This window comes from Lynx rufus, unplaced genomic scaffold (genome assembly GCF_022079265.1).
Source record: "Lynx rufus isolate CCGP_SWC_20201006 ecotype Redwood Valley unplaced genomic scaffold, mLynRuf1.p SCAF_1, whole genome shotgun sequence".
NCBI lineage: Eukaryota > Metazoa > Chordata > Mammalia > Carnivora > Felidae > Lynx > Lynx rufus.
In genome coordinates this window covers 204,691,825-204,759,803 of record NW_025814823.1, presented here as the reverse complement: position 1 = coordinate 204,759,803, position 67,979 = coordinate 204,691,825, and the positions used below count along the sequence as shown (strand labels likewise).

At 43.7% G+C, this 67,979-nt stretch overlaps 2 protein-coding genes across 3 annotated transcripts; one reads left to right on the top strand and one right to left on the bottom strand.

Annotated features, from left to right (window-relative positions):
• Positions 1-15,381: 15,381 nt before the first annotated feature.
• Positions 15,382-32,314, top strand: NIM1K (NIM1 serine/threonine protein kinase). The gene is made up of 3 exons (XM_047073756.1): positions 15,382-15,673; positions 29,337-29,605; positions 31,565-32,314. The coding sequence occupies exons 1-3, from the start codon at positions 15,382-15,384 to the stop codon at positions 32,312-32,314; spliced, it is 1,311 nt and encodes a 436-aa protein (XP_046929712.1).
• An 8,047-nt stretch (positions 32,315-40,361) lies between these two features.
• HMGCS1 (3-hydroxy-3-methylglutaryl-CoA synthase 1) lies at positions 40,362-62,392 on the bottom strand. 2 transcript variants are annotated; one of them, XM_047092965.1, is made up of 11 exons: positions 62,271-62,392; positions 56,511-56,571; positions 49,452-49,909; positions 49,000-49,125; positions 48,304-48,468; positions 46,729-46,894; positions 45,762-45,932; positions 45,181-45,287; positions 43,718-43,843; positions 43,322-43,485; positions 40,362-42,187 (listed from the first exon to the last, which is right to left on the bottom strand). In XM_047092965.1, exons 3-11 carry the CDS (start codon positions 49,897-49,899, stop codon positions 42,098-42,100), a joined length of 1,563 nt encoding a protein of 520 aa, XP_046948921.1. In that variant the 5' UTR covers positions 49,900-49,909; positions 56,511-56,571; positions 62,271-62,392; the 3' UTR covers positions 40,362-42,097. The 2 variants fall into 2 exon arrangements, with proteins under 2 accessions (XP_046948921.1, XP_046948929.1); XM_047092973.1 differs by lacking the exon at positions 56,511-56,571.
• Between the last annotated feature and the right edge of the window lie 5,587 nt (positions 62,393-67,979).

Genomic DNA, 67,979 nt, shown 5'->3' with positions numbered 1-67,979 from the left:
AAGAGGCAGATAGAGGTGGAGAGAGAGAATTCCAAGCAGGCTCCATGCTCTCAGTGCAGAGCCCAACACGGGGCTCAAACTCTCAAACCGTGAGATCATGACCTGAGCCAAAATCAAAAATCTAACACTTAACCGACTGAGCCACCCAAGCACCCCTTTTTTATATTCAAGAACTTCTTTTTTATATTCAAGAACTTCTCTCCTGTTTACTGTCATTACTACCCCTCATTTACTTCCACTACTGGGTATATTTATGAATATTTAAGAATTTATTTATTTATTAAATATTTAAGAATTTATTTAAGAATTCCTGGTTTCGCATTCTATCTCCCTCTCTCTCTGACACTCCCCCGTTCATGCTCTGTCTCTCCCTGTCTCAAAAATAAATAAACATTAAAAAAAAAAAAGGGGGCGCCTGGGTGGCTCAGTCAGTTAAGCATCCGACTTCAGCTCAGGTCATGATCTCGCGGTCCGTGAGTTCGAGCCCCGCGTCGGGCTCTGTGCTGACGGCTCAGAGCCTGGAGCCTGTTTCAGATTCTGTCTCCCTCTCTCTCTGACCCTCCCCCGTTCATGCTCTGTCTCTCCCTGTCTCAAAAATAAATAAACATTAAAAAAAAAAAAAGAATTCTTGGATTTGTTGTTTATACTGTGTGAAGGGATCACTTATGAGGTATGGGAGGCTTGTGATAAAGGTTTCAAATCCACCTGAACTTTTTACATGGTAAAAGTAAGAGCTTTTCTTCTGGAACACTATTCTCTCCCTCCCTGACCATAGCCCTTCAGCCTCCTGTCATGACAGACCTTCTTGAGTTCTGCTCAGATAGAGAAGAACAATGTTTTCCTATCACCTCCTAAGGCCATCCTTCAAATGTTATTCCCTGCTTCTCAGTGAACATACTACATCAGAGTTGAAGGAAGTTCTAAGGCAGAAAAGAGCAATGTCTGCTTTGACTTGCAAATATTTTTAGACCCCTAAAAATAAATGATAAGCTGCAAATAGGCATGAATGTTCGCACACTGTTTCCTAAATTCATTATTTCTGAGGAAACGAAGACTACATTTTGTTTTTCTGGTGTGATTCAATCCATGATTCCATTCTGTACCTTAATGCTATGCCTTACTCAACCCTGTGCCTTAATGTCCTTCCTTATTTCTTTAGAGGCTGGCATATGCCCTCAGAGGAGATGGGAAGATTTGTGTTTTGGAAATGAATTATGTATGAGATTGAAGTCTTTATGGGGAAGGCCCTGGGTTTCTGCTATGTCCTGATTGGAGCATGACAATGTTCTCTTCCCTATGTGTTTGAAATTCCTGGTTCCACATGTTATAAGGTTTACTTACACAGCCTCCACTCTTATGGAGTTAATAATCAGGACATCAAAGGCAACTTTCTTTCTCTCTCTCTCTCTTTTTACTTAAATGCATATTTCCATTTTTTTATCATTTTATTTTTTTCATCACAATAAGTGTACTCTTTAATCCTTTCCCTATTTCCCTCATCCACCCCACTCCTCCCCCTGGTTACCATGAGTTTGTTCTCTATAGATAACAATCTATTTCTTGGGTTTTTTTCCTCTCTTTTTTTCCCCTTTGTTTTATTTCTTAAATTCTACATATGAGTGAAATTATATGGCATTTGTCTTTCTCTGACTTATTTCACTTACCATTATACTCTCTAACTCTATCCATTTCATTGAAAATGGCAAGATTTCATTCTTTTTTATGGCTGAGTAATATTCCATTGTATTTATATACCATATCTTCTTCCTTATCCATTCATCTATTGATGGACACTTGGGCTGCTGCCGTAATTTGGCTGTTGTAAATAATGCTGCAACAAACATACAGGTGCGTGTATCCCTTTGAATTAGTGTTTTTGTGTTTTGGGGGTAAATGCCCAGTAGTGTGATTCCTGGATTGTAGGGTAATTCTATTTTTAACTCTCTGAGGAACCTCCATACTGTTTTCTACACTGGCTGCCCCGCTCTACATTCCCACCAACAGTGCACAAGGGTTCCTTTTTCCCCACGTCCTCGCCAACATTCGTTGTTTCTTGTGCTTTTGATTTTAGCCATCCTGACAGATGTGAGGTGACATCTCATTGTACTTATGGTTTGTGGTTCCCTGATGGGCGATGCTGAGCACCTTGTGATGTGTCTGTTTGCACAATTAGCTTTTTTAACTTTCCTAGGGCTTCGTTTTGTTTTTTGTTTTTGCTTCAATGTATGAAAAGAGAATGACAACCCCCCACATCGTAGGACCCACATCGTAGGACTGTCGTGTTATGCATCCATCCATCCGTTTGGCACTGTCACCTGTTGTAAAATACCTAACGTTTTAAAACTACGAATGTATTTTTGACCTAGTGGATTGTAGCAATCTTCTTCTGAAGCGCATTATAGAAAAGTTTAAACAGATGCAAAAACGGTGCAAAGCATGTGGTAAGTCTCTGGGTGCTCGTCATGCAGCTTTGAAAGTGATCAATTCATGACCCGTCTTGTTTCATTTAAATTGCCATCATTCCCTTCACTCCTGATTATTTTGAAGGAAATTCCAGGCGTATCATTTCACCTAACAACGCTTTTTCCCAGAACTTTGATTTTTTTTAATTGACTTATAGCTGACACACAATGTTACGTTAGTTTCAGGTGTAGCACATAGGGATTCAACAAGTCTATACCTTATGTTGTGTTCACCACAGATGTCGCTACCACCTGTCACCACACATTTTTACAACACTATTGGCTATATCCCCTATGCTGTACCTTTTATCCCTGTGACATATTTGTTCTATAACTGGAAACCGTATCTCCCACTGCCTTTCACCCATTTTGCCCATCCCTCTCACCACCTCGGTCTGGCAACCATCCATTTGTTCTCTGTATTTATGGATCTGTTTCTGCTTTTTGCTTGTCTACTTGTTTTGTTTTGTTAGATTCCCTATGTAAGTGAAATTATAAGGTATCTGTCTTTCTCTGTCAGACTGATTTCACTTCACATTCTACACTCTAGGTCCATCCATGTTGTTGCAAATGGTAAGATCTCATTCGTTTTTATGGCTTAGTAATTTTTATGGCTTATTGCTTGTATATATGTACCACATCTTCTTTATCCATTCATCTATCAATGGATGCTTGGATTGCTTCCAATCTTGGCTAACATAAATAATGCTGCAATAAACATTGGGGGCGCATATATCCTTTTGAATCGATGTTTTTGTTCTCCTTACGTAAATACCCAATAGTAGAATCACTGGGTCATATGGTATTTCTGTTTTTGTAGGAACTCCATACTGTTTTCCACGGTGGCTGCACCAATTTACACTCCTACCCATAGTGTGTGAGAGTTCCTGTTTCTCCACATCCTCGCCAACACTTACTATTTTTGTCCTTTTGATTGTAGCCATTCTGACAGGTGTAAGGTGATACCTCATTGTGGTTTTCATTTGCATTTCCCTGATGATTAACAATGTTGGGCATCTTTTCATATGTCTGCTTTCCAGCTGTATGTCTTCTTTGGAAAAATGTCTGTTTAGGTCCTCTGCCCATTTTTTAAAAATTTTTTGAATGTGTATTTATTTCTGAGACAGAGACAGACAGAGCATGAGCGGTGAGGGGCAGAGAGAGAGAGGGAGACACAGAATCTGAAGCAGGCTCCAGGCTCTGAGCTGTCAGCACAGAGCCTGATGCAGGGCTCGAGCTCACAAACCGTGAGATCATGACCTGAGCCGAAGTTGGTCGCTCAACCTACTGAGCCACCCAGGAGCCCCGATTCTCTGCCCATTTTTAATGAGATTATTCGTGTTTTTATTGGTGTTGAATTGTATAAGTTCTTTATATATTTTGGATCTTAAACCCTTATCATTTATATCATTTGTGAGTACTTTCTCCCATTCAGTAGGTTGACTTTTTGTTTTGTTGGTGGTTTCTTATGCTGTGCAAAAGCTTTTTCTTTCGGTGTAGACCCAACAGTTTATTTCTGCTTTTGTTTCCCTTGCCTCAGGAGTCATATTTAGAAAAATGTCGCTAAGGCCAATGTCAAAGAAATTACTCCTTATATTTTCTTCTAGGAGTTTTATGGTTTCCGGTCTCACATTTAGGCCTTTAATCCATTTTGAGTTTATTTCTGTGCAAGGTCTAAGAAAGTGGTCCAACTTCTCATCTAACAATTATTTTTAAAGATTTATGTTTGAGCCCACTTAAAACTTTAAACCTTTTTTTAAACAAATTTTTTTAATGTTTCTTTATTTTTGAGAGAGACAGAGACAGAATGCGAGTGGGTTAGGGGCAGAGAGAGAGGGAGACACAGAATCCGAAGCAGGCTCCAGGCTCTGAGCTGTCAGCACAGAGCCTGATTGTGGGGCTTGAACTCACAAGCTGTGAGATCATGCCTGAGCCGAAGTCGGTCGCTCAACCGACTGAGCCACCCAGGCGCCCCTAAACCTTTTAAACATTTTAAACTGCATTTATAATTTATTTCATTTCCTTTTAAATAAAGCATTTTATATGATTAACAAAAAATTTCCAAAATACTAATAATTTTTTTAGTATAGATGACTTAAACATCTAAACAGGGTAAACCTTATGTTTTCTTAAATACAGTCCAATGCTATTTATAAACAATAAAATTCCAACTCAAAACCACAAATCTAAACCAATTATTCAATTCTTCATTGAAAATTAGCATCACAAAACTTTTTTTACTTTATTCTGCTAAATTTTCTTCACAAGTACATAAAATACCAGTTTTATACATCATCAAAACGAAAGTACTAATACTATGAGATTGAGTCTCTTAAACATTTCTGTTTTTAATGATAAATCTTCCCAGAGTTAAAAGATACTCGATCACTGAGGAACTACTATGTCATTCTAGATGTCACAGAGACAGGCATTTCCCAAGCCAGTCTGCTATGTGGATTAAACTCAACAAATTTGTTTTCTGTTTTGCTCCATACTGAATAGTTTTACTAATCTTCTTGGGACCCAAATTCCTACAGATATTTTAACCGACAGTTGAGCATTTTATAGCTTTGTCTAACTCTGAGGTCAGAGTTATAAGAAAAATGCCCATGACAAAAAGATATTCTGGGAGAACAAATTACATGGCTAAATAAACTTCGAGGACATTGCATTAAACAAACAAATAAATAAAAGACTGATTTTGTGTGTGTGTGTGTGTGTGTGTGTGTGTGTTAAATATTACAAGACTGTAAGGTACTAATGCAGATATCTGTGCCACTCCCAGGTGACCTTGACTGTGGACCTCTGGATGACCCTCCCCTTTTCTTCTGGTGATGTCCCTAGAAAACCTAGAGCAGGCTGCAAATTGGCAACCTGAATGCCAAATCTGGCCTGATGGTTCAGTTTCACTTGGCCACACAGTATTTTAAAAATATTTAATCCACACACACACACACACACACACACACACACACACACTCACACACTTAATCTACCATTTAAAAATTGAGAGAGTTCACCAAAGATTTCTTGATTTCCAGCTGCTTTTAACAAAAGACCAAGCAAAAGTAAGCCTGCATTCTAGCATGGCCTCTCTGGCTTAAACTGAGTATGGACTTCCTTGTCATGCCGAGATGGGCACTGTGGAAGGCATGGGCCTTGCACTAAGCCCCATAGAACACCTGCATGGCCCTCTAGGTGTTTGAGTCTGTGACCTTGGTGGCTGAGGTTGACCTTGATGGCTGAGGGAACCTCAAGTGTGGTAGAATTCTGTGGGAGAAGAGCTGATGTCATAAGCTCGTCAGACTGGGTGGATTGGCCATGGACGGTGGGTGTCCGTGGAATGGAGGAGACCTGGGCTGAGTGGCTGGCAAAGTAGCCTGGGATGTCAAGCAGGGCAAGGGGTAGTATTAAGAACAGCTCTGCTATTCATCAGTAGGGCACACCCAGTTCATACTGATTTTCCATTTGCTTCAAAATTTCCCAACTGCTCCCCATGGAGATCTTGACATGTGTGTTGAGAAATAAAGAGCTAAGAGCAAAAGCTAAGACAGTGCAGATGATTTTTAAGTTGTAAAATATATTTTTTAAATGAAGCCTATTTTGGGCGCCTGAGTGGTTCAGTCAGTTGAGCCTCTGACTTCGGCTCAGTTCATGGTCTCACAGTTCCTGGGTTCGAGCCACACATCTGGCTCTGTGCTGACAGCTCAGAGCCTGGAGCCTGCTTCAGAGTCTGTATCCCCCTCTCTCCTGCCCCTCACTGCTCATGCTCTATCAAAAATAAATAAACATTAAGAATAATAATAATAAGTGAAGCAAACTATTTGCTAAAGGTTCTCCCAGAAATGCACCATGCCTGAGAAGGATTACGTGGGATTCAGCTATCAGTGCAGCCAGTTGCCGCACAGAAAACCCAGCTTTTCTTCTAAGCAAACCAGTGCCTGCCCTTGCCAGCCAAGGGAAAAGGTCCTCAGAAAGCCTTGCCTAGTTTTGTAATTTAAACTCAGACAAAGAGAACAAAGGCCAGATGGTTTTCTTTGATTTACTCTTCTCAGTGGGTTGCAAGTCAAGAGCATGAATTACTAAGTAAGTTCAGTTTTCTTTAATCTTAATGCATTGCTATGCAACAGCAGTAAGCTAATAATTAAGGACCGATCTGCCTCCTCCGGAAGCTTTGAGCTACAGTGATGTGACTTCATGTTTTTGGCTGATTGGGTTTCTAAGCTTTCATAAACATTGGTCGAAATCAAATGGGCAAAAGGGAAAACCCTTAGCAAATGCATCTGAGAAAAGGAAGATTTCATCCACAACTAGATATGTCATCATTTCCATCATTTGCATATTTTTGGCATGATGTAACTTGACATTTTGGGCCACTACTAGAGAGTAATGTAAATGTAAGCTATTTGTAGCAAGCCCACGACCTGCAGTCAGGATTTCTGCTTTCAAACATCTAAGAAAAGTCTTTAGGGGGAAAAAAAACATTCTGCAAAATAAAAACGAGTATTCATTATACACATATCCAAGTGGGATTTATCTTTCCGTTAGATTTTTTCTTCTACTTTTTTATTGTATTGGAATATCTGGGAATCTGGAGCTTTCCCTCATTCATTACTATTTTTGAAATTTGTTGGCAATTCGAGTACAATAGGAGTCATATGTCTTACTTTACTGGGGACACGATAGTGTGACTCTGGGACCTCTAATAATTAGATGTTGGACTTTCTTAAAAAATTTTTTTTTAATATTTATTTATTTTTGAGAGAGACAGAGACAGGATGCGAGTGGGTTAGGGGCAGAGAGAGAGGGAGACACAGAATCCGAAGCAGGCTCCAGGCTCCGAGCTGTCAGCACAGAGCCTGACGTGGGGCTTGAAATCACGAGCTGTGAGATCATGACCTGAGCCGAAGTCGGTCACTCAACCGACTGAGCCACCCAGGCGCCCCAGATGTTGGACTTTCTAAATGGATTGCCAAATTTTCTTTTTTCTCTATTGTTCATCTCTTCTAGATTTTTTTTTTTTTTTTTTACAAATCTTCAATTGAAATATTTAATTTCCCTTTCCAAAAGAGTTTTCTTGTTCTCTGAGGGCTTGTGCTTGTCTGTTTTAGCATTTCGTCCTGGTTTTATGGATGCAATGTCTTATCTTTGGTCTCCTCCTTCCTGCATTGCTGTTCCCTTCCAGCTCCTTTTGGTTGTTGTCGTTTTAGTTGGGCATGGTTTCTTTCTTTCATTTCGGAGCCTTTCTTCAGGTGCCTGGTCCTTCTTGGCTGGACATGCATTGTAAGCAGAAGGCCCTAAAATCTGACTGGAAGCTCCCTGCCTGCCAGGGAACCTGGCATCTGGGGGACTGCATGGCAGGTGGTCAGGCGGCTTTTGTGTTGAAGAATTTGCGTATATTGGTTTCAGGAGGTCTTTTCTCTTGAGCTGTTTGGTTTATCCAAAAGAGGAATCCAGGGCACCTGGCTGGCTCAGTCAGTAGTACAGTGACTCTTGATCTCAGAGTTGTCAATTTGAGCCCCACGATGGGGGTAGAGTTTACTTAATCAGCAAACAAACAACAAGGGGGAGGGGTGGTGAGAGGAATCCCCTGCCTGGAAGATTATATGCTTGTTTCCCTCCATTCTGGGAGCTCAGAGTGCAGGGGTGCAGAGAGAAGAAGGGGCCGGTGTATCCCACAAAGCAGAGTCTGACTGAACCCTCTGTCCTGCCTGGGCCTTGCATTCCTGAGCTGGGCTGGGGGTAGGAGGAGAAAGTAACAATCTGGCTTTGAAAAGGGAAAGGGCTGGGGCTCTAATTGCACCACATTTCAAACAATCCCCATCATGTTTTTGTCTGCTTCATGCCCCCAAACGTGGAGGCACTTGGTCTATCCTGGTCTGAAATCTTCTGAGCATTCAGAAAGGTGACTCTCAAATCTCACTGGCATGCCAACGAGATGGAGGTTGTGGGTTTTGTCACTGTCTTTGCCAAATCACTCCCGGCTCCTCAGTTTGCTTTCCTACCCCGCAAAAACACGTTGACATCTCACATTGGCTGCTCTCCTCTCTCTTACTCTCTTTGTCCTTGTGAGTTTATACCCTTTTCCCTCCTATTCCTATTGTGGGTGTTTGGAAGGAAATAGAAATACATGGAAGGGTAAAATTTCCTGTATTTAACCAGAATTCCTAATTATGTTTTGATTTTAAAAGCAATCCATTAGATCATGCTCTGTCTCTCTCTGTCCCAAAAAATAAATAAACGTTGAAAAAAATATATATATAAAAGCAATCCATTAGATATTAAGAGAATTAGGTATAATGATTTCCCTGCACAACCAAAAGAAAGCAAACCTATTGTGTAAGATGGCAACACATCACATTTTTTAAACTGTTTCCTTTTTTAAGTGTAAATACATGCACATGGAAAAAATGTAAATCATATAAAAGAGTAAATAGTGAAAAGTACACCTTTCTCTCCCTCCAGCTGTCCATCCAGTTCTTTTCCCCAGATGCAGTACTTCCTGCCAGTTCCTTAGATATTGTCTCCTCTCTTACATTCTTTTTATTTTTTTTAATTTGTTTAATGTTTATTTATTTTTGAGAGACAGGGAGAGACAGAGCACGAGCAGGTGAGGGGTAGAGACAGAGGGGAAGACACAGAACCTGAAGCAGGCTCCGGGCTCCGAGCTGTCAGCACAGAGCCCGACATGAGGCTTGAACCCACGAGCTGTGAGATCATGGCCTGAGCCAAAGCCAGACGCTTAACCGCCTGAGCCACCCAGGCACCCCGCTTACATTCTTGCTATCCCATTTACATACACTTTTCTGTCTTCTTAACAGGACATTTTGCAGATTGCAACACATTCTTTTTCACAAGTGCATAGCAATCCATTATATACGTATTATCATTGATTTAACCTGTTCCCTATTGATGGCCACATAAACAATTTCCAGCTTTTGCCGCAAAACAACCCCGTAGTATCAGTCTCTCAATCCTCATATTAGAAATAGGCATATTTTTGTGCAGCGTGCATAAGATAAACTCCAGAAGGGGACTCCCCGAAGTGAAGGGTCTGTGCATGTGTGCTTTCAGAGCTAGAGCCCAATCGCCCTCCAGGCACGTGGACTCACAGTAGTAATGAATGTAATGGATGAGAGTCCCTGTGTCCCCAAACCCTATCTTGCCGGGACATTACCAAAAATGTTTTTGTAGTTTCCAAATTTCTTTGTAAAAAAAATCTAATTTCCGTGTAGTTTCATGTGTATTTCTCGGTTGTAAGTGAGGTTGAGCATCTTCTATATTTTAGAGCCATTTGTATTTTCTATGCAGTGTCTGCTCATGTTCTTTATCATTTTCTTTGGGGATATCGGCATTTTTCTGATCAATTTGTAAAATTTCTTTATCTAAAAATTAGGCCTTTGTCTGTCATACTTGCTGGAAAGCTTTTCCTGCCAGTTTATCATTTAATTTGCCTTATTGGTTTATGTTACCTTTTGGCAAACAGAAAGTAAGCATTTGATGTAGTCAAATTTAATGTTTTCTTTTCTGACCATCTCCGAGATCATAAAAAAATTTTTTTTCTAGTCTTTTATGGTTTCATTTTTTTACATTTACTCAGGTGGTCTGTTTGGAATTTATTTTGGAGTAGGATGAGTTAGAGGTTCAGTTTTTTCCAGTCAGCTTGCAACTTGTTTCAACAGGTTGCAATTCATCCTCAATACAAACCCATGGCAACATTTTTAAAATTGCAAAATTTCTTTATCTGATATAAACAGAAGACTAACTGTCTCCCTCGCCATTGTGGAAAGACAATTGGTCTTAAGGTCATTGCGCAAGAAATTTAATTTGCAGGTATGTTATGCAAGATAACGCCTGACACCTGACAACTGAGTCTGACCTTCTTTTGTCGAATTAGGAAGAGAAAGAGGAGCAATTCCTGGGGGCACCTGAAACTAATCAGGGTAGCAAGCCCAAAAGCCAATTGTAAATCCCAGGCCTGAATGGGGTTCAAGATACGGAGCCCAAATCAGGAGACGGGAGAACCAGCAGAGATGGCCGAGCTTGGGGAGTCAGAGAGTAGGTTCCAGGAGGCCTGGGTGGCGTGGGTGCCTGGGGAGAGCTGATCCTTTGGAAGGGGCAAGGAGGAGGAAGATTTTGCATTTCTAAGCAGCCCTATGGTAATTCTCCGTGGGATGTCGGAATTCCCATTAAACTCTCACCTACACTAGGTTGGGCCCAGAATCCTAACAGCTGGGAGAGGTTAGCTCTGGCCTCGGAAGTATGGACTGAAATAAGCTTTCTGAATAATTCAAGTAAATCTTGGGATAGCGTTATTATTTTATAAATAAAAATCTTTACCTCTACTAAATCATATCCAAATGTAATGGTTGATAAATTGGTAAATTAATGCATTCCCTCTTCGTCTATATTTATCAGATACGTGCCAGGCAATGTGCTGAGCTCTGGGAAATAGAATAAGGTGCAGGTCCTTTCCCTCCAGGTGCGTATCTAGTTGGGGTACGAGGAGGTCAGCAGCAGAGACTGTAGAGCGGTGAGGTGCTCTGGAGTTGCATGAAAGGCCCAGGAAGGACACCAAGCCAAGTTCTTCATAGAGTTTGCTGGAATAGGAGGTGATCAAGCACTGCTTCCTGTCTAAAATCCCTACTCTCTTTATGTAGGTAAAGCTAGAGTTATAATTTCAGAATTATAATTCATGTTACTCCACTTGTCATCTGTGTGGTAACTTTCTGCCAGGGATCGGGGGAGATCTAGTGCCACTCCATCTGCATTGAGATTCTTAGTCTGAGCATGGATTTCAGGGGGTCTGTTAACCCCTTAAAATTGGATGCAAATTATACGTGCGTGCTGTTTATTTCTGGGGATAGGATCATAGATTCCATGAGAATCTCAAAGGAGAGTGTGATCCCAGAAAGCTTAAGAACCAGTGACTAGGGGCACCTGGGTGGCTCAGTCAGTTAAGTGTCTGGCTGGTGATTTCAACTCAGGTCGTGATTTCAGGGTCATGGGATTGAGCACTATGTTGGGTTCCACGCTGAGTGTGGAATCTGTTTTGGATTCTCTCTCTTTCACCCTCTGTCCCTCTCCCCTGCTTGTGCTCTCATTCTCTCTCTCTCTCTCTGAAAAAAAAAAAAAAAAAAAAAAAGAACCAGTGGCTAGATTTTCTTAAACCTAATTAAGGATCTCTTGTCTTAACATTTTAAAAACATTGTAATCAGACCCTAATCTAGAGATGTGTGTGGTTCCTAACACCTAGCCCCTTTTAAACCTCTATCCCTTATCCTTTTTCCAGCTTCCTCTCTCCCTGTGCAAAAAGAGGAACAGAGCTGGGTGGCACTTGACTCTTTTCCTGTCTTTAGCTTATTTGGCAACCCCATACTTAATGACAGTAATAATGTAAGCAACTCTGTACTTAATTGTAATAATGTGATATTATCAAACAGAATTGGAAATTCACATTCCCAAGACAATCTCTTATGTTCACTCAGGCTTTTGGTTCAGAATGCTCAAGTTCAAAAATCATGTTCAACACACATTGGGCAAAGACTTTGTTTTTTTAGTTTTTTTAAATTTAATTTAATTTTTTAAAATTTACATCCAAATTAGTTAGCATATAGTGCAACAATGATTTCAGGGGTAGATTCCTTAATGCCCCTTACCCATTTAGCCCATCCCCCCTCCCACAAACCCTCCATAACCCTCAGTTTGTTCTCCATATTTATGAGTCTCTTGTGTTTTGTCCCCCTCCCTGTTTATATTATTTTTGTTTCCCTTCCCTTAAGTGTATCTGTTTTGTCTCTTAAAGTCCTCATATGAGTGAAGTCATATAATATTTGTCTTTCTCTAATTTCACTCAGCATAAATATCCTCCGGTTCCATCCACGTAGTTGCAAATGGCAAGATTTCATTCTTTTTGATTGCCGAGTAATACTCCATTGTATATATATACCACATTTTCTTTTTTTTTTAATTTTTTTTAATGTTTATTTATTTCTGAGACAGAGAGAGACAGAGCATGAGTGAGGGAGGGGCAGAGAGAGAAGAAGACACAGAATCTGAAGCAGGCTCCAGCCTCTGAGCTGTCAGCACAGAGCCTGATGCAGGGCTCCAACTCACAGACCACGAGATCATGACCTGAGCTGCAGTCAGACACTCAACCGACTGAGCCACCCAGGCACCCCTATACCACATTTTCTTTATCCATTACATCCATCGATAGACATTTGGGCTCCTTCCATACTTTGGCTATTGTTGATAGTGCTGCTATAAACATGGGGGTGCACGTGTCCCTTCAAAACAGCACACCTGTATCCCTTGGATAAATACCTAGTAGTACAATTGCTGGGTTGTAGGGTAGTTCTATTTTTAGTTTTTTTAGGAACCTCCATACTGTTTTTCAGAGTGGCTGTACCAGTTCGCATTCCCACCAGCAGTGCAAAAGAGATCCTCTTTCTGGCATCCTCACCAACACCTGTTGTTGCCCGAGTTGTTAATGTTAGCCATTCTGACAGGTGTAAGGTGGTATCTCATTGTGGTTTTGATCTGTGTTTCCCTGATGATGAGTGATGTTGAGCATTTTTTCATGTGTCGGTTGGCCATCTGGCTGTCTTCTTTGGAGAAGTGTCTATTCATGTCTTTTGCCCATTTGTTCACCAGATTATTTATCTTTTGGGTGTTGAGTTTGATAAGTTCTTTATAGACTTTGGATACTAACCCTTTAACTGATATGTCATTTGCAAATATTTTCTCCCATTCTATCGGTTGCCTTTTAGTTTTGCTGATTGTTTTCTTTGCTATGTGGAAGCTTTTTATTTTGATGAGGTCCCAGTAGTTCATTTTTGCTTTTGTTTCCCTTGCCTCTGGAGACATGTTGAGTAGGAAGTTGCTGCGGCCAAGATCAAAGAGGTTTTGCCTGCTTTCTCCCCAAGGATTTTGATGGCTTCCTGTCTTACATTGAGGTCTTCCATCCATTTTGAGTTTATTTTTGTGTATGGTGTAAGAAAGTGGTCCAGGTTCATTCTTCTGCATGTCGCTGTCCAGTTTTCCCAGCACAATGTTGCTGAAGAGACTGTCTTTATTCCATTGGATGTTCTTTCCTGCTTTGTCAAAGATGAGTTTGTGGGTCCATTTCTGGGTTCTTTATTCTGTTCCATTGATCTGAGAGTCTGTTCTTGTGCCAGTAGCATACTGTCTTGATGATTACAGCTTTGTAGTATAGCTTGAAGTCTGGGATTGTGATGCCTCCTGCTTTGGTTTTCTTTTTCAAGATTGCTTTGGCTATTCGGGGTCTTTTCTTGTTCCATACAAATTTTAGGATTATTTGTTCTAGCTCTGTGAAGAATGCTAGTGTTATTTTGATAGGGAAAGACTTTCTTTATGTAAGACATTGTGCTCCATGCTGAGGGAGAGAGGAGGGGAGCAGGGAATACAGAGGAATTAAACCCAGTGCCCACTTTCATGGCGATAAGACATTTTGGAAAAAAGCACAAAGCACAGTAGGGATTCAGAAAGTGATTATTTCTTACTAGAAGATGCAGGAGAAAAAGTCATGAAGATATTCACGCTGGACAGTATTTCTTATCAGTGAGGATGCCATAGACTTTTACCCTCCAGTAACATTATCCTCTGTTTCTGCACCTTCAGAATGAGCTGTTGGGCCTGGAGGCTAATACCTGATTAGAAATACCCAGAAAATAAGCTTGGAGAAAAATTAGCCTTTGTCATCAAATGGCACAGAAAAAAAGGGTGGGAACAACCAATATAGGAAAAATTGTAAAGAACATTGTTCTTTGAATCAATGTAAGAATTTTTGAAAACTGATATTAATAGGAAATCTTTATCATCATTAATGCCATATCATTATTTTAAAAGTCTGGCTTTAAAGCAATTTAAGGCAACATGCATATTTCCTAAACATCAAGAAACAGAAAAATAGTTTTGCTAAAACTATTTACAGGCTGTGAAGGCTTTTCTAAAGTGTAGATTGAGAAGTGTGTGTGTACATTTTCTTCGTACTAAATCATCTATAATCAAGCATTTACTACTGACAGTCATAACTGAAATTTGTACAGTGCTTTTTTTTTTCTTTTTAGATCAATGCTTACAAGGCAGTTTCACATTCATTATAAATCCTGTGCAGTACATTGGCGTAGGCTAATAAATTTTCTTATTCTCTGTTCTTAGGGTGAATCAGCACCTGCCAAACTTTTGAGACAGCTCACGGCTTAGAGGAAGCCTCATCTAAATAAAGGCCGGCTAAAGTGACATCTCAGGGATTTAATCCTTCTCTGCAGCCCGTGTGACCAGAAGGCTGATTTGCAAATTTCCACTCTCCTAGGGTCCAGATCACCGGGTCTCAGGGGGCCCTGAGGCTGGCCAGCAGGAGAAGTGCAAAATGAAGGAGGTCAGAAGGGAACGCCAGCAGCAGGGACCCGGGGGCCTCCACGGGGCTCTTACACACCACAATGAAAGATTCTCCGGCCATCAAAGGAAATAGCAAACTGGAGGCTTTGTCTTGGGACGCAGCCACCTTCCACAGAGCATCAGACCGCATGGTGGGCCAGAAAGTTCCTGGAGCCTGAGCAGGAGAGTGGTTATGGTAACTGGATATGCGGGCCTATACAGTGAGAGCTGGGAAGTGCCACGTGAGGGAAGGTGGGAAATGTCTTGAGTGAGGTGGGTGGCTCCTGGCCTGGCTGGGCAGACTCTGCTGGCCCGTGTGCCTCTGCCCCCCCTCAGACCAAGAAGGGGTCTGCTCATCAAGGAGTCTACCCGGATCTGCAAGCCAGCTATCACAGACACGGGGCTCTGGCAGGCCCTAACTCCCATCTCCCATCCCCGGGGCCCTTGGCGCTGCTCCCCAAGCCTGCCTTCGATTGGTGCCCTTGGCCGAGACGGAGATGTGAGCCTGGGGTGGACGATGACTGCAGTGTATGTGAATGGAGGCGGCCTGGTAACCCCCCACTATGCCAGGTGGGAGCGGCGGGATAGCGTGGAAAGTGGCTGTCAGACGGAGTGCAGCAAGGAGGATGAGGAGGGGCAGCCCCGCCAGCTGACACCCTTCGAGAAGCTGACCCAGGACATGTCCCAAGATGAGAAGGTGGTGAGAGAGATCACGCTGGGGAAACGTATTGGCTTCTACAGAATCCGAGGGGAAATTGGAAGTGGGAACTTTTCCCAAGTCAAGCTCGGGATTCACTCCCTAACTAAAGGTAGGATCTGACCTTCCTGGATTGTCTCCTGTGGTATCAGGACCTAGTGTGGGGACAGGGTTAGGAGGCCAGAGCCAGGGAAGCAGGTGAAGCGACATTACGGTGGCCCTGCTGGGCGCAAGCCCTGTGCCACATGCCTTCCATTGTTACCTCAGTTGGTTTCCACAGTAATGGTGTGAGGTCAGGATTTGTATTTCCATTTGGAGATATGGAAACTAAGATCCAAAGAAGTCAAATGTGGTTTTTGGCAGTTCAATCTCAGAGGATTTTGACTCTAAAACCTCTCCCACCGTACTGTGTGGATGAGCTCATTCAACGTTGAGGGGACTGTGTCCAGTCAGGCCATGGAGAAGTGGGGTGGGGTAGGGCTTGGTTCCCAGGCAACTCATATTCCAAGTCCTTATTTATCACTTCTGTTTGTGTTTGTGTGTCAATGCAAATGGCACAGGAGGCCTCCCAGGTCACCACTGCCAGTAGCTAGCAGGGTTCGGTCTCCCCTCCTCACCTGAGGCTGCTACTTCTGTTACCTTTGGGGGAAAGGCTTTTGATCTCAGGACCTTCTCTGCTTCAGTCTACTCTGTGCTAGTTCTCGTTGTTGCTTGGCTCCTTGCCGTCTAGCAAAGACCCATGTTTCCTTGGATCCAGACACTCAGGACCCCAGACCAGCAGTGCCCACGACTCTGGCTTCAAGGAAGAACTCTGCAGAGAGCCCGGCAGCCCTTTGTTGGCCCAGCCCAGTGTGGACTCTCCCCCATGCCACGTGTAACTTAGCTGAAGCCTAGAGATTATCATAAGGGAGTTGTAAGGCAGGAAAATAACATTTGTGACTTGATATAATTTACCAACTTCCTAAAGCCCATGGACTCTATCCTGTTCCTGAGAGTACTGTACTGACCTGTTCTCACCATAGGCCCAGCCTGCTACCCTATCTCCAGTGTCACTCTTCTCTCATATTAGAGTTGACTCTTATTTTCTTTTCTGCTCCAACCTTCAATTCCATCTCTATGTTTGGCCCCTATATAAAAGTCACCCCTGCCCCCCAACACATATACACACATGTGCACACATGCATAGTCCCAAGTCACTGGAGCTCCAAGTCTCCTGCTGTCTTGCTCAGAGCCCAAGCATTTGGGTTCACATCCTCACATCTCGGCTACTCACCTTGCTTCCCTGGGTAAATGACAGTACTTCAGCAGACAGTGACAGTGCTGACTTTATCCACAAAAGTAGGTCTAGTGCTGTAACTCGAATCTAATTGGGACATGTGTTGCTTTTCAGTGGTCTGGAGCAAGAATGAGAGACAAAGGGGACACAGGGAGATGAGGGGCCAGAAACTGGGAGAGAAGACATGATCAGGAAGGAGAGAAGAGAAGCTGGGTAAAGGCAAAACAGGGGAGGAACTCAGAAAAGAGAGCATGTCCAGCGCATCAGAAAGGCCATGGGGCAAAGGCTGAGCAAAGGCTACCAGATGTGGCCAACTTGGAGCTTTTTCCTGGGTGTGAGTTCAGGTGTTAGATTCCAGTGGTAAGGAAGCAGCGTGGGGCAGTGGAAAGAACAGGGATTCAGAATCAGATGAATTTGTTTCAGGTCCTGGTTCAGTCCCTTCCTAGGCACTTACTCTTTGGTCCCTAGTTGCCTCAGCCATAATATAGAGATAATGATTCTTACCTTAGAATTGTTGGGAAAATTAGAAAAAACGTATACAAAGTATATGGCACATAGTAGCCACTCAATAAAGGGTAGCTATCATTGGTGCAACTCGATTTTTTTACTTAAATAAACTTACTTCGGAAGGAAATGTAATGTTATTTAAATAATGAAAAACCAACGTCACTTGCTATGAATAGAAGGTAATGGCAAAAACAGATATGATGCAAACAAATTTAAAAGATTTATTATTTATTTATGTATTTGCCCAGCTTTATTGAGACATAATTAACATATAACATTGGGTAGGTTTAAAATATGCACCACAGTGATTTTATTATGTCTGTATATATTGAAAAATGATTACCTCAGTAAGGTTATTTAAAACATCTGTCACCTCACGTAGTTAGGATTTTTTTGTGTATGGTGAGAACTTTTAAAATTTAGTCTCTTAGGAACTTCCACAAAGTTTTAAAGGAAAACCGCCAAGTAACAAAAAAGTAAAACATTCCAAAAACCAATCTGAGACTTTCTCTTTGCCTTAATTAGGAGAATTCAAGAATAACTGAAGCAGGAATAGTGTTTTTATGCTGTGCATCAGTGCCATTTAAGGCGGTTTCCATGCACAAAAATCATTTTGCGCCCCGTGAGTGTTACCGGCTCCACTTTGGGAAACACGGACCTCATCTAGCCCTCCTGCGTGTCCCAGAAGTGACACGGGTTCTTCTTGTAGCCTGCTTTCTGCCGGCCCTTCTCCCTGTTCAGACGGTGCCTAAGAGAGAGCCGTGTCATTAAGTAGCAGAAGGGCATGGAGTGAATACTGTGGAAAGACACTGGCTTTGGAATCAGTGAGACCTGGGTGGGATTATTATTCTTTTTACTTCTGTGTGACCCAGAACAAGTTACTTTATCATTCTGTGCAATTTTTTTTAATGTTTACCTATTTATTTTGAGGGGGCAGGGAGCATGAGCTGGGGAGAGGCAGATTGAGAGGGAGAGAATCCCAAGCAGGCTTCTCGCTGTCAGTGCAGAGCCCGATGTGGGGCTCAGTCTCACAAACCGTGAGATCATGACCTGAACCGAAGTCGTGTGGGACACTTAACTGACCGAGCCACCCGGGCACCCCTGCGCCTCAATTTCTTCATGAATAAGATTTAAAAATCTAACACACTGAATATCTACCATGTGCCTAGACAGAGCCACACTAACCATTCATCAGATGCTATGATTAGTCTGATTTCAAAAAAGTCTCTGTTCTTTAGGCCTGCCGAGTCACACATAGCTGGGTTCGTGGAACAGAAGCCTACTCAGGTTAGCTCGTGTGTACGAGGGGAATTCTGTGGGCCCGCAGCACCCATCTCCATACCACTAGTTTCATTCTATGACAGCTCAAATTTTGAGGAGAGAGAATGTGACTGCTCAGCCACCAACCGATGACAGGCCACCACTGAGTTCAAGGGCACGCCTGCATCGGGTCAGCTGCAGCCTCTAGGGCCACAGGTCCCACGGCTCTCTCAGCAGAGCCTGAGGTCCAAAGCAGTGTCTCTGAGAGGGGAGAGTAGAGAGCACAGCAAATCAACGGACACATCCGCCAGAGCCGATAAGCAGCTAAGCACAGAAATCAGCGCAAGCCCTTGGCAAGCAAGTGTCTAAGTCTGCAGACAGGCTGTTAAGTAAGGAGGGCAGAAGGCGACGCATGACAGCAACAACTGGCATTTACACGGTGACTTCCTGCTCAAATGCCGAAGGCTTCTCGTCTGTTGTATTACAAAATTAACTGAATTCTAGTTCCTTGAGTTTCAGAGAACACGGCATTTTTCTGCTGTGCAAGTTGGGTGCCTCAGTGGCCTCACTGACATGCTCTCCTCAGTGCTCACCCACCACCGAGTAGCCCTGTTGTCAAAGGTTCAGTGTCACCCTCTGGCTATGGGACATATGTGCAAAAGAGGGGGACGAAGGCCAAAAGCACAGGGAGTGGAAAAATCAGTTCAAGAAGCAAGTTTGAACAACAGAAAACGTAATGGCAGGTAATTGAGCGACAGAAAAGGAAATCCTGGGCCTCACTGGTAGGCCCATCTGTAACGGGCTCGTCCTGGCTCCGCGCCCCGCCTCTCTTGGGTTCTGCCTTCAGTGGGCCCCTGGTCAGGAAGGAGCAGGAAGGTGAGCATGAAGGGAGCTGAGAGGTTGGGCGGGGGAGCAGGGGGAGCCCCCAGATGCAAAGACAGGGAAGGCTCAGGAAAGAGGAGAGTGGTTCAGGTCCTGGGAAGTGGAGTCTCAGGGACCTGAAGAACTGGCCTGAGGAAAGGAGGATGGACATTTGGCCACCCTGAGCTGACTGGAAAAGAAAGAGAGAAGCAACGTTCCTTCCAAATCTTTACCTCTGAGAGAGGAAGGAGATTCACCAGGAAGTGGCTTAGAAAGCTTCGCTGGGAATTTCAAACAGCTGTCCCATTGCCCAGCCACATCAGATTGTACAATGTGGACAGTGATTGTGTAAGTATGGTCCCCATCAAAGCCAGCTGGCCTGGAATTGTTATCAGGCTTTCTAGGCAATGGGGACAGCCTGGACAAGACAATGGAGGAGATTCCCAGGAAAGCAGAGAGTTTCAGTGCCGGGGGAGGGCGGGGGGTGGGGCAGCTCCTAGGACAGTCGTTTTCAAAGGGCACCAGCTGTTTTGGATCTCTAGAAGGAAGGCTCCAGTGGAGGCCCCTGTTGGCTGGAGTTTATTTTTATAGCTAACAGCTTAGATTCCCTTGGGCCTTGCAAGCTGATAGGGCAGAGCTATGAGTCCCCTTTTAAGCTGATTAGAAATTTCTCAAAAGAGATGATGTACTCAGCCTCTGAATATTTTATGTTCCATCTGTTGTCACAAACAAAAGTAAATGAGGCCACGGGTGCCTGTCCCTTTCTCTGTTGCTGCCCCTCCTGACCTCTTCTTCCCTGGTCTTCCTGTGTGTTGCTCTAGTCTCATGTTTCTAGAACCCTTTCTTCTTTTCTCTCAATTTACTTATTCATCAGTTTATTCATGCCCCCTCACCTTCCTTTTTAAAAATATAATAAACACTCCCGTACCGATGTTTTGTTCTGGGCCTTACAGAGTCGAGTACAATATGGTGGTAGCCTATTAGGAACTCACAGTAGGTACTGGAGATGGGATATGACTGGAAGGTGTGGCCGCAGAGTAAGGTAAATGGGTGTGTTCAGCTGTGCTCAAGGGGAGCAGGAAAGGGTCATTGACCGGGACAGGCTTGCAGTAGGCCTAGAGGTTTATGAAGCGCATGGAGGTATGAGCTAGTGAGGGGAGTATTTGGAAATCTAAAAGGAATTCTGCAAGGGGGACGCAGAAGGTGACACAGGCAGGGACTGGATCATGGAGAGTCTTCCTGTGCATTTGGGTTTTGTCATTTAGGTATTGGGGAGCCACCGGAGAGCTTTAAGCAAGCAATTAATACAAAGTGATTAATATGATCAACTCTCAGTGAGGAAAGCAAATTGAAGTTGGGGCATGACAAGAGTCAGGGAAGTCAGAAAAAGAATTAGTCTAATAGTCCAGATGAATGATGATGTCCTCTCAACTAAAGAAGTGACAGGAAGGATGGAGAGAAGGAGATGCATTTGAGAAATATTTCAGAATATTGGAAAACCCTGTGGTCAGTTGCATGGGTGAGAGCAGGAAGGGAGAAGAGGTATTGAAAGTGATCCCCAGGGTCCCATTTATTTAGCAACTCAGAAGTGGGTAGTGACTATAGAAAAAGAAGCAGATTTGAGAGGGAAGATTTGGAAGCACTGATTTGGGGGAACATGAAGGTCATGGAGTCTAACAGCCACCCTGGAGCCCGAGGGAAAGTAGGAACGGGAAATAAAGAGTTGGGGCTTAACACATCCAGGGGGTAGCGAAAATCTTGGGTGTTCTGGTTACAGGCTCCTTGGTGTCATTGTATCATTTTGATCCTTAGAATTTCCCCACATGGGTTATAAATAGTAAACATTCAACTAAACATTCAACGAATATTTGGTAACTTAAGTTAGTATAAAACTCCTCATGAGAACCCAGTGGGGGCAGGGAAGAGATTTTAGAGGGAGCAATGCATGGCAGTACTCTCTGGTAAGTCCTCTCTGTTGTCACCTCCTGGCGGACAGGACTGGGGACTAACTCAGTCTAGAGTAAAGCTTCACAGAGAAGGCTCATGGATTTTAAAGAAATGATACCTCCCCTTGAACACATTCATTAAAACAGCAATTAAAGCTTGTTTTCTTATTTTTTTTTCAATGTTTATTTATTTTTGGGACAGAGAGAGACAGAGCATGAACGGGGGAGGGGCAGAGAGAGAGGGAGACACAGAATCGGAAATAGGCTCCAGGCTCTGAGCCGTCAGCACAGAGCCCGACGCGGGGCTTGAACTCACGGACCGCGAGATCGTGACCTGGCTGAAGTCGGACGCTTAACCAACTGCGCCACCCAGGCGCCCCATTATTTTAAAAACGGTTTAAAGCGGCTTTGGTGAATCCATTCTAAATAGGTCCAATATTGGAAATACTGTAACCAAAAAATGCTCATTGTGGGTGTTATTTATCATGCAAAGGACTAGAAATCCCTTATGTGATCCAATGATATAAGAATTGCCAGGTAAATGAGAGCATATACACTGGATAGAAGGTTACACAGCCATTAAAAATCAGGATTAATGAAGAGTCTACAGTAACGTGGAAGGTGCATGGAACAGAATAGTCAATGAAAAAGCAAAGTGCCAAATTGAGCTTACTCTGTGATGATATTCCTCACCCTGGGTTCTTGTGAGGTTAGATCAGAGCATTCATTCCACAAATATTTGTTGAGCACCTGCTGTGTAACAGGTACTCTTCTAGGGACTGGGAATACAGCAGGGAACAAAATAGACAACAATATGTGCAATGAAGCTTACATTCTACTGGGGAGAGACAGACAAAAATAAGTCAGGAAAATATTCATTATGTTACATAGGGGTGAGTGATAAGAAGGAAATCAAGCAAAGGGGATAGGAAACAGAGAAGGCCACATTTTAGATACGTTGGCAGGGACAGCCTTACTGAGGGGGTGATCCCTGACCTGAAAGAAGGTCACCGCCCACAGATGTGGGGGAGAAGTGGTCAAGCGGAGGGGGTAGCAAGCCTAAGGAGGGGGTGTGACTGTAGTACTCCAGGAACGGCCAGAGGGATGAGGCCATGGGACAGCAGTGACCAGATCATGTGGGGTCATTATGTCATAGGAAGGACTCCGGCTTTTCCTCTGAGTGAAACTGGAGCCAAGCATAGAAGTGACTCGATCTGGCTTATGCTTTAATAGGATCACCCTGGCTGCTCTGTTGAAAATAGACTGCGAGGGGTCAAAGGCAGAAAAGGAGAGATCAGGTAGGTGTCCGTGCCAGTTATCCAGGCAAGAGATTAGTGGTGGCTTGGAGCAGGAAGTTAGCAGTGGAATGCTGAGAAGCGGCTGGATTCTGGCTGTATCTAGTAGGGGTCTGCTGACAGATTCAAAGTGGGCTGTAAGAGAAGAGTCAAATCCTCAAAGGTTTTGGTCCTGACAAGTGTAAGAATAGAGTTTCCGTTTACTGAAACTGGGGAGACTGTAGGAGGAGCACGTCTGGGGGTGGGGGGAGGAGACCCAGAGTACGGAACATGTTGTGTCGTACGTACTTTTACACATCCATTACGCACACGTGTCGGGGCCTCACCCACGTCTCCAGGCACCTTACCACCTCGGTGCATGCAAGCCTAACCTTCACATGCCAGTCTCTCTATCTCTCTGCCTCTGGACTTTCTCTGGGTTCTGGAGCCTGCTCTTCCCGCAGGCATGGGAGGCCAGAAGGAGAGGGGAATTTACATCCCCCAGGAGTGGCCAAAAACCAATTACTGGCAGTGGTTGATCCATAAATATGCCAGCTCTTCTTGTGATATCGAGGCACAGTAACTCAGCAGGATGACCGATAACTTGCTTAGTAACACATCATTTACTGGCCGTCTTTCCTTTCCCATCTCAGTTCCTCATTCTTCTATCTGTATTTCCTGGGGTTATCTCCTTCGTAAACTGCTTGCACCTGCATCCCTGCCTCGGACTCTGCTTCAGGCAGAATCCAAACTAAGACAACTAAGTGGAGAGGTCATGCAGGCAGACATGCTTCTGCATCTGGAATCACCAAGGAAATGGTTGTAGGGAGGGAGTCCAAGGGCTGTGCCTCCAGGTAGCCAACACTCAGAGGCTACCGAGATGAAAAGGACACAGCAAAAGAGGCTTAGAAGTAGAAGAGGCAGGAGAAAAGACACATACCATGTGCATTCACTAATATGTGGAATCTAAAAAACAAAACCAACAGACAGACTCTTAAATATAGAGAATAAGCTGGTAATTACCGGAGGCAAGGAGGGTGGGGGGAGGATGGATGAAATAGACAAAGGGGACTAAGAGGTACAAGCTTCCAGTTATAAAATAAATAAGTCACAGAGATGGAAAGCACAGCACAGGCAATATAGTCATTAATAGTGCAATAACGTTGCATGGTGACGGGTGGGGAGTACTTACCGAGGTGAGCGTTATGTGCGGAACTTGAATCACTATATGGTACACCAGAAACTAATATACCATCGTATGTCAGCTATGCTTCAATAAGAAAAAAAAAAAAAAAACACAAGAAAGAGGGAAGAGAAATGCCATAGAAACCAAGTGATAAAGGTGTTTCAAGGAGAAGGCATAAAGCCTAAGAAATAACAATTGGTCTTAGCAAATTGGGGGTCATTGCTGACCCCGAGAGGCCTCCAAAGTAAGGTGCACATTCCCTAGGGGATGCCCAAGATGATCACTGGATAAGGGAAGGCAGTATTAGAATTTCCGGGGGCACCTGGGTGGCTCAGTCAGTTCAGCGGCTCACTCTTAATTTTGGCTCAGGTCATGGCCTCTCAGTTCGTGGGTTCAGGCTCCACACCGGGCTCTGTGTTGACAGCTCGGCGTCTGCTTGGGATTCTCTCTCTCCCTCTCTCTCTCTCTGCCCTTCCCCCCGTGCTCTCTCTCTCTCTCAAAACAAATAAATAAACTTGGAAAAAAGAATTTCCATTTATATTTATTTGTCATGATATCTTTTGAATTTCCATGATTATATATACATTTAAAATGTGTATATTAGTACACGTATATTATATATATATATACACATATATGTGCCCTCTCTGTGTGTATATATATATATATATATACACACACACACACACATATATATGTGCCCTCTCTGTGTGTGTGTATATATATATATATATATATACACACACACACATATATATGTGCACTCTGTATATATATACACATATATATATATATGTGTGTGTGTGTGTGTGTGTGTGTATATATATATATATATACACAGAGAGGTCCACATTTATTTGAGATAAGTTGGCAGAGACAGCCTTCCTGAGGGGGTGATCACTGATCTGAAAGAAATAAGGTTGCTGCCCACAGATGTGGGGGGGGAAGCGGTCATGCAGAGAGGGTAGCAAGCCTAAGGAGGGAGTGTAGTACTGTAGTTCCTGTAGTAGTCCAGGAACGGCCAGAGGGATGAGGCCTGGGGACAGCAGCCACCAGATCATATGGGGTCATTATGTCATAGGAAGGACTCTGGCTTTTCCTCTGAGTGAAACTGGAGTAGTGCTCAAAAATATTTCATGGGTAAAGAAAGCCAATCAAAAGGTGTGTGGACCAATACCCCAAGGTATCAGGGCCTTTCCTGCTTCAAGATCTTCTTTCCTATACATCCCAACCACTAGAACCTTCCCTCACTGCCTCTGCACTACCTTCCTCTAGCTGACACTTAGTCAGATTCCAGGGAAAGCACAGCCTCTTGCTTTACACCCACATCACCTCCCGCACCTTTACCCTGCAAGCCTGCTGTGCCCAGCATCTTCCACCTGCCTCTCCAGATCCACTCTCCGCCCCCCATTCTTCTCTCTGCCCCAGACTGTGTTATGTCTCCGTAGTTCTCTGGGTTCCAGTTGGCTTTGGTCTCGCGCAGGGGATCAAAGGAACGAGAGGGAGGGCCTGATACCTATTCTCCCAGCCCCTGGCTCTGTGTCTGTAAAGACGATCTTAGATCCTCTCGTGGCAAATTTTTTACACCACCCTCTGTGTTCTAATATCAATTTTCTCCCCTTTTCCCTTTGGTCCTCCAGATATATTCTGCCTGGTTCACTTTAGGTTTAAAAATGTGAATTAGTTGCTGTCACTTAGCAATTGGAACGTTTGCATAAAAATTCAGAGGTCTGGCTTCTCTTGAAAAAAAATCAGATGTGACAACACCGAGTCTCCGTGGCAAACAGAGACAACTGTCTGGAGTTGAGTTTGCACCGGGGCATGTCCTCCTCAGGACACCGTGGTCCCCACCGTTCCCGGTTGCTTTATGCAAGCTCGCCACCCTATCGCCACCCTGGCCTCTTGAGATATTCAAGTCTGCAAGTCCTAGCTTAAGGAATGTGTTGCCCACTACATGGGACCTGTGTCAGACTCCTGACTAGATTTGGAGAAAGGGGAGGGTTACTCGAGTGTGTCCAGTCTCTCTCCCTCCTGCCAGCACCAGGAGAGTCCTCTCTCTGGGATCTCCCAACCCGCCAACCTGCTCCCAGGCCTATTCTTCTATCCGTTTCCCTCAGTGCAGCCCGAGTACTCATTCAGACACGGAAGTCAGATTATCCCTCTCCCGAGAACTGTGGACTGTCTTCCCGCTGTCCCACGGGCAGAGCCTATGTTTCTTAAGGCAGCCTCCAAAGCCCCGGATTTTCTGATCCCGCGTACCCCACTGGGCTCCCTTCATTCTCTGTGTCCAGCACAGTGGGCTCCCGCTCGAGTCCTCGAGCACACATGGTGTCCCTCTGTCCCTCGCCCGGGCCTGGCACACATGTGATCCCACAGCCACGTGCCTGGCCTCCCTCCTCACCTCTCGGTCACGGCTCAAATGTCCTTTCCCAGGGAGGCCTTTCCATGCTCCACCCGCACCCCTTCCTCACACGTGCTGCACTTGTAATATGGGCTTTTTAAAAGTCTCTGTCCCTTGCTGAGCTGCAGGGGCAGTGTCTTCCTCACTGCCTGGCACGTTGTGTCCGTGCTCACGGAACCCTTGTTGAAAGAGTGGATTTGGAGACCTCGCTCTCCTTGGAAGAGCAGTTTCTTTCACTTAGTGACAATCCAGGATGCTGAAGTCTTTTTCATGTTTTCTATGATCATACATTTATGTTAGGAGACGTGGCAATAATCTGATTCGACACCAAGTAGAGGAAACAGGTGGACAGGAGTGAGGCCCGGGGGGGATCCAGGGCACAGAGTTTAAGAAAGGCTTCCCTCGGGGCGCCTGGGTGGCTCAGTTGGTTGAGTGACCGACTTCGGCTCAGGTCATGATCTTGCAGTTTGTGAGTTCGAGCCCCGCGTCAGGCTCTGTGCTGACAGCTCAGACCCTGGAGCCTGCTTCGGGTTCTGTGTCTCCCCCTCTCTCTGCCCCTCCCTTGCTCATGCTCTGTGTCTCTCAGTAATAAATAAACGTTAAAAAATAATAATAATAAAAAAGAAAGGCCTCCCTCTCGCAGCTCCTCTCCTGCCTTATTCTGGTCCAGGCCCTGGGAGGGCAGCCTTTGCCAAGAGCCACTCAAATATAAAATAAAATTAAAAAATGGGGCACCTGGGTGGCTCAGTCAGTTAAACGTCAACTCCTGACTTCCGCTCAGGTCATGATCTCATGGTTCATGGGAATGTGTCCGGCTCTGTGCTGTCAATGCAGAGCCTGCTTGGGATTCTCTCTCTCTCCCTCTCCCTCTGCCCCTCCCTTGCTTGCTCTCTCTCTCTTAAAATAAATAAATAAACTTTAAGAAATAAAAGAAAAACAAAAAATAAAATAAGACTCGAATTGTGCTCAAAGGAGGTTTGTGACAGCAGCCTGACCTCACCGCGACCTGATTCTTGGGTGCCCGCAACGTGGGCGACCACGTGCCTCTGCCTGCCACGCAGCAAAGAGGATATGCACCCTAACAGGAGTCCGGGTCAGGTTCAGGGTCAGGATCAGGGAAGAGCAGCGGTGGGGGCTCTTCTGCAGCCGATCTGCCAGGTTAAAGGATGGGGCTCATCATTCCAGCTGTTAAAATAGCAGCTCTACCTAACAGGCTACCCAAAACCAAGAGTTTCTGCTTCTGGTAAGCAGGTGGAGTGAATCTTACTCCTAAGGACAGAACAGTAGAAAAGACATGACGGGGGAGGCAGAAGGCCCGGACGGCTGGTAGTGGCAGTACATCCCCGGGGCCGATTGCCCACTGAGGTGACACAAAACCCCAAGGGTTCTGCTCCGTTGTGACTCGCCTCCTTCTTCCATAGTGTTGCCTCCTCTAGAGCAAGCATGACCTCAGAGACCAGAGAACCCTGCCCCTTTCCATTCCAGAAGCCCCGAGGAGCTACTTTAATATACAAACAACACTCCTGTTTTTAACTAGCGGCATCTATTTTTGCGCCCACAGCCACTGTGCCCGACTTCTTCAAAGCAGTTGTGGGTCTCCAGGGGCCCTGCAATCCTGTTTTCCCATTTACTTGCCTGGAAACTTCTTTCTTCCTAATACAAAATGTGGCCCATTCGAACCAAAAAAAAAAAAAAAAAAGAATTGTTTTACTTTGGAGTAGATTCACTGTGTTCAAACATTAACCATTTTTATTATGCAATATATGTTAATTGTCTGATTAATTGTAGGAAAATTAGAGAATACAGATAAGTGAAAAAAAATTAACAGAAAGCCACCTGTGATCCCCCTATTAATAAAATAAGTATTCTAAACTTTTTGGTGAATAGCTTGCCAGACTTTTTTCTATGCAAATGTGTATTTGTATTTTTTTCTCACTTCTTCTGTATTGAACATCACCTCATGTCAATTAATAAAAAACAGCATCATTAATTTGACAGCTGCATGGTGTACCATTATAGAGATGGATGGACCACACTTCATTTTAGCTGTCTCTCTTGCTGGGTGCTGTTCCCAATGTCACCAAAGTCTTCTGACATGGGGAGTCTTGTGCCCATGTCAGATTATTTCTTTAAGGTTAATCGACCAAAATGGCTGGCTCAAAACAGGCAGCCATGCTTAAGGCTCTCAATACATAACAGTAAACTGCAGTCCAGAGCCATCATACCAGCGAACCCTCTCTCCAGCCACATGTCACCCTGCCGGTCAGCCTCGTGCACCCCCTGACCTCTGCACAGACCTCTGTGTGGCCCGTACTCTTACATTATGTGCTTTGTGCTGCCAAAGTCAGATAAAACGTAGCCACGTGGGAAGAGGGAGGAGGGGGAGACAGACAAGGAATCAGTATCTATAGGCCGGTGTGCTGAGATTATCGTACAGAGAATACACGGAATTGACGTCCTGGGACTGGTTCTGAGGCTAGCCTTGAAGGGTAATCAGGAGTTACCTGAGTACAGACCAGGGAAGCAGTGACGAGCCAAGCAGAGGAAATGATCCAGATGGAGGAAAGGTCCCAGGCATGGATGTGCAGTCCCTTTTCAGGGAACAACAAACAGTTGTGTAACGTTGTGGGTGGGGCTGTGGGGACTGTGGACAGGAGCGATGCAGGATGAGGCAGAAGAGGGGGGTTGGGTCTGATGAGGAGGGGCTTTCTGAGCTAAGCAAAGAAGCTTACGCTTTACCCAGACAACTAGATAAAGATCATCAAACTGAAACTTCCTTGGAAGACAGGAGTCTTGGAAGTCCGGAAGTCCTAGAAGACAGGAAAACACACAAAAGCTGTGTGAGGAAAACTCACACCGATCCCAGGAATGAGCACTGTTGTGAGCTCAAGGAACTCCCGTCTGTCTGTCATCACCACTCTCGAGCTCCAGGAGCTTGAGAACAGCCATTTAACCTCTGTGTCCAGTAAAACAAAGGGGCCCATGTGGGTTCCTCACACTTCTAGCTATCTATGCACCTGTGAACATGGGCACATCGTCTCTTTTTTTTTTTTTTTTTTTCCAGAAAAGGTGGCCATTAAGATCCTGGACAAGACCAAGCTGGACCAGAAAACCCAAAGGCTACTGTCCCGTGAAATTTCCAGCATGGAAAAACTGCACCATCCCAACATCATCCGTCTGTATGAAGTGGTGGAGACCCTATCCAAGCTCCACTTGGTGATGGAGTATGCAGGGGGTGGGGAACTCTTTGGGAAAATCAGCACTGAAGGGAAACTCTCAGAGCCAGAAAGCAAGCTCATCTTCTCCCAGATTGTGTCTGCCGTGAAGCACATGGTGAGTGGGTGTGAGGGATGGAGTCTTGCCCCCACGCGGCCCACAGTGGGAGCGTGGGCTCCAGTTGGCCACTCTCCAAGCGTCCCCAGAGGCTTTGGGTCCTGCAAAAGGCAGACAGTAGTCCCTTCTGTGAGAGTCTAGACGAGATTACACTCTTTGCCCCCATCTCGTCACTGCCAGACAGCTGGCTCCACGCTGCTTCGGGGCCCTGTCTCCCTGCCTCTGTGTCTCTCTCCCCTCTTACCACGTCTCACATTCCAAATCCTCTCCACCCTTCATGATTCCGCTCAGTTTTGTCTCTCTCTGGAATTTTCTTCAATGTCACGTCAGCTCATACAGACCCTTCTTGCCTTTGGTGAATTCCTCCAGCTGTGGCTCCCTCTGTGCTCAGCTGATTAGCATTTATTATGTCATTCTTACTTCAGTCCTCTGATCATTTCTTTAGGCAAATGTGGACTCCTAAAACACGCTCACACACCCCTAGTTCCTCCCAGAACTGGTTCTGCTGTGCCCTCGCCACTGTTGGCTGTTTTGCCCCCACACACTGAGGAGCCTGACACGTGGGCCTGACCACCACCTTTACGGCTCCATTAGGGCAGAAGCCTGGGCTGTCCTCTTTACCTGGTGCAGTCTCAGTACCGTTGGCAGAAAAGAGACACTTGTCTGGGGTCTATGTGAGGCGAGAGGCTATTTCTAGTTCATTCTTCTGACTGGATGCTGTGGAGGCAAGGCTGTCATCAGCGACCTCCTGGACAAATTAGGAAGGGAAATTAGTGACCCAGGGACCCGAGATAGGCATTGGGAGGGAGAAGAGAAGGAAAAGGAAGTGAGTGAGAGAGACAAGCCCAACCGTAATGGGGGTGGGTGCTTCCGATCTTCAGTTCCACCAGGTGTCATTTAAGTGGCCCCATGCTGTGGTGAACTGTCCCAGGGCCAGGCAGTAAGCCAGACCCACATTGAGCAGTGGAGCAGATGGGCAAAGAGTCTTCCACATCCTACTTGGAAAAGAAATTGAGTGGGAGAGCAGAGGGAACTCAGACTGAGGCCTCTGAAGCTCCATGCCCTGACATTTCTCCCATCTGTCCGGTGGTGAGTCATGGACACAGATCAAGATTCCACTGAGCGTGTCCGCTCTGGGCCGGGACCTTGCTGAGCACTGCAAATACAGTACCACTGGCCACCCTCACAGCAATCTCATGAGGTGGCTCCTGGTATCTCGTTTTACAAAGAAAGGAAACGCTCATATTACGCTGCTGGGATCACTGAACCTAAAATTAACCCAGCCATCAGGCTCCAAAGCCCAGATTCTTACCCCAGGAAGCCCAGCAAAGTCACATTAAACCATCCCAAGAGCCCTCGGGACTAAGTAGGTCAGGGGTCTTCAAGGTTGTCTGTATGGATCCAGAATGCGAGAGTGGGGGTGGGGTACATGCTCGCCACCCACAATGGGACTTGCTAGAACTTGCTGAATATAGCCTCTTTCCTTCTACTGAATTCTGGAGAGGAGCCCCCACAAAGGAGCAGGGTTGAAAAGTTGGGGAGGGCTCTAAGTCTCGTTGGTGTTGGCTCTAGTCAAGAGTTGCTCAGCCAGAAAAACTCATTCATGGCCTCAAACATGAAGGATTACTGTTTCGTTGTGTTTTGGAGCATGTAGTTTCAAAAGATCTAAGTTTCATTTCTGGCACTGATTCCTGAGTCACAAGTGTCAGACAGAGTCCAACCGTTGCCCCACGGAAGAACAGAACCTTTGGTCTGTTTGGGGGATGTGTGGGTGTCACGTTGGCTAAAGGGCATGGCCGGGCGGCCCTTGAGGCTTGCAATCTGAGTTAGGTTGACATCCACTGAACTGGTTATTACTCCATCATCTATCACTTCACTGTTTGAGAGCAACTGACACATTCGCTTCTGTTAGTATTATTCCTTGAAAATGATAGCTTTTCCCTGTGTCTTCTTCCACAGCATGAGAACCAAATTATTCATAGAGACCTGAAAGCAGAAAACGTGTTTTATACCAGTAATACTTGTGTGAAGGTGGGTGATTTTGGATTCAGCACAGTAAGTAAAAAAGGCGACATGCTCAACACTTTCTGCGGGTCGCCTCCCTACGCGGCGCCCGAGCTTTTCCGAGACGAGCATTATGTCGGCATTTATGTGGACATCTGGGCCTTGGGGGTGCTTCTGTACTTCATGGTGACCGGCACCATGCCGTTTCGGGCAGAGACCGTGGCCAAGCTGAAGAAGAGCATCCTGGAGGGCACATACAGCGTGCCTCCGCACGTGTCCGAGCCCTGCCTCCGCCTCATCCGGGGCGTCCTTCAGCCCGTACCCACCGACAGGCACGGCATCGATTCCATCATGAGCAATGAGTGGATGCAAGGGGTGCCGTACCCCACCCCTCTGGAGCCTTTCCAACTGGATCCCAAACATTTGTCCGAAACCAGCACCCTCAAGGAAGAAGAAAACGAGGTCAAAAGCACTTTAGAACACTTGGGTATTACAGAAGAGCACATTCGAAACAACCAAGGGAGAGATGCCCGAAGCTCCATTACAGGGGTCTATCGGATCATTTTACATAGAGTCCAAAGAAAAAAGGCTTTGGAAAGTGTCCCGATAATGATACTACCAGACCCGAAAGAAAGGGACCTGAAGAAAGGGTCCCGTGTCTATAGAGGCATAAGACACACATCTAAGTTTTGTTCAATTTTATAAATTGCGTTAACTGCTGATAATTAACCAAGAGCATTGTTGCTGCTTTTAAATTTTTTCATGGACAACTTGGGCGGAGACATTTTTGTAATTTTTAAATAAATTTAAATTTAAGATCTGCATTTCCCCCCCAGAAAAGCCTAGATTTGCTTTCTTGTTCTTCAACTCTAGCATTCATTCATTTATTTAATCAAGAAATATTTCTGCCAGGAACTGTTTAAGGTGCCGAGGAAAGAGCAAAGAATGACACAGGCCCGGCCCCTCCCCTCCTGTGCAGGATATTCTAGTGCCGGACAAAGGCGCCGACAAAGACATTTTTTACAGAAAAAATGTCAGATAGTGATAGATGCTTTAAAGAGAATGCAAATAGGGTGATGTGATATTAGAGGTTTGCTACCTTGGATGGGACCGTTAGGAGAGGATACTTGGAGTAGATAGTCTGAGATCTGAATAGGAAGCAGCAGTGACCCTTGGAAAGCAGGCCAAGAGCATTCCAGGCAGCTAGGGGTTCAAGACTGGGTTCCTCCCAAACAAAGCCTAGGACAGAGGCTCCATGTAGAATAGTTTCTTTGGGAAATGATCCTGGAGAGGAGAGAGGGGCAGGGGAGAGAAACAGGAAAAGCCAACACAGACTGGCCAGAGCTATGGGTGGTCGGCGCTCAGTCCTGCAGGACGCTCTGAGGAGCCTTATGGAACACATCTCAGGTGTCTGCCTAGGGCACAAATGGAGAAACATTTACCCATCACCTCCTGTTCACCACTAGTCAAGAGTGGTCCCATGGTGTCACCTGCCCTGCATCCCCAGAATTTGCTGTGTGTAAGTACCCCTGGAGCATGCTTTGGAAGAACATTTGCAGATTATGATGTGTGAGTGCCAGATGAGTTCCTGGTGCTTCCCATGCCATAGTGTCAGAGAAGCCCCGGAGGTGGCCAGGGTCAGGTGACAAGATACGATCAAGTAGGACCTGCGTAAGGTTGTTCAGACTTGCATGGAAACAGTCACAGCCTCAGTGGCTGGAGGGAGAAGCGTGGCTGGAAGGATCTGATGGGCACATAGCTGCTACCTGGCACTCACACCACCCCAGGCTCTGCCCCGACCCACCCTCTGTTAAATCCAAGTCACTGCTGGCACTCCATGCAGGAGGATTAGTAGGACAAGTTACAACAGTGGTTCTCAGATCCGGTGCGTCAGAATCTCCCGGAAGCTTTGTTAAAACAGACCGTGAGAACCCACCCCCAGAGTTTTGATTCAGCACATCTGGGGTGGGGCCCAAGAACCTGCGTTTCTAACAAGTTCCTAGGTGATGCCGATGCCATTAGGGACCACGCTTTGAAGACTATGGAGCCACAGTCACTACCGCAGCTGGTCCCGGGGCTAGGATTGGATTCATCCCTCCCTCCTCTGTCACCCATTCTAAAGGTCCCTCACCTTTGGCCAGCATTTCAGCTGGCCGAGATTGGTCTAGTATGGTGTAAATCTTTATCATCAAAGATTTGAGCCTCTAGAGGTGCCTGGATGGCTAAGTTGGTGGAGCATGTGACTCTCGATCTTGGGGTTGTGAGTTTGAGCCCTACATTTAGTGTAAAGATTCTAAAAAATCTTAAAAAAAAAATGGATTTGAGCCTTGAGTTGCCTTGCCCTTGTCAGGCCGTGGTTGCTGCAATTGCCTGTTCACTGGTATCATGAGGCCCCAAAGTTAGGCTCCAGTGACCTTCCTGGGTTCCAGACATTCTCCTCTTTATCCCCTTATGATGATCAGGGTGAATAATCTCCACGAGTATGATAGCTCCTCTCTTTGCTTGTCAACTGGCACAGAGACCTCTCAAAGTGACCATGCGATAGTCATGGATTCCAGTTCACTGGACCTTTACTGGGTCCCCTGGTGAAAGCATCCCCCTGCCCCTGGGAACCCAAACCTCTAATCTAGCTGAACCTGGGTTGTAGGAAAGAGAAGTACGAATTCTGCAAGTGGGTCACTCTGACATCACTGATGTGAGAGAAGGCTATCCTACTTTTACCTGTTGATTCCCAGGCCTATAGTTTTTTGTTTTTGTTTTTTTTATAAAGATTTTCTTAAGTAATCTCTACCCCCAATGTGGGGCTTGAACTTACAACCCTGAGATCAAGAGTCCCATGCTCCACTGACCAAGCCAGCCAAGCACCCCACCAGGCCTGTGTATTTTAACAACAGGGGACACATATCCATCAGCCATGGTTAAAGTGCTTGTACCCAGTCCTGGAGACTGTCAGGATCCAACCTCAACCCTGCAGGATACTGTCCTATAGAGCCAGTGCCTTGGCTGAACCACTACATTGTCCTATTTATGCTGGCTGTTTCAGGTGTTGAGGTTTATAGTGAGATGAGTAGATCCCATGGTCAAGTGCCCATTGCCTTTGCCACGAAAGTCTTTGAGGAAATGCCATGAGAGATACCATGAAAATGGATCAGATATTCTCTGTGTCATAGCATGATTGTGTTAGAGGGTACGCTGCGGGCAGGAAAGGCAAACCTGTATCCTGAGTAGATGTCAATTCCAGTAAGGTCGCTGCTGTGCCATCTGCTTTTATGACTCCATGGATCTGATAGTGACCCAGTGCATGAGGAGATGGCTCCGTTTGCTTTGTCTCTTTGCGTCCCATAATCAGGTGCTTAGTCTCTCCTAGGGCCCCATAACACACCAGGAGCCCAAGCAGTTCTCTTTTGCAGAAAGTGTGGTGTCACTCCAGGACCCTACAGGGCTGTGCTGTAGCCTTCCACTGGGATTGCCGGACCCCCCCCACAGTATCCCTCACCGTCATGTAATACACCCAGGGTGGCAATGCAGTTTGCTGCAAAGCCTGAAACGGGATCGTGTGTGTGTGTGTGTGTGTGTGTGTGTGTGTGTGTGAGAGAGAGAGAGAGAGAGAGATCTACTGGAAACGGGCAGCCATGACAGGTAGAACTGGAAGAATGTACTAAACGTAATGTACTTCCAAAACCCAGAGAGTCCTACTAAACCCTGTGCCTCTGTCTCAGCACTAAGGGGTAAAAGATGCAACAAATTGTCCTTTACCTTGGAATGTGTAGGCCTGCCCCAGGTCATTGGGCCTCTGAATACTTGGTCAATGTAACAGGCCCCTGATTCTTCAGGGAGTTTATCACCCACGCTCTGGCACACATAAGTCTCACTAGGGCATCTGAGTTCTTGCCACTTTCTGATGCTAAACCCACCTAGGACGCTGTCACAATACAGTGGGCTAGCGTGATATTCCGCACTGTCAGGATAAAGTCCTTCAGACGATATTGTGACCTCTAGCCGGAGATTGACAATTGCCTGGAGCAAATGAGACCAGCTGCCCGTCCCACGCATTGTTTTGATCCTCCTTTCTGATGCAAATTGAAAGGAATGCATTTTCCAAAGTAACAGCTGCCTATCAGTGCCAGAGGCTGCCAGTGAAGATGCCGCATCCTGCGTGGGGGTGACAACAGAGAACAGCCATCATCCTTTCTTATCTGCCTGCTCTCTTCTTAGAAGTCTGATGGATAAGTTAAAGGAGGTTTTGATGGAGCCCATTATCTTTGTGCCTTTAAATTTTTTTAGTAGTGAAGCTGAGTTTGGATGGTAATACTGATGGCTGCATTTCCTCGTGTGATTGCTCGTGATTTACGAACACGGCCTGGGAGAGGGTACAGCCCTGGAGGTTTCCACGTGGCTCTTCCTCCACAGGTCAGTGGTCTAAAAGTATCCATCCCAAGTAGATAGTTGGAGACTGGGGAAGGAACCCCAAGGTGGGACCCACTGGGAGACAGACTTTGGCCAGAACTCCACTCATCACCTGGTTTCTAAAGACGCCCATCCACACTTAGGGTCATAATAGTGTTTAGGATTTCCTGCTATCCAGTTCAGTTTGGACTTTTTAGCCAACAGTCCTTAAAAATTCTGGGCACGTATACCGTATATACTTGTGCCAGCAGGCTTTTCCTCAAGACCTGGCCTCCCAGTCACTGTGCACTGGGTCTATAACTTAGCTCTGGGACCATGATTTTCTCGTGACAGGCTATATCAGCCTCTCCTCACCAGCTTGCCTCTTTTTCTTTCTTTCTTTCTTTTTTCTTTTTTTTTGGTTATACAAGTCAGGTAACACTCTAGCCAGCTGTCACTCAGAACTCTGTGAACTATTAGCCTTTGTCACAAAACAAAGGCTCCTTGATTTTCACTCCAGCCAGACTGTCCATTCTATTATGTCCACCTCACCTCTGACATTTAAGTGATAATACATGGCCTCTGTCATTCTAGAATCCCATCATCCCCGCTGATCATAGCACGCCTGGTTCCTTGGCAGCATTTCCCACTGTCAAGGCCTGCTGGCAGTGTGTAGCCATCACTGACCTTTACATAAGTGCTGGTACACCCCTCCCAGAACATTCTTTATTGCCTCAAGTGAAGGTAATGTCCTCCCGGGGAATGTACGTAGGTGGTTCTTCAGTCTCACTTAATGAAACCTAATATTCGTACCTCCCAGAACTTTCTTACCTTTGCCTTAACACTGTGCCATCTCTGCCTCATTTACTGCAGGCCGCACTCATGTCCAAACCTCTATAGCCATCCCGGCTGCATGTTAGGACCAGTTTATGGTGTCCTCTCCAAGTTATGGGTAAATGCTCCCAGGATGATTAGCTCTCCCTTAGCCCACCTGCTATTCTTCCCTCGACCTCCACCCCTGGCCCAATGTCTTCAAGATCCACTCGAACACATTTTGCCCTGGTTCCTGATAATGCATATTAGCTTGATTCTGCAATTCCTCCTGTGCCCAAGCTACTTCTTCCCACACAGACGCTGTATTTCTCTCCTCAGTCTGTGTGGCAGCTGTTGAGGCCTGACCTGGTTCTGGGTTTGGAAGATGGTCTCGAGGAGGTCATGCCTCAGCTTGCAGGCATCTGCCTCACCAGAGACCTTGGCAGCGGCTCCAGGCAAGGGAGAACAGCTGCTTCTGCCAGTCCTGTGTAAGCAGAATCTTGTTCTCAGCATTTTCAGGTTCATCTACACTGTGGTTACTAACTCAGGCCCCAGTATCCCAATCTCTTCTTACCAAGGCTTGGACTTTGATAAAGAATTGTCAAATTCCTTGTCCACATTCCTTGGTTTGTGGCCCCGGTCCTCCATCTGCAAAGTCAGCGATGTTACATCTCTCTGACCATCTTTCTATAACTCACATCTCCCTCTGATCACAGCCCAGAAAAGTTCTCTGCTTTTAAGGGCCTGCATGGTTAGCGTGGGCCTAGCATAATCTCCCCAGCTCAAGGTCCTTAATGACATTTGCTTCTGCCAAGTAAGGTAAACATATTCAAAAGTTCTAGACATGGTCATCTTTGGGGATGCAGGGGAGTCATATGCCTACTACAAACAGCAATGGGGTGATTGCCATGACTGGTGAGTAAACCAGCCCGCAACCCCTACCCTGAGGGTCTGCATTATAGGGCTATTCTGGGTATCAATCGTCTTAGCCTGGATTCTAAAAAAAAAAAAGAGAGAGAGAGAGAGAGAGAAAAGAAAAGAAAAAAAAGCCCAAGACAAAAGCTTACATGCAACTCACATATTTGGGAAATGACCCAGGACGCAGGAGACGCACAGGAGTAAAACTGAATAGAGGAAAGCCACATAAGGATGCACCGCAAATTGGCCATGGGCCAACTGGTGGCTGATTCTGTAGGATCTTCTGAGGAAACTTCTGGAACGCTTCTCAGAACTGTCTGCCCAAGGGAGAAAAGGAGGAAACATCCGCCAGCCAAAGATCCACCATTGGTCAAGGGTGGCCGTGGGAACTTAACTCCTCTGCACTTGCAGCCTGTTGAAATTAGTGCCAAGTGAGTTCTGCGGGGACCCCACATCACAGTGAGGCTGAGGCGAAAGGTCTATAGCGGGAATCCAAAGGGAGATGTTATCACATTCTCCGGGGTCCTGGGCAAAGACTGAATGGAGACAGTTGCCACCCTTGTGGCTGGAGTTGAAGGCAAGGCAGAGAGCATCTGAAATGTGTGGAAGGGTTCTGATGCATAGACCAAAGGCTTTAAGGCCTGAATAAACCTGGCACATTTTGAGGAACGGAGAAGACAGGGTAGATGGAAACATTGTAAATCTTGGTGAGTGTGGTACTGAGTTGAAGTAGGCAGAGAACAGATCCTCTAGGAGTTCGCAAGCCTGAATAAGGAATTCGATAGAGTGAAATGTAAGCACATTTGCAGTAAGCACATATGCAGTCTAGGCAGCCTTCAGGGAGGAAGCAACTCTTGAGGCCCTAAAGATCAAGAGTTTTGCTAAGGTGGGTTGGAGGTGCTTGCTTAATAGCATCTCAAAGACGTGGAGGCACAGGGATGCTTTTGTAAAATCAGTCTAACAAAACTTTAATTTTTCCTTTTTTTTAAAATTTTTTTAACATTTATTCATTTTTTGAGAGACAGAGCATGAGTGGGGGAGGGGCAGAGAGAGCGGTAGACACAGAATCCGAAGCAGGCTCCAGGCTCTGAACTGACAGCACAGAGCCCGACACGGGGTTCGAACTCACAAACCGTGAGATCATGACCTGAGCTAGTCAGACCCTTAACCGACTGAGCCACCCAGGCGCCCCTCATTTCTTTTTTTTTTTTTTTTTTTTTTTTTTTTACTATAGAGGCTTGCACAATGATGAAACATGGGCAAAGAAAAGTAAAAGATGAATTCCTTTTTAATTCTAAACATTTAAAATAAAAATGCATTATTATTATAAGCCAGAACTCTGATGATCTATAAACTTCTTGAGGATTGCTATTCATAATCTTCAGCACCAAATTACTACCATTATAATAATTTGGGGGAGGGGAATCAGAGGACGACTGTTTTCTTTGACCACCAATTTGGAAAAACACAAGGAACCTAGGGCTTAATTAAAAGTAGTTGCTGGAAATTTTAAAAGTGTTCATTTTGATGTCAAGATTACCTCGCTTGAAATGATTTCAAGACCCTGTTACATTCATTCCTTGCTCTATTGACGTCTTTAGTATTTCTTTCAGGACATTTCAAACAGGAGGTAAGGGAAGAAGCGTTTCAACTGAATCACAGGAGGATCAAAAGTAGCTGTTTGCATCCGTTTGAGTTTGATCTGCTAATCTTAAACTTACTCATTAGTGTTCATAAAAACAAAAACCCAGAAGGTTAAGAAATTATCACTAAGTATTGAATGTAGACATGACACGATGATAGGAGCTGATTGGGATTAGCAAATAATCTGGGTTAATTCCTAATTCATACAATCCTAAGAGTTGATACGGCTCTTAGAGATGATCTGGTCCAGTATTACTGCCAATGTGAAAATTCTCTATAAAACCCCTGGGAGCACCAGCACCACGTGACTCTTACGTTGGAGGCTCTTGCTGGTTGGAATCAGTTCATTGGCTGTAAAGTTTGATCTTTAATTGGTAACTCTTTTTTTTTTTTTAATTTTTTTTTCAACGTTTATTTATTTTTGGGACAGAGAGAGAGCATGAACGGGGGAGGGGCAGAGAGAGAGGGAGACACAGAATCGGAAACAGGCTCCAGGCTCTGAGCCATCAGCCCAGAGCCCGACGCAGGGCTCGAACTCATGGACCGCGAGACCGTGACCTGGCTGAAGTCGGATGCTTAACCGACTGTGCCACCCAGGTGCCCCTTTAATTGGTAACTCTTAATCTTAGGTTGTTTCCAGGAAAATACAGTAACTCTCTTCATAAATATTTACAGCCAAATTTATACATGCTGACCACCCACTTTGTTTAAAAGGTAAAAATAATAAATTATGAGTACAAATTCTTCTACACTAGATGAATAGCTCCTTGAGGACAAGACATTATGCCTTATAACTCTTTAATTCTGACCTAAGCAGAGTGCCTTGCTTATATCAGGTTTTCAAATGTTTGCTGAGTGATGAATGAATAAATTAGTGAATGAATGAAATGAAATGAAACAAATGCCCATATTTAGAAATAGCACCTTGGCTGATTTCTTGCCTAAATTCTTAGTTCAGGAGGGAAAAAAAAGAATACTCAAATATCTGAAATATTTCTCTAAAACTTTATTCAAAGTTATTCACCTCACTGTTGATAAGGTGTACAGTTAATGCTCTGACAATTTCACCAGGCTTTTGCCCATTGCCGGCAATGGACTTTGAGAAACCCATTTCCTGACACCCAAAAGTTAAATTAACTCTTTTCAAAACATACCAAACTCCTAATACTTGTGAAAGTCTTACATGCACCATTTTCCCATTAATCTTTAAATGTGAACTTACATTATTAATCTACATCAGTAGATGTTAAAATGAAGTCATTTTAACAAATTATGACTGTACAAATCAAAATACCACTAGTTAATATTAGACAAGAGTATTTTACAAACACTACATTACATATTACCTTGCAATCTGAAACATTACAGTTCATATTTGTGTAAGTTTATCTGAGATAACTGAAACTTCACAGAATTTAACAGCAAATAAAGTTTAAAAAATTGAGTTCTGTACATTAGTTCCAACTATCTCTATGTTACAATCTATAAGGCTCATGTCATATTCAGCACCAAGAAGATCTACAAAACGATCTAACCAGTCTTCTTATTCATTCTATGTGATAGTTTTTGTTGGTTTTTTAAGGTGAAAGTCTAAAAAATGCTTTATAAATCCTACTTCCAGAACTTGAAATGGAATACTCTTTTTGGCTGGTCATACTATATAAAAACGTGGGTTGCAGTTTTTTGTTTTTTTTTGTTTTTTTCATTGAAAAGATACCCAAAAAAGAAAAAAAAAAAAGAAAAAAAAAAAGGAATACTTACACCATGAATTTAGGCTGTCAGTCTTTAAGTTGAATTCATAACACTGAAGCATCAGAAGTAACCTAATAATGCCCTGCCTCATCCTTCCATCTTGTTTTAAAAGTTTTAAAGGCAGCCAGAAAGATGTTTTACTTATTCTTCAAAATAAGGTGCAAAGAAGGATCCCAACACTTCCTCATACACAGCTCCACCGACATCTCAGTGTTGTTCAGCATAATCCACCTTGAGCCAACGATCCAGAAGCAGACCCAGAGGTACAGCCACAGCTCCCAGTGCAGCACGCTGTCTATGCCAAACGTCCACTCAACGCTAGCATCTCTCTGTTCACAGAGGTCATTGCAATAACTCATCCCTGCTGGCCTGGATTTAAAGCAACATTCCGGTTTCCAGAACCAGTGCCATATCATCCCAACTCTTCTCCCTCTTCAGGGTTTATAAATTATAGAAAAAGAGCAGGTTTGTCTTGCCATTTTTAAACAGGGTTTGTGCATATCACATTTTAAGACCATACGCCCTGAACTAGAAACTTTTTTCAAAAACCACAGGTACTTTCAGTAAGCTTGTTTGTTCAAAGTACAAAATTCTTATGTGTTTAAAAAAATTAAAATCGGAGACCAGTACCTCTGCTTTCTTCGCCCAAAGCGCACAATTCGTCATACCACATTTAAAAACTAAGCTTCATGCATACAAATGGCCAGAGAGGTATGAAGTTTACAGAGCCCTTAAACATCATTCCGGTACATTAAGCATTGGCTAGACCACGACAGGAAGCATGTTAGCAAATTGAGCAAAGAGACTTTCCCAAGAACACGATAGTTTTCCAGGCTCCATGTCAGTCACATAAAAAGTTACATAACATGTAATCCTTTAAAATTGTCCCCAGACATCCCATTCCCAGAACTGTTTCCATACATACCCCCCACCCGAACCCACACTGACTTAAGTCTTCCACTTCACACAATTATCTTAATGCTCCCCGTTACTAATGACAGCCGCTTCAGGTTCTGCCGCCGTTGCAGGGAGCCTTGGCACTTTCTTAGCAGGACTTGGAATGTGCTAAAATCGAAGGAAAAAGAGTTGTTGACTCCTTGGGGTTTTTTTAGAGATAGAGTGCTAATTAAAATTCTCATTAAAGAAAAATCTGAGAAAGGACAACTTTGGAGAGGTTGATGCTAAACACATATCCTATAGAACCTTTCAGGGAAGGAACTAAATAGCAATTCTTTACCTAATGGTGAAGTAATACACAAATACTCAGAGCGAGGGAGAGAAGACCACCGAGACCTTCCATACACAGTATTCTACTTGCTACTCTTGCGTTGCCAACTCTCACTCTAGCGCCACGACTTGCTATCTAATTTGTGTAAGAGCAAGAAGCGAGCCTATGCATTCATCAAGTTTGTGATGAGCAGATAAAATAAACAACTTCAAGGTCATAAAGTCCTTAGTTTAAAGCGTGGCCTTGACTTGGCAAATCATCTAACTTCTTGCAGCTTCATCTGTAGAATGGGGATAGCATCATTTACTCAAGATGGATTTTGTAAGGACTAAATCAGAAAATGTAAATAGGGGCGCCTGGATGGCTTAAGTCGGTTAAGCATCTGACTCTTGATTTTGGCTCGGGTCATGATCTCACAGTTCGTGAGTTCGAACCCGACATCGGGCACTGCGTTGACAACACAAAGCCTACTTAGGATTCTCTGTCTCCCTCTCTCTCTGTACCTCCCTGGTCTCTCTCTTGCTCTTAAAAACAAATAAACATTAAAAAAATAAAATGTAAATGAAGTTCCTAGCATATAATAGGAATTCAAATCACTGCTATTATTGTTGCTGCTTGACAATTTATAGAGATTTGACAATGGCCTGAAGAGACGACGGGGGCTCCTCTCTCACCAAGACATTACCACAAAATGAGCCTTCTCTCTACATCAGTTTTCCTTTAAATGTTGGTATTCTTAATAAAACCTAGTATTTACTATCCATTTTCAAACTGCTAATAATTTGAGTGCAAAGCACTTCATACAGTAGAAAATGGCACAGCTGGAATCCAACACCAGAGCCCTAGCTCTGAAATACTCTGCTTTCTCGACATTCCTTTAGGTGGCTCAGTCTCGGGTCCCCCGGAGATGTGGGGATGGAAATTTCTTACGCTGTCAAAGGCAGAGAACAAGCACGACGGGCTTTACCCACCTCAGTGGCTGTACTTGAATGCACAAGTCCCACTCCTTCCCCCAGGGTGTCGTCACTGGGAGAAGGGCGCCGGGCATAGGTCCTCCTGTGCTTCTCATCCACTCTGACCAAGTACCATGTTCCTTCAAAGAGTGAATCTACTGAACTCTGGGGAATATAGTTGACTAAAGGAAAGGAAGAGAATATGAAACGTTAGTTATGATATACAATTCACCTGGTAATAAAACTAGAGATAAAAAGTTGCATATTTCCCCACAATTTTTACTGATACCAGATTAGTATCGAATAAAGTCTAGATATCCTTATCTTACATGTAACATGTTTCATGTTATTAGAGCCCTCCAATAGGCTTTTGGGTATATACCTAAATGTTTAAACACAATTTGGTATTTTTACCCAAGTGATGAGTGTCCTCTCTGAGCTTCATGTTTTCAGCAAAGACATCTGGTGCCACACAAGTTCTTGAGTCAAGTCTTGATTTAAGATCACATAAACTTGCTGTTATTTTATCAAGAGCAGACCCTAAAACAGTAAACACCAAAATTAAAAGACAAAAGTAGCATGCCCCAAAGCCTGAACAAAATGCTACCAAATGGAAAAACAACTTTTTGTTCCTTGTAGAACTACCTGATATTGTTTAATTGAAAGATATGATAGTATTTGTTTGGTGCAGCCTCCCTATGACATTTGTTTGGTATCAGACAATAGACAAGTCAGGAAATCAGTGGGATCTGAAACTATAAGTAACTTGTCTATGGTCAATAAATGATCCAGTCTTAGAGTAATGCCAAGTCTTCCACCAGTTTTTCTCCATGTTTTGCTCCTTCCTACTCAGGGAAGGGACAAAAGTTTCTCAAAATATAAGCCAAAAACTCGAAAGCTATAAAAATCAAATATCTTAGTATAAAACCAAACCAAAAAGAAACGGTTTGCTATTACTCGTATGATCAGACTAAAAAGTTGCCTGTAGTAAACAGATATGCATCCCTTTCCCTACCTATATCCCCTGTTTATAAATGCTTTAAAACTGACACAAAGGATAAAAATAGTTACTTGCTGAAGAAGGAAAAGCCAAACACTATGCCATAATAAGATTTTTTTTTTTTTTTTTTTTTAATGGGGTGCCTAGGTGGCTCAGTCGGTTGAGCATCCGACTTCAGGTCAGGTCATGATCTTGACGTTTGTGAGTTCGAGCCCCACATCGGGCTCTCTGCTGTCAGCACGGAGCCGGCTTCTGATCCTCTATCCCCCTCTCTCTCTGCACCTCCCCCCTTGAGCTCTCTCTCTCAAAAATAAATAAAACCTCTAAAAAAATGTATTTTTTAAAACTGTTGGGGAGGAGGAAGTATAGTGCAGTGCTGTGTTCTTTCTTTCTTTTTCTTTCTTTATTTTTAGATTGAGAGAGAGAGAGAGAGAACACTCGTGATCAGGGGAGGGCAGAGGGAGACAGACAGAACCATAAGCAGGCTACAGGCTCAGTGCTCAGTACAGAGCCCAACATGGGGCTCCATCTCACAGACTATGAGATCATGACCTGAGCTGAAATCAAGAGACGGTCATTCAACTGACTGAGCCCCTAGGCACCCCGCCATAATAAGATTTTTTAAGCTCATTATATATTTTTTCTGACTCAGATGAGAGGGAAAAAGATCTCCCAACTCAGACATAATCCTGCCATTTATTTACCCAGTTAAGGCAGATCATTCAAGAGTAAAACTCTGGCGACGTTGAAAGAAGTGATGAAGATTCAAATGTAATTATCTGCGGGACAGATTCAAGCGCTCACTCGGGAAGCCCGCTGAATGGACCCTGGTATGGCAGCTTCTCGATACACACTTGTTGGGAGTGTTGGCATTTACCTGGTGTGGCATCTTGCGTAACTTTAAGGGAATACATGGTGGCAGCCAGGCCAGAACCGTAAGAGAACACACCGATCCTCTTTCCTGCCAGCTGCTGAGGCGTGTACCTGCGCAGAGGGAAGAAATGTCATGAAAAAGTCCCACTGGTCTAAAACTACAAGGTGTGGGAAGACTGAGTTGGGAGTCAAAATTCAGCCTGTAGGCGCAGGAACCCAACCTAGCGCTTTACAACAAGCACACTGGAAACAAGACTATTCGCCTCTTTGGGAATGATGGGGCTTTATGAAAGTCATCATGTCATAAAATGAGTTACTCTGCCAACCAGGGATTTACAGTTCAACTGCGGGTCAAGAGTAAGAAGACCACGAGAACAGCAGCCAGGAAAGCCAGTATGAAACGAAGTACCCGGGAGTAACTGCAGCCTCGTCCCATTTCTCTTTGGGTCAATGGACAGTAGGTAGAGAGCCTAGCAATAAAATGTCATCCTGTGACCTGCCAACAACATGCCTGCCAGCAGCTTCAGTCTTCGAAATTGAACATCCCCAAATGACAGGAGTGAAGCAGCCGAAATGGGTACTTACTGTGCCAGAACAGAAGCAAGGGAGCCATACACTGATGATGTGTACATATTTCCATTTTGATTTGACACAAGCAAAGATGCCTTTGTTTTCTGATTAAAGAGTTCAGAACTAGCCTTCATAAATGCCTTTTCCACATCTCTATCAAAGTAGGTATCTTCTAATTTAACATCCCTGAAAGATTAAGAAAAAAGACCATCTTACAATGCTCAAAGACTACATTTTTATTATACTAGTGGACGTAACTAATATTCTAATCGGTGTGTATGATTTAGTTTCCTTATTTATTAAAAGCCAAGTAGCAACATGCTAATGGTTATGGAAGATGTAACAGTTGCACACATACAGTCTTTTTGGTTGAAGTTTTTTATAATCATGTTAAGACAACTTAATTCTAGTGGGTTTATAAACTCACTAAAGCTTCGTCGCCACCAAGCTGAATACACTACTCTTTCAAGTCCATAATAATGTCTATTTAGTTAGAAAAGTCACGATATTACAGGAGCCAGGTCTTAAAAAGTTGAGTAGAATTTTATTAGACGTAGAAGGGCCACAGGCAAGAAGGAACAGGCATGGCATTCTAGGGAGCCCCAAGAGTGGGGAAAATGTGGAAGGAGTAGGAAAGGCGACTTTGATAGCGGCAGCGTGTGAGATGGGATGGGGCACAGGGACTTGAGAGGCAGGGAAAAGATTTCAGAGGCTGTAGTAGTAAGTATGAGCACTCATCAGGCTATATTATTATGGTGACAACAGGAACAGAGCTAAAAGGAGGAAATCAGAAAATATGAGAAATAACTAAAGAATTCATGTAGGTAAGCCACCACCTGTCTGGGACTCCGTTTCTTCACTAATGACATAGATGGGTTAGACTAGATGACTTTTAAGATCCTTTTGACTCTAAAATTTTCATGTCTATAAAAATAATGATACTCTCACACAGAAGGAAAAAAATCATAACAACTCCTCTTACCCAAAGGCTTCCAGGCCACTATAGGTACTGTTTTTATCTCTGTTCTGGTCATTAAGGAAGTCATTCAGCAACATCCGAGCTAGAGATTTCTGAACCAGCTTACAGTAGGGTGAGTGGAAGATCATGAAACCAAAATCATTCAAGGTAAAATCTCTATCATTTCCCTCTGAAAGAGAAACGCAAAGGAATTATGAAATTCATTTAAACCACTATCTTTGGAAGGCTGATTTTAGAACAAGGCTACGATGTTCTTATATCTTTAAAAAGCAACCAAAAATATACTGTATAATGAAATAATCTCTAATGGCTTAAAATGCAGATCAAAAAGACATCCAGAGATAGAACAATATCCACTACCACATCACTGTTTCCATACTTAAGAGTCTGTAATTAATTTAGTGGGTTGGGGCCAGCTTTTTCTGTTTTGGTTTTTTTTTTTAACCTTAGAGTATTTTTTTAATGAAAGACAATACAGTAGCAAATAGCAAACTGTATAACTCGTGGCATGGATAAGTAATTTCATGATATTTTTGTTTCCATTTAGCAAGCATAGACAAAGTAGAATGTACTTCTCACTATGGATCCTAATAAAAAGCTAGAAAATCACTGTATTGTTAAATACTGTTAAACAGTATGACATTTTACACAATGCAAGAATGCTTCTTCTCCAGGACCACCATGAATCTTACTATGTTATTCAATCTTACTATGTTATTCAATTTTTAACCCTCTCTCACAACCTCTATAAAGCAAAGTTAGTTTATGGAAAAAGCCTGATTTATATAATACTGTGTGTTTTAATAGCACTAATTCAAATACTGTACTGTTGAGTATATCTCAAGAAATTTTTTTAGGATTAAAAATAGAGATTAATGAGGACACTGAAAAAGCAAGTACGAATTCACAGGTCAAATGCAAACAACCTATGGAGCGGAGGGAGTCACTTCAGCAATTTATTTTCATTAGAGTTTGCTCTGGATCACAGTTGCAAACTAAAGCCTTATAAAAGTACCTCTCTCAAAAGATGAACAAAATTCAAGTTTTTTTATTTTGAAAGAGAGAGAGAGACAGAGAGAGACAGACAGACAGCACAAGCAGGGGAGGGGCAGAGAGAATCCTAGGTAGGCCATAGAGGGAGGGAGAGAATCCCAGGCAGGCTCTGTACTATAAGCTCAGAGCCCAACACAAGGCTCGAACTCATGAACCGTGAGATCCTGACCTGAGCTGAAATCAGGAGTCGGACACTTAATTGCCTGAGCCACCTAGGTGCCCCCAAGTCACTTTCTTTAACCCTAGTTTTAATTTTTTACTGAGGATAAATCTAAGTATTTTTGCATAGACATACCTCATTTCCAAAGCTTACCTGTTTTCCGAAATTACACATTCCCAAAAACTATGGGAAAATGCAATCTGGTAGGTGAGGAAGAAATGGTTAAAGGACACTCCTACAAAGCAACATCTCACTAAAGATACTTTAGTGAGTATCGCACTGCCCTCAACAGTATACCGCACTGATAAAGTATATCGCACTGCCCTCAACAGATACCAAAACCAAGGAGAATGGATGAAACCCACCTTTCTGCCACTGCGCACGGATCTTTTTGCGGTAGACAGCATAGCAGCGGTCTAATGCACCGAGGTAGCACTGTATGGAGAGTTTTCCATCTACTATAGGATATTCAGAAAGCATATCGGGCTTGTAAAAGTCATAGGCGTGTTGCATATGTGTCCCACGAAGTCCTATTAGAACAAAAAAGGAAGATGATATGTATTTCTGCTTCTTGATGTTTGTATGTTAGTAAGCATATCCCATTATATGGGGACTTTCCTTAATAATCTACTCTTGCCACTTGCAGTATAGAAATCACAAGGTGAGACCAACATGTAATTGAAATGAAACAACAGTATCCATGGATAGGCCTAAGACTTCTTTCACTGCAACATTTTACACAAGCTTCATATGTCTAAATGGGACATCACAATTGCTCTACTGAACTGAAAACAAATTAAACTTGTCACTAATGAGTGACTATGGACCAGTTGCTCTTTTTGGTTGTTACTTAAACCCATCTTACTTCTCTGTAAAATGAGAATGATGTTACTTACCTCATAAAATCGCTGTAAAGACTAAATACAATAACACAAATAAAGCACTGAGCAGGCAGTACCCGCATTTAATGAACACTCAGTAAATACCGGCTTCTGTTTCTGTTTTCAACTTTCTTGGCACACTTTGCTAATAAAAAAAGAAATGCTCTCTCAAACACTCACCTCGCTCAAAAATTAAAGGAGCATTTGGCCCAATGAGGAGAGCAACAGCTCCAACTCCCCCTGTAGGTCTAGCATTTCCTGTGGCATAGACAGCGATATCTCCTGCAACCACCAGGGCATACCGTCCTGAAAAATATTTTTGTTAATATATAAGAAGGTGATCACCACTATAAATATCACACATATAAACTGAAGTCTTCTATTTTTCTAGAATGTGCTTTCCTCATCTTTGGCAAAGAAAAAAATATTCCAAATTTTTATAATTTTGTCCTACATGATAAAGATAACAAGTTTATAATTCAGATAAATTGAAAGAGCTATATTTCTGAGCGTATTCAAACAAGCGTAACTGGCAAGATTGCACATGGCATTAATTAAAAGGTCGTTTGGGCCTATGCATCCTCAAGGAGAGTTTCTTTGGAATAACATGTAACATATAACATGTAACATACCATCCCAAGAGCTGGACTCAATCCAGTTAACAGCATTAAAGACAGCAGCTGTGCCTCCATAGCATGCATTAGTTGTATCTATTCCTTCTATATCTGTGTTCCCAGACTCCTCAAACAGCTGCATCAAATTAGTCTTCACGGACTTCGATTTGTCGATGATTGTCTCCGTTCCAACTTCTAAACGCCCAATGCAATCATACGAAAGGCTATTTCTCTCCATAAGATTCTGAACCACAGTCATGCAAAGAGAGTTGATATCTTCTCTATCGGTGCAGAAGCCCATTCTGGCCTGGCCCAAGCCAATAGTATACTTTCCAGCATCTACACCATCATACTTTTCCAACTCTGCTTGATCAACATATTGAGAAGGAAAATAGATCTCAAGGGCAACAATTCCCACATCTTTTGGCCAGCAGGCTTCTGCATTCGAAGGAAGTGACCCAGGCATGGTGAAAGAGCTTGAGAAAGAAAAACAGAAAAAAAATGTTGTTTTAGGTTATAAATTCCAGATTGTCAAGTTCAAACTTAAGACATCAACATTAAAAGTTCAACTATCACCCAAAATGTTAATTTAGTTTCTAAGTTTAGTATATTTTACTTAGGGCAGTCAAGTTTATTTTATAATAATAATAATAATTATTATTATTATTATTTTAATTGAAGTATAGCTGACATACAATGTTACATTAGTTTCAGGTGTACAACATAGAGATTCGACAACTCCATGCAATATGCTCTGCTCACAAGTGTAGCTACCATCTGTCACCACACAATGCTATTACAATACCACGGGCTATATTAGGGGCAATTTTAATACGTGAAAGTAGTCATTGTAGTATGAATGGAATACTATTATTTAAAATTACTGTCTTTTGGGGCGCCTGGGTGGCACAGTCGGTTAAGCGTCCGACTTCAGCCAGGTCACGATCTCGCGGTCCGGGAGTTCGAGCCCCGCGTCAGGCTCTGGGCTGATGGCTCAGAGCCTGGAGCCTGTTTCCGATTCTGTGTCTCCCTCTCTCTCTGCCCCTCCCCCGTTCATGCTCTGTCTCTCTCTGTCCCAAAAATAAATAAACATTGAAAAAAAAAAATTTAAAAAAATAAATAAATAAAATAAAATTACTGTCTTTTACAAAGATTTGCACCTGATTTAAAACTAGACCTTTTCAGGGGTGCCTGGCTGGCTCAGTTGATGGAACGTGCAACTCTTGATCTCGGAGTCATGAGTTTGAGCCCCATGCTGGGCACAGAGATTACTTAAAATAAAATCTTTAAAAAGCAAAAACAAACAAAACCCTGGACCTCTTTAGATTTAAGAAATGATTATTAAAGCTAAAGAAAACTCAAATAAGATCCTTCTGTTGTAAAGAACTATAAAGTAAAATACAATGACAATTAGTAATATGGTCCACAAATCAGAATTCAAGTACCTAATCCATTCCTGGCCACCCAAGAACGTTTAAATAAGTCAGTCAGTCACTCATCATAGATATATGGATTATTCACAGCTATTGACTTTAAGGGACTTTAAAAATTGTTAAATCAGGCGCGCCTGGGTGGCTCAGTCAGTTAAGCCTCTGAATCTTGATTTCGGCTCAGGTCATGGTTTCACAGTTCATGAATTCGAGCCCTGCACTGGGCTCTGCACTGCCAGTGTGGAGCCTGCCCGGGATTCTCTCTGCCCCTCCCTGCCTCTAAATAAATAAACAAACAGACAAACAAACTTAAAGAAAAGCCATACTATAGAAGTCCACCAAATCAATCCGTACAAGGCCCCTGTTATTATAAAGAACCCCACTCCCTCACCCAGAACCCATATGATTAAAATTTTAAGCAAAAATAAGTTCCAGGACCCATCACAGGGTGATATGCCAATATCCTATACTTTCTACAGCCAGTATATAGGCAACAAATGATCACAAGGTATCACTTAGCTTCTAAATCAGGGAAAAAAAAACTGATTCAAATTTGAAAACTGGTAATCCATATATTACTTATGTGGCATCTAGATAACACCTCTTAAAACCACCCCTTCTTGGGGCACCTAGGTGGCTCAGTCGGTTAAGCGGCCGACTTCGGCTCAGGTCACGATCTCGCGGTCCGTGGGTTCGAGCCCCGCGTCGGGCTCTGTGCTGACAGCTCAGAGCCTGGAGCCTGTTTCCGATTCTGTGTCTCCCTCTCTCTGACCCTCCCCCGTTCATGCTCTGTCTCTCTCTGTCTCAAAAATACATAAACATTAAAAAAAATTTTTTTTTAAAAACCACCCCTTCTTTTTTTTAAAAGGGCACTATAGAAAACTGTTGCCATACTATACATACTTTCAGTAGTTCCTAGATTTATTTACTAACAGTAAAATAAATGTGCTAGCCACTCAGCACCATTGCTACGTGCCTGCCTACGGGCAAGTCACATGACCTACCAGAGTCTCAATTTTTTTAAGAGATTGTATTCATTAAGAGAAGTTATTCTAAATTATTTCTCACAGGGGAGAATTTAATAGAGGGAAATGGTTTCAAATGTGTTGGCTGGGCTAGAGGAGCAAAAAGGGGAAGGTGGTTATTCAAATCCCCAGAGCTCACACTCCTGCTGAAGCCGCTGGGGCTGTCAGCACTAGCACCTCTGCTGCTGAGCTAGAGCCAAGATACCCCTCCCATCCCAACCCTTCCTGCCACCGCCACTGACAACAACAAGACCGCCCCTTCTTCCCACCTTCCAATCTCTCTTGAGTACTTCCATGGGCAGTCTACCCAGAACCCAGCCGGCACAGGAGTCAGAGGAATATAGTCGTCAGGCTTTGAAGAATGGCACAGCCTGTTAGTTTTAGAGAAAGAACCTTTTCTTTGTTTAAACTTCCACAACTTGGGGAGCCGGGGTGGCTCTCAGTCAGTTGAGCATCCAACTCTTGATTTCAGCTCAGGTCATGATCTCGTGATTGGTGGGTTCGAGTCCTGCACCAGGCTCTGTGCTGACAGCATGGAGCTTGCTTGGGATTCTCCATCTCCCTCTTTCTCTGCCCCTCCCCCGCTCTCTCCCAAAATAAATAAACTTAAAAAAGATAAACTTCTACAACTCAATTTCCTTTTTAGGCATCACACAATTGGAAGGTGCTATTTAGGTGACAGAATTTCACGTTTTCGTTGACCTAAAGGTCTTAGCTTATGAGAGTTACCTGGGTCCTACCTGGGTTCACCAACCTTCTACAGCATTGACCAACTCACTACTTTGACTCCTAAACGTGAAAATAAGATCCTATATTTATGTCATTTGTCCCCTGCCACTCTGCAAACTCTGGTATATTATCAGGTATAACGAATTACAAACTACGGCCATAGTGAGTTGTTAATTATGGAAATCTTGACAGAATATCTAAAACAGAGAGGTTATCCTTAAATCATGTAATAATCTACTCTGAGCCCATAAGCCATCAAGTCATGAGTATATTAAAACTTAAAAAATAAGCCCCTAGAGATATAATCACAAAATCTAAGTTAAAGGTCTTAAGAGTGGGGCGCCTCGGGGGCTCCGTCAGTTATGTGTCTGACTCTTGATTTCAGCTCAGGTCATGATCACACAGTTGTGGGATCAAGCCCCCCAACGTCAGGCTCTGCACTGACAGCACAGAGCCTGTTTGGGATTCTCCCCGCCCCTCCTCCGCTCATGCTTACTCTCTCTAAAAATAAACAAACATTAAAAAAAAAAAAAAGGGGGGGGGCGCCTGGGTGGCGCAGTCGGTTAAGCGTCCGACTTCAGCCAGGTCACGATCTCGCGGTCCGTGAGTTCGAGCCCCGCGTCAGGCTCTGGGCGGATGGCTCGGAGCCTGGAGCCTGTTTCGATTCTGTGTCTCCCTCTCTCTCTGCCCCTCCCCCGTTCATGCTCTGTCTCTCTCTGTCCCAAAAATAAATAAAAACGTTGAAAAAAAATTAAAAAAAAAAAAAAAAAGGTCTTAAGGGATATCATTGAATCTTCCTTCTAAATACAAGAATCTTATGTATATGTTTTTTTATTCACCTAAACAATGACAACATGTTATATGCCGAACATTTGGGACCAGTTTCATAGGAGATAACCCTTGCCCTTTCAAATAAATATTCACCACCTTGTGTGTAAGATACAAACACCTAATACTAAACAAGTGAAACAGCAGAGACAGTCAGATTATGTTATGGAGAACTACCCAACCCAACCTGGTGGCGGGGCAAGAGTGGGGAGAGAGGCTTCTTGGTTACTGGTGCTGACTTGAGTCTTAGGAATGAGTAAGGAGTAATCAGTAAAGCTCTACAGAAGCAAATGGTGGTAGAAGATTTTCAACAGGGTGAACAGCATACATAAAGGCACAGAGCAAAGAACTATGAAAAGTTTTACTAATTTACTAAGTGAAATGTGAGGCCCAGGGAGTAGATCAGACAAGTAATACGTCAGTAGAACTAGGTCAGGGTCAGGTCATAACAGTTCTGCTATGCTAATGGTAAGGAGCTTCGACTTCATCATAAAGACATTAAGGTGCCATCAAGGTTTTAAACAGGAGTGACCTGGGTCATATTAGTGTTCGGATCAGTGTTTTTCCAACTCTGGAAATCAATTTAGTGGGTGGCAAACAACATTTTTTAAAATGTAATAGTAAAGGACAGAAAATATCAGATTGCATGGCACACAGTAAATTTAAGAAGTTTTTCATGAAAATTATGTTTCAATTATTCACACATACCCTGGGTTGCAATATAAAGTATATTTCTTACTGAGGGTCATGGTCAAAAATTTTGAGAGTCAACATTTTGCACAATCACTGGTGCTGTGTAGAGAACAGATGTGAGTTAGGGAGCAGGTACAGCAGTCCAGAGAAGACAGGTCATGAACCAGAGCAATTACTACATGATGGGTGAAGAAAGAACAGCTTCAAAAGATATGGAAGCAAAAAACTAGCAGAAATTGTGATTGACTAGAAGTTAAGAAAAGAAGGAAGTGTTTAGGATGGCTCCCAGATTTCTATCCTCAACCGTCATGACTAGACAGAAATTCTGTCAAATTGGCTACATTAACAGAGAGGCATCTGTTTTCTTCTTCTATTCTTTCCCCTCTTACTTGGAAACCTAGCAGTTTATGATCATCTAAACTGCGTTACACTGAAGTTGAAATAAAGACATAATGGAACTAAAATGTCACTAGGCAGATTCTCAGTTTATAGTAACATAACATGAAGTCCTCTGCATAATCCACAGAAAAGAGTTCTATAACTAGTGTTTAAAAACAAAGACCAGTCCATATCCCTAGAAGAGGAACCCCTCCTACATGCTATCCTCGAAGTCACCAGGGGCAGGAGGATCACCCACCTTCCCAGCCTTTCCCACAAGCTGACACTTTAGGTTCTTTACAACTCTCCAAACTGCTCTAAACATCCTGAGGACACTGTGATTTCCCTTGCCTGGCCCAACAGCTTGCAACGCTTTTGGAAAGAAAATGGACAAATATATACAATCTTCTGAAGGTATAAACCAGTTTATAAGAAGCCATAATGCAAGGCTTTGATCCCAGAATTAATCCATATTTACCATAATCTGACCAGCTCTGATCAGTTCTTATATTACGGTACTTAAGAAATAAGGTATAACTGTTATTCTTTAAAAAAAATTTTTTTTTCAATGTTTATTTATTTTTGGGACAGAGAGAGACAGAGCATGAACGGGGGAGGGGCAGACAGAGAGGGAGACACAGAATCAGAAACAGGCTCCAGGCTCTGAGCCATCAGCCCAGAGCCTGACGCGGGGCTCGAACTCACGGACCGCGAGATCGTGACCTGGCTGAAGTCGGACGCTTAACCAACTGCGCCACCCAGGCGCCCCTAACTCTGTTATTCTTAAACCTCCGAGGGGTTAACTAAGTACCTTGTTTCATTTGGGGTAAAAAATGTAGCTTAACTAACCCACTCACATCAGGTTGAAAGTCAATCATGACCCTAATCTTGGTATGGAAAAAGTTTTACAGTATCTGACTCAATCAATATTGCTCATTGTTTGAGGGGTTTTGATGGCCAAGATGTTTATTATATTCCCAATAAAAAGCCATCTAATTTGAAATATTTAGCTTTTGGTTGAAATTAAGGGAGAGTAAGATTAAGTAGGAAAAGAATGAAAAATTAATACAAGGAAGTAATTGCTTCCATGGCATTTCAAACAACAAAAAATATGGTATAGTTTCTGAACTGTAATCTTTACTTTTAACTATCCTATTAAGCATGTGCTCTTGTGTTGTCCTCTCAATGCTCTCTGAAGCAGGCCAAAAATAAATTATAAAAAGGAAAAGAAAAAAGCCAGCTAAAGATCTCAGATTTTCACATTATGGTGTTAACTCCATACAGAATGGGTTAATTCGCTATTCTAAATACCACAAAAAAACTCTAAATAGAATATAGTTTAAAAATCTGACAGTTTAGGGATGACTGGGTAGCTCAGATGGTTAACCATCTGACCCATGATGTCAGCTTGGGTCATGGTCTCACAGTTGAGGGATCGAACCCCACATCGGGCTCTGTCGGGTCTGCACTGAGCATGGAGCCTACTTGGGATTCTCTCTCCCCTCTCTCTCAGCCCCTCCCTCACTCGCACGTCTCTGTCTCTCTCAAAATAAATGAACTTAAAAAAAGATCTGACAGTTAAAAAATCCCCTTCAAATATTTTTAACCTTTTGCCCATAAAAAGGTACTTCGTTATTTTTCAGAGCACTGTATGTGCAATTAAAAAATATGTAAGTGGGATAATGGGGATTCTATTCTGCATTTATAATAAAATACAGAAATTTTCTTTCAAAATTTTAAAAAGGAGAGAAAAGGCACACTTTTTTAAAAAATCAGTTTCTAGATTTTAAACATCAGTCTGACAATCACAAAATTGAATGGTCTCCCAAGGCACTACAGCATTAACTCGTGTTTAAAGATAAGGTATAACTCTGTAATAGATTTTAAGAATGTGTGGGGCACACAAATGGTTATTAGCCCTGGGATGAAAATTAAATCTCCCCCTTCCGTTGGAGAGGAACACTTTCCTTCGGCAGCACGACAGGATGCCATACCTGTGTGAGGGATAAAGGACTGTAGTCTCCAGGTCTGTCACTCTGGTTCCTCCTTCAGGCGCTAGGAATTTCAAATAAGAACTTCTTTTAAAGTCATAAACCACCACACGAATTCAAATAATGACTCCAATTCCAAGTGTGTTCAAATAAGCATTTCCTTGCCCAATCACATGCCATAGAACAAATTTGACTTTGCTTGGAAAAATGGTACTTAAAGCTTATTAAACATCTCCACCTTATTTCATTAGTGCTTATAATGGTAGGTTCGGTCCCGGTAATGACCTGACATACGAAGTTCGTATTACCGATTCAGGTTTTAAATCAAGTGTGATGCTGGGAGAGTTGTTAGTTGTCTTTACTAACTTTGCATTATTAAGAATTGAAGGAAAGAAATATCAATAAGTTGTACAGGACTAGCAAGCTCTGGAGTAATGAGATCGATACATTCAAGAGCTTGCTCTACACTTTTAAGAGTTGGTGGCTTTAGTGATTTGTGCCTCTTTGAGCTTCAATTTCCTCTTCTATAAAATGGAGTGAAGGGACTCCTGGGTGGCTCGGTCAATTAAATGATCCACTCTTTGATTTGGGGTCAGGTCATAACTGCACGGGTTCATCAGATTGAGCCACATATCCGCTCAGCACTGGGGCTCAGTGCAGACAGTGTGGAGCCTGCTTGGGATTCTCTCTCTCCCTCTCTGCCCCTACCCTGCTCATGTTCATTCTCTTGTGCTCTCTTTGTCTCAAAATTAATAAATAAGCTTAAAAAATGTTTTGTAATATCAAGCACCAACTCATCATTATCCTAGTTCTTAGAATTTTTCAAATGAAATATGTATCTTTCTAGCAAGACCTAATTACCTTCCTGTATTTAATCTTGTGCTCCTAGTTTTCAACAGGTCCGCCCTCACCCTTCCCAACTTTTTAAAAAGTAATTTTCCCTATAGTGCTTGTGTTAAAAAGATAAGCATGCAGTATCAAGACAAACGAGCATCATTTAAATTATGTGGAAATGCAATAGGAAGGTGACACTGGAGCGCTTTCTTCAGGCCATCTGTTCTGAAGGAGTATTGCTCGAGACAATAGTTCCTATATTAACGAAAACACAATTACCTTTTCTCTCTATGTAATTATTGGCAAACTTAGCGTCTGCCCTTGACTGATTAACCAGAGACCGCATTCAGTAGTCTGAATTATTTTTAGTAAATAATTTAGTAAAGATTTATTTCTTTTACATGATTACATTTAAGAGCTCCTCCCAGATTTAGTTCCTTTTATTTCATTAAGTTTAACCCCCCCACCCCAAATAAATAAACCCTGATAAGACTACTACATTCCAAAAAATCTCTTTGGGGCACCTGGGTGGCTCAATTGGTTAAGCATCCAACTTTGGCTCAGGTCATGATCTCACAGTTCGGTACGTGAGTTTGAGAACCACATCGGGCTCTCTTCTGTCAGTGCAGAGCTCACTCCAGATCCTCTCCTCCCTCTCTCCCTGCCCCTCCCCTGCTCATGCTCTCTCAAAAATAAAAAACATTAAAAAAAAAAAAAAAACTTTTCAAAAGATCTCTTTGATTACAGAATTATACATACACTTTGAGAAATAACCTGCATTTTGTTCTTTGCTATTTCAATTATGCTTTTGTAACTTGCAAATTAAGCAGACCACAGGGACTAGTCCTCACTGGTGAGGGGAAAACATGATTCCCCTTCCATGTTGAGACTATTTAAATAACTTAGTAATATTTCTTCTTGAAACCATGTAGGCATATGTATTTGACACTATTTTCCCAAGGAAATTTCTCCTGAACTTCCAATATTCCCTCTTTCAATTTTGATTATTTAAATTCGGGGGGGGGGGGTGGGGGGAGACAGGCGGAGAGAAGAGGAGGGGAGGAGGAGAAAGGGGAGCAAGAGAAAGAGAGGAGAGGGAAGAGAAGAGGGGAAAGAAAAGGAGACAGAGAAAAGGGCATTAGAGCAAAGAAAGAAACACAAGAAAAAAGATTCACAGAGGACTGCTGTGCTACTTAAGCTCCCAGGAGAAGAAGAGGCCAGGAGACCAGGAAAGGAAATGGAGGGTGTAAATGCCACTTTGGGGAATAACCCCTTAGAAAGGGATTTCCTTTCTCTTCTGCAACTGCTAGAAGGGTTCTCTATCCTGACTGAAACAGCAAGGCCAAAGTCTCCAGCTGACCATCAGCTTATTTTTAACACAAGGTCCCTTCAGGACAAATCATGGAGCAGCATGGGTCAGGATAATAAGCAGTTAATAAACCGCAAGCGGCTGGCTGGGCACTGTTACCACAAAGCCTGTTTGGAGCCTCCAGAGGCCCAATATAGGCACTTCTAGTTTGGCAAAGATTAAAACTGAAAACTGCTGAGACTGCCAGGGCCAACCAGGTTCATGCAGTGATGCTTTCTCCTGGGGTTTATTCAGAGTTCTGAATTCCATCTTTGGCATCCCTCTACAGCCTTGATTCAAACAAGTAGTCAGAAAAGTTCACCCAGCACACAGTTTGGTCCATGATAAATGGTAAGCAGTTGCCTGCTGATCTTTTTCGCTATAAAAGGAGAGAAATCCAGGACACCCTTTCTCATGAGAAAGAGCTGGCCATCTTTCCCCCTTAGGAGCAAGCAAGCAAAACTACGGTGAAGGCTTTGGCAACGGCTGTACACTCTGGTCTAGTTCTCTAAGTAAAAAACAGACATTCCTAACTCTCCCCAGAGTTACTGGTCTGCTTATAAATTCTACTCCTATTTCAAGGCGCTGTTCTAAGCTGCCTCTTCCAGCAAGGTTTCCTAGAGTTTTCTCATCAGGGTCCCGCACTTCTACAGCAAGTATGTGATTCACTCAAAGTCTTCATATTCTACTCTCAATGGAAAACTAGTTATTGACAGTCTTCTTATCCATACTAGATTCCTAGGCTCCTAATGGGAGAGGGGGTGTATTTTGATTCTTTTGAAATCCCTTTGAGACCTTGGAGTAAAGGGCATTCTACTGCCAGTTTTTGAGTAGCTAAATTTGGAGTTATCACAATTAGAGGACAAATCGTTTAGATTCAAGTACACAGAGCAGCCCTCATTAGTCAGTTCCTTTTGCTATCGGTTTGTAAATGAGCTGCAGCCCCAAATAGCGCCTAGAAGGTGTTTCAGAAGAGTGGCTTTCTACTGAAAAATGTAAGGAGTCTGTTGGTCTTAGCAACATTCCCGTATGTATACATCCCCAGGCACACACCCTGCCAAGATGAAGACTGAGCTCCTCTACTCTATCTACACTCGATTGACAGACAGCAACTGATCATCACATGCCAAGTGTCAGAATGAATAGATTATTAAGAATTGAGTCCTACCACCCTCTCATTAGATTGGGTAACATGTTTTCAAACCTTCTGAATCCATACCACCATCTTGAGAAACATAAAAATATCACACCCTTCTATTTGGTTTGTTAGAAACCCAACATAAAATTATAAGACTCTGTTCCTTTCTACATGAAACTAAATATAGATTCTGAATATATAGCCAATCAAATTCCTCGAACCAGAACCTCAACTGCATCTCCTTTCAGCTCCACTGCTTTATGGGTTTAAATAATTTTAGGGTACCCAGGAAACACACATTACATCAATATCAGGGTTTTGAACTTCCTTCCAGAAAAGCTAGCTAAAATCTCAATTCAATCAAAAAATCTTAGTCATTCCCACAGTTAAGAATAACAGTGTATTCCATTTGCAACTATGTGGATGGAACTAGAGGGTATTATGTTATGGTAAGTGAAATTAGAGAAAGACACATATCATATGACTTCACTCATAAGAGGAATTTGAGATACAAAACAGATGACCATAAGGGAAGGGAAGCAAAAATAGTATAAAAACAAGGAGGGGGACAAAACATAAAGACTCTTAAATACAGAGAACAAACTGAGGGTTGCTGGAGGGGTTGTGGGTGGGGGGATGGGCTAAATGGGTGAGGGGTATTAAGGAAGACATTTGTTGGGATGAGCACTGGGTGTTATACACAGGGGATGAATCACTGAAATCATTATTGTACTATATGCTAACTAACTTGGATGTAAATTAAAAATAAATAAAATAAAAAAGAATAACAAGGTATAAAAGCACTCTAGATAAATACTTAAACAAAATGAAAAGCAAGGCCCAGAAACTACCAGTAGATGATGTGGCCTCTTATGGCCTCAAACATAATATCCCATAATTTCTCCCCACTGGAAACACCCTCCTGAGAACTGGGGTTCCTGACTAAACTAGAACTGAATAAAGGATAAACCTACACATTTAGGAGAAAGAGACTTGCAAAGGTTAAACACTAAGGAAATAAAGTCTTTCTCCTCTTCCATAAAATATGCTATCCCTACCCTCCTCACCTGCACAAAAATAACTGAAATTTTAAAAACAAAGTTTTGATCAAAGAAAGAACACAAACGGCTTAGACGTCTCAAGATGCAAAGAACCATTTGGCACAGATCCATGTTAAGGACTTCCAATCCGCCTTCTAACAGAATCTGTACAATGAAAGCCCAAGCTCCATCGCAGAAGGAAAAACCTGTTAACTATATGAGCACTTCCATTTGTCTTAATTTTGTCACGTATCCTGCCACTGTTTTTCATAGTTCATCCGTGCAATCGAGCAAATGTTACTTAGCAGCAGCCAGAACATTTCCTTCTACTGCAGCTGGATGACAAGAGCATCAGGAGCAGGGAAGACATGCCCCAGAGGTGAGCCTCGGAAAAAAAGCCTGTGATGGCCAAGGCCATAGGGCAAACATGACAACCAGAGACAATCTCATTATCTGTTGTCCAAATCCCTCCTCCAGGGTAGGTGAGAGTAATCTTTTTCTCCACCACAGGTCAAAGCAGGACGCACGTTTTTCAAAGACACCATATACTTGGCTTTGAAATGTCCCTGGCTTAATCCAAAACCCACTGTGTGTGAAGGCCCTGTGGGTGCCTGCCCATTACATCACCGTATCAGGTCGGGCTGGCCCCGAAGCTATTAGCAGGAGGGAGGTACGGGATTTCTGAACACCAAGGAAACCTTTTTTTTTTTTTTTTTAATATGGGCATAAAAAATATGGAGGCGGGAAGGTGGGAGGCGGAATCTGTGATATCTGAAGCAAGCTGCCTGAAGCAGTCAAGAGCCCAAGTATTCCTCCAGGCTAAATCACGGTTGTGATGCTTTCTTGCACCTGAGCCAGGGAACAAAAGTTATGCCCACTTCCCAGCAACTCTCTATATGTGGCTGCAGGAGGACACACCCACTTGCCAACCTACAAGCCTCCATCTAATTATAATCTTCCCCATCCTTCGGCGTCCACCCTTAACCCAAAGCTCCAGGAACGTCCTGGCAGCCCAGCTCATCTTTCCCTCCTGATGCGCCTCCCTGCCCCCAAATCCCCTCCCGGCGATCACAGCCACGTCCCCGGCACCTCCAGCACCTGGCTATGTCATTCAGAACCCTAGCCCTCAACGCCCCTTCGCCTTCTCCCTTTTGCGACTCCTCGGCCCCTCGTCAGACCTACCGCGGTGAGAGCCCCAGGGCCCCTGGCAGGGGAGGCCCCTCATGGCCCTGCTCGCGGCGCCCCTTCCTCTGGGGCCGGGTCCATACCTCCTCCCCACCCGAACCAAGCAGGACCTCCTACGGGCCTAGTTAAGGACACCGCCTCGGCCCGGCCCTCACCTCGCCCGCCCGCCCGCCCGCAGCGCCGCAGCAATTTAGCTCTCTTCCGCGCGGGGCACTCACCCAAACGTGACCTCCGGGTGGTGGTCGCGGAAAGGGAGCGAGCCACGAAAGGGCAGTACGCGGGGTCTCCCCTCCACCACCAGCTTTATAGCCGCCGACCCACCCGACTCCGGCAAGGCCGGCAGTCGGTGGGAGGCTGGACAGTGGTTCCAGCAGCCAATCGTGGCCCACAGAGTAGCCCGGCAGTGCCCGCCCCCCAGCCCGGCTTCTACCAATCCGAAGAAAACTAGAGGCGGGATCTTGCTAGGGTTTTCCCTCGTGGCTGGAAGGGCGGGGGAAGGGGCGGGGATAAAGTTGGAGGGCCGAGGAAGTGGGGTGAGAGAGTGACGTGGGGTGGCCCGAGAGCCGGCCTGCCAATTACAGAGCGGCGAGAGACAGCGAGAGCCAACAGGAACGGAGTGAGAGGTTCTCCGACCAATGGGAGTTTAGTGAGAGGAGACGGGAGCCAATGAGGTCTCCGCGTCCCACCACTGGGGAGAGATGGTCAAGTGTGGGAGGCAAGTTGGTCCCCACTTGGGACTCTGTCAGGTTGCCTAGCAACAGATCTGGGTTTCACCTGTAAGATTTCTGAAATACTTATTTTGAATTCAATCTTAACGTTTTCTAGTTTCCAGAGAAGCCAAGCACGCCTACGATACAAGTTGGAACAGGATATCACTCAGAATTTGTAAATGTGTAAATATTCTAAACACCCGATTTGTAAGTACCTAATACCTCTATTCAAAACTACCTTGACTTAATTTTAAGAGACTGCTATTGGTACAATTCTTCCTAAGGAAACTGGAAAAAAGTTTGGGGTTAGACACCAGTGAGGACGCCAGTGACTTCCTGGCCTGAGCAGGGAAGTTGATCACGATTGTAGGAGTTTTGGTAGCCCACGCACTCTGAGGAAAGGAGCTCCATCTGACCCCACTGTACCTTCTGAGCTTGATATGTGGTAGATGCCAAATAAAAGGTTGTTGAAAGAAGGAAGGGCCCCATAATTGCCGGTGTAGCGAATCTATGGGATATAAACTACCTAACTTCCCCAGAAAAGAGAAAGGAGCAAGAGAGGAGCAAGCTGGAGGAAATCGCCGGGAACACCATTTGGGAGAATCCAAAGGAGGATAATTATGGCCTTAAATTAGACTCTGCCCCATCTCCTCCTCAGACTGAGAATCTGTAAACTTTGCTTTGGTGGGGGACCCTGAGAGTTGTTCGTATCCCTCCCCCTCTGTTTCGTTGAGACCCAGGAATGCTGCTAACAAGTGGTCATTGATGATTCTGTGCATCGCACAACTACTGTTATATGAAATTTATTATCCACTATAGATATTAACCTAGTAAAAGACATTCTCAACAGCGAAGTGGCAAAATATACTGGCAATGGAACCACTGTGAACTGGTGGCATAAATTACTTCGGGGGAACAGGCCACTCAATGGCTGTCACTCCATAGTATTGCCCAATTCATACACTCAAAAAGTAGATGTTAAAGAGAGACAAAAATTGCCTGGTTGTGATCAACAGCAATTGGGCGGGGGGGGGGGGGGTTGGAATTAAACATTCTTGGCATAGAATGCATTGAAAAGCAGTAAAGACAACCAGAAGAAAGAAGATACAACTTTATTCTTAGAAAGGGAGAGCAGGGGCGCCTGGGTGGCGCAGTTGGTTAAGCGTCCGACTTCAGCCGGGTCACGATCTCGCGGTCCGTGAGTTCGAGCCCCGCGTCAGGCTCTGGGCTGATGTCTCAGAGCCTGGAGCCTGTTTCTGATTCTGTGTCTCTCTCTCTCTCTCTCTGCCCCTCCCCCGTTCATGCTCTGTCTCTCTCTGTCCCAAAAATAAATAAAAACGTTGAAAAAAATTTAAAAAAAGAAAGGGAGAGCAAATAGTTCCAATTCCAGGAGTTCACAGTAGGAAATGATTAGCCAGATAGTCGTGAGAATGATCATCTTGCACAACAGGAAATTCCCACAAGGCACAGATTGTCTTTTTGATCGAATTAATCTTCAGTTAAGCAAAATGAGCACAGTTACTGATAACTGGGAAGCTAAGCAATAAACCATGAAATGGGTTAATAATTAGATACAGAGCATCTTAATTGAATTTTTAAGAACAAGCCTCAGAGATTCTGTGAAACATAATAGATAATACCAAGCTACACAAATATTAGCTCTGGCCCATGCAGTTGAGGACAAAATATACATATATTTATCTTGGAAGGGGCTGCAAGTTTTTTTTGAGTTACGATTTTATACAAGCATAGTCAAGTCAATGTCATACTTGAATGTGCATTTTTAAGACATTAAGATCTATGTTTCCTTATAGTTTCTAAGTTGAATGCTAAGTCATGTTGGTCAAGCACTATAGATGCTACACATCAAAGGCAAAATATAGTTTATTGTTCTGCCCTGCTTTGAAAGGAACAAAAATTTTATTAGAGGCAGGAAGATGTTATGATAGCATTTAGTATTATAAATTCACCCATTGGACAAACACTTACTTTTTTACTTGCTCTGCAGCAGGGATTGTGCCCGGCCTATGCTGTCCAATAAAACAAGGATTAGCTGTATGTGGCTCTTGAGTACTTGAAAAGTGGCTAACACAAAGTGAGAGAAGTGTAAAATACATCCCCGATTTTAAAGACTTAGTACAAAAAAAGGAAATATCACCTTAATTATTTTCATATTGGTACATGTTACAATAATACTTTGATTATGTGGGGTTAAATAATATGTGTTATTAAAACTAATTTCACCTGTTTCTTTTTAGTTTTCGTGTAACTGCTGGAAAATGGAAAACTTTGTCTGGGCTCCCACTTGTGCCAGACGGTAGGAAGACACAACAAAAGACTCTTTCCTCAAAGAGTTCATAGTCTAAAGAATGGAGAAAAGTAAAAATGGCAAAAGGCTGGGTTTCCAGCCTTTATTTCACTAGATAAAGAGTAGGAGAGGGTGGGGTAGGAGGAATTTTCAAATTTGCAATTCCGTCTCTTCAGGTTTAACAGCTCTATTTTGCCTAAATATTCCATAGATTGAAAGTTTAATTCCTTCTCAGGGCTATTTCTCCACAAGTCCCTCTACTGGGCAAGATGGCACCTGGATTTGCTCACTGGGTTGTGGTCACATCAGAGGAGGGTAGGGCGCTCAGCCATGCCCATGGGTCCTCATACTGGCCTCCCTGTGCTCACAGGAACCCGGGCTCACCTCTGCACAGTCCTAAGGCTCATCATGGCTTTCATTGGATGCCCTACCAGCAGTCCTACAGCAGACCTCTGCTAGAGGCTCCCTCAGCCCCTTTTGCAGCACAGCCCCTCAACATGGTCAGTTTCAGCTCTTCTGTGCTCTGCGCAAGGTGAGGAGTTTCTGTACTGCTTCCACACAACTCGGGACCTGTCCCTACCTGACAGCACAATGACACTAGTTCACCTCCACTGCTGCACTCCACAGTAGGCTTGTGGTGCCCAGGGATATAGTCTCCTCTCTCCAGAACCATCGCCTACCCCCTTCCCAAAATTTCTTAATGGGAACTTGATTGAAAACCCTACTGACTTAGCACTTTTACCCCCACAAACAGGTGGTGTTTCCAACACAGCTCCTCTCTAGGGTTTTATCTCTTGCCTTTCCTCTTTCCCACCTTACCCCTGAAAGGGTTACTACTGTGTGAGGACGCATGACAGGTATTTCTTAAATAACACAATTAGTAATCACAACATAGTTCAAGCATTATACAAAGAAGCATGCCCAAAGGACACTGGAGGTTCAGAGGAGGAGGACCTAACTCATCCTGGTGGCAAAGGAAGGCTTTCCAGAGCAAGTGGTATTTGTCCATTTATCACATTCAGAGATCTTTATTGAACACTACAGTGTGCCAGGCACTCTTCTAGGCTCAAGGGTTCATTGTGGCACATAAGACAGACACAGTTTCTGATCCAGTCAAGCTTAGTGGAGGAAAACCAAACATTATGTAGGAAAAAGAATAAGTTGATGTCTCTTCAGGCAGGGATCATACCGTGAAGAAAAGAATGCAGTGGAGTAATGAAACAAGAAAATGCCTGTTGGGTGGACAGGTCCATGAGGTGGAGAGGAAGAACCTCTCTAGCTCTGGAGTCAGAGGGATGCCAAGTGAAAGGGCCAGGAAGGGCAAAGGTTTGCCCAGTTGAAGAATAGAAAACAAAAGGCCCATGTGTCTGAGCTGAGTTTTGGAGGAGTGACGGGAGATATCTGGGTCGTGGACCAGGGAGGGGGCATCATTTCAGGGAAAGGGAACCATCAACTGTATAACGTGGGAACTACAACTTCCATCAAGAGTGATAGCCTAAGTCCAAGTGGTGGTGAGTTCCAGTATAATTTCCCTCGTGCTGGGTTTTTCAGGTAAAAGGAGTGTTAAGAGAGCAAGAGTATGATATTTTTTCCATATAATTTGGGAGGCAAGGGAGTGAGTTCAATGGAATGTTCTTCCTACAGTGTGATCTTGAGGTTAATCTACTTCTCACTTGTCAACATTTGTAGTAAGGGTTTATTTAGTGTATAGTGTTTTTCAGAGATTATAATATGTGTATTGTATACACTATCCCTCTAATTCACCACTGTGTAAAACCCAATTTACAAACAAGGAGAATGAGGTGCAGAGAAGTTAGGTAACTTGTTTCAAGTTACTCAATTAAAAAGTAGCAAAAATGGAATTCAAATCCAGGTCTTGTGATGTCAAAACCCATGTTCTTTCTACTATTGTGTATACAGAAACACAGTTGTGTTCAAAGAGGGTAGACTGGGGTGGGGTGGTAGATGTGGAGTAAGGCAATGTAGGTAACTTCTCCCAAGAGGCTTCAGAGGACAGCACCGAGTACCCTGGGGACTCTTTTGGTGCCTGGCTCCTGGGCTCAGCAGACGTCTTCTATCAGCCTGCTAAGAACAAGTCCGTCTCTGAGGGGTGCACTACATTGACCACGTTTATGATGCATAAATCAGAATGCCAGTTCACTACTGATAGTACAAAAGAGACCCCAGCCCTCAAAGTCCGCATGACTCACCCTCTAGGTTAACCAACACGGGAGGTCGTGTCATCCTCGGACATTGATTGTACACATGGAATTGGGAAGAAAATTAGAAACACAGCTCTTTCAAGCTCCTCTTCTCATCAGGTTACGGTGACATGACGCATCCATTTTTCAATAGGACGGTCTTCCAAATAGGAATGAAGATATGCCAAGGCCACGAAACTACCAATGAACTTCGCCCATGCCACTTGAAGACTGGCTTTGCCAATGGCTCAAGAACACTGGATACACAATCCACTCCTAATCTCTTCTGTGACCCATTCTTAATTGGGCATGGTTTGCGTTTGTATCTGTGACTTCTTTTTTATGAAGCCATGACTGACCATCTCTACTTCCCATTCTGTTCCCTAAACAAGTCAGTACAATCAGTCAGGTTAAAGTCTAGTCTTACTGCCTGAGTAACATTTGGTTTCTTTGAAGTGACGTTTTCTACCTCTGCTTCAGTATGTGTCAACTTCTTAAAGGTTATTCTTCAGCGGATGACCCAGTTTCCGGGTCCTTAGGGGGTACCTCACCGAAGACTCCACCTCCTGAAAACACATACTGCCCTCACTGTCCCTCACAGTAGTGTATGGAAGGAATATGTTAAGATAGTGTCCAGCTCACAGATAGCCTGAGTTACTCAATGTGAGTCACCCTAGATTTGGAGCACCCAGGCCGGCACTGAGCATT

Coding starts and splice junctions, on each gene's coding strand:
- HMGCS1 (XM_047092965.1), bottom strand. CDS start 49,899: ATGCCTGGGTCACTTCCTTCGAATGCAGAAGCCTGCTGGCCAAAAGAT. Junction 49,126..49,451: donor TGAGTCCAGCTCTTGGGATG/GTATGTTACATG, acceptor AATATTTTTCAG/GACGGTATGCCCTGGTGGTT. Junction 42,188..43,321: donor ATTCAAGTACAGCCACTGAG/GTGGGTAAAGCC, acceptor CTTCGATTTTAG/CACATTCCAAGTCCTGCTAA.
- NIM1K (XM_047073756.1), top strand. CDS start 15,382: ATGACTGCAGTGTATGTGAATGGAGGCGGCCTGGTAACCCCCCACTAT. Junction 15,674..29,336: donor GATTCACTCCCTAACTAAAG/GTAGGATCTGAC, acceptor TTTTTTTTCCAG/AAAAGGTGGCCATTAAGATC. Junction 29,606..31,564: donor TGTCTGCCGTGAAGCACATG/GTGAGTGGGTGT, acceptor CTTCTTCCACAG/CATGAGAACCAAATTATTCA.